The 72,089-nt window shown below is 42.9% G+C and overlaps 1 protein-coding gene across 1 annotated transcript; it reads right to left on the reverse strand.

Annotated features, from left to right (window-relative positions):
* Nucleotides 1–4,925: 4,925 nt before the first annotated feature.
* LOC127218711 (latent-transforming growth factor beta-binding protein 1-like) lies at nt 4,926–57,640 on the reverse strand. Its single transcript, XM_051179714.1, has 5 exons — nt 57,587–57,640; nt 52,264–52,347; nt 51,127–52,043; nt 50,114–50,184; nt 4,926–5,285 (listed from the first exon to the last, which is right to left on the reverse strand). Exons 1-5 carry the CDS (start codon nt 57,638–57,640, stop codon nt 4,990–4,992), a joined length of 1,422 nt encoding a protein of 473 aa, XP_051035671.1. The 3' UTR covers nt 4,926–4,989.
* Between the last annotated feature and the right edge of the window lie 14,449 nt (nt 57,641–72,089).

Raw genomic sequence — 72,089 nt, forward strand, 5'->3', positions numbered from 1 at the left:
TCCTTAGCTATCAGGGAAATGCAAATCAAAACAACTTTGAGATACCATCTTACCCCTGCCAGAATGGCTAAAATTAGAAACACCAGTGATGACTTATGTTGGAGAGTATGTGGAGAAATTGGAACACTCCTCCACTGCTGGTGGGAGTGCAAACTCATATAGCCATTTTGGAGATCAGTATGGTGGTTCCTCAGGAAAATGGGAATTAGTTTACCACAGGACCCGGCAATCCCCCTCTTAGGCATATACCCAAAGGATTCACATCCATGCAACAAAGACATCTGTTCAACTATGTTCATAGCAGCACTATTTGTAATAGCAAGAACCTGGAAGCAACCTAGATGCCCCTCAATTGAAGAATGGTTAATGAAGATGTGGCACATCTACACAATGGAATACTACTCTGCAGAAAAAAATAATGGTATCTTGAAATTCGCAGGCAAGTGGATGGCACTTGAAGAAACCATCCTGAATGAGGTAACCCAGTCACAAAAAGAGAAACACAGTATGTACTCACTCATATATGGATTTTAGAACTAGATCAAATGATCACCAGCCTATAATTCACATCACCAGAGGAACTAGGGTACAAGTTGTATTCTAAGAGATTCATATAAAGTCCCTCACAGAACTGGGAAGGGACAAGTCCCCCAGACCTCAGGTAAAGTGCAGGAGGACAGCTAATGGAGAGAGAAGTAGGAGAAAATGAGGGGGAGGAGAGGAAGGCATGTGCGACCAGGAGGATTAAGCCTGGTTAGGAAAGGAAAATAGGAAAGAGAGAGAGAGAGACAGAGACAGAGAGAGAACATAAAAGAGGGAGCCAATATTGGTTTGAAGATAAAGTTGAACACAAAGAAAGGTCGAGGGAACTACAAGACTGCTCCCAACTAACAATCTCAGCTCCCGTGGAAAGGCTATCATAAATGCCCTTCCCGGATAGTGAGATCAACAACTAACATCTCCATGGAGTCCTCAACTAATGCCTGTTGAAAATAGGAGCAAACACCCATACATAAACACTGAGTCGAACTAGAACCCAGAAGCAGATGGAGAGGACAAGACCATGTGGTAGAAGTACATAGAGACAGCTTACCTGAACAAGGAGGAGCTAAGGGCCACTAGACTGATAGCTGGGAAGCCAACAGGGGATTGACTCAGACCCCCCTGAATATGGGTCTCAGCCAGAAGGTCTGAGCAGTCTAAGAGACCTCAGACAGTGGAGCCAGGATATATCCCTGGTGCACAAAAGGACTTTGCAAACATATGCCCCATGGAGGGATAACTGCCTTATTCTAGAGATAGGAGAGAAGCCCTAGTCCCTACTTCACATGACCTGTCAGATCTACATGACCCCAACTGGATGGCATTCCCCTACATATGGTATTGTGGTGGGGGGTTGGGAGGGGAGGGTGTTTAGAGTGCATGTGAGAGGGCAGAGAGGGCAAAAGGGAGGGAAGAAAAGGGAGGGCTGGAGGGGAGGGAGGGAGGGAGGGAGAGGGAACTGGGATCGACATGTAAAATAATAAATTAAAAAAAAAAAAAAAAAAACGCTTTGACTCCAAAATTTAAGTTGAAGAACAAGTTACTGGGGAAAAGGATTTTTATTTTTGTTTCCACAGAAAATGAAAATATGTGGATTCCTTCCAGACTAATGTGGTTTGATCACGCCAGACTGCCTGAAACAGAGTACAAGCTGATCCTACATTCCAAACAGCTGGACAAAGCAGCCTTACAGACTACAGCTAGGATATCTGAATCTTCTTCGAATCCCCCAAGACAGCGCCCCTTACCAGCAGGAAGTAGTTTGGAAAGAACGACGCCCAAATTCCCAAATATTGTGTATAAATGTTTGTTTTCATTTAATTGGACTTTGTTATATAAAATTAAATAAAAAAAAAGAAAAAAAGAAAAAAGAAAAGTGCTAGAATGGAGATGTCTACCCATGATAAAAATCACTCCAGGAACACAGTCACATCAGTGTTTTAGAAAGAGGCGAGCATGCTCATCTAGTCCACAGCCTGTTTTTGTACAAGTTAGGAATGACTGTTCCACGGTTTAAATGGCTGTCAAATTGCCTTCTAAACACTTAAGCTTCTATCCGTAGACCTGGGGTGCTCTCAGCCTGGATCAGGGAACCCTTTTTCCCCAGTGAACAGCAGTCAGTGCAGAGATTCATAGCTGATCAGAGTGCCGAGAATAAGTTGACTGTGGGTGTTCGGCTGTCAGTAAGATATCTTGATTAATCCCCCCACTCACCACTAAGGCTCGAGGTACATGGAGAAGGATGGGTGGGAAGGATACCACACAACAGTGGTACCTGCACCAGAGCAAACCAGCAAAAATCCCAGCTGGGTTGGGGAGGAGGTCTCAAGGCCCACCCCTCACCGAGGAGCTACTGGCAGCTGAAAGAAGTAGAACCATTCTTGGAGTGGGTGTCCACTGGTAGGCCACCTATGCTCCAGTGGACAGCCAGCACATAGGCACATATGGGTGGCACTAATTGGACCTAGTACATTTATTTGAAAAAGAAAAGGAGGAGGAAGAGGAAAAAGAAAGAAGAGGAGGAGATAAAATTGGGAGGGAGACATCTTAGGGGAAGAGTAGGGGAGAAGGAATGCAGGAGAAAACGGACAATAGAGATGATCATAGTTTATCATATATTTAATTCTAAAATAATTAAAAATCTAAACTTTTTTAGGAAATAAATAAACAAAATTGCTGAGAAAGGGGCTGAGAGATGGCTAAGTCAGTGAAGTCCTTGGTGTACAAGACTATGGACAGGATCCACATCAAAACCAGACATGGCAGCATACTCTGTAATCCCAGAGCTGGGGATGGGGCCGGGTGGAAACAGTAGCCTAGGGGTCTCTGGCCAACCAGTTTAGCCAAATCAGAAGCTCTAGGGTGGGGGGGGGGGGGGGGGGGGGGGTTTGGGGGGGGGGGGGGGGGGGTGTGGGGGGGGGGTGTGTGTGTGTGTGTGTGTGTGTGTGTGTGTGTGTGTTGTAGTGTGTAATAGCTGTGTGTGGTGATTTATGCCTTTAATCCCAGCACTAGGGAGGCCAAGGCAAATGGATCTCTGTGAATTCAAGGCCAACCTGGACTGAGAGAGGGGATTGGGGGGATTAGCAAGAGAAGATAACTGATATTGATCAGTGGTCTCCACAGATGCATATATCTGCATATAACACACACACACGATTGATAAATATGATTAAGAAAAGAAGTCTAAATAAGAATAATATTAAGTCCATGCTGCTTTGGGGCTGCAGCATGTTGCAACTGACCACAGAAGCCACCTGTCCCACAGAGCAGGAAATATCTCATTATCTCATCCTTCATAGAAAATGTTTGCAAAGCCCTTCCTGCACTAATTATGTCCTTTCTTAAGAATGGATGCTGTGACATGACTACCTCTGTTTAAGCTCTAATGGGACAACTTACCAATTAACTGTGTGACACATCGACCACTCTAAAGCTGGTTATTCTCCTCTGTAAAAATTAGGTTATTTCCTATTATTTAGTGCAGACTCATTATGAGTTATGGAGTGGTGACTCATCTGAAATTTCTAAACTAGTACCTGGCACACAACAAGCTCTGAGGGACCATTGCTTGCTTCTCACCAAGAGATATAAAACGTGTTTTCAAACCCACCAGGTTTCTACCTAGCCCATGACAGAACATTAAGATAATAATATAAAATATTATATTACAAGAAGACAAAATAAGAAAAACAAGAGAGAGATTTGGGAGAGAAGAGAAACAAAAAGGCTTTAAGAGACCTCATCTGCAAAAACAGTCAGAGTCCAATTCCAATGCAAAGTATGAATGAGAATGGGGGGGGGGGGACTTTCAACAGATCAGATGGCCTCTGTGGGCTAACTGTGCACTAACCACCAAGTGGAAGTGCAGTCTCCATGGGGGAAATGCCTTCTAAATTCCAAGCAAGTGACTTACAAATGATCTGGGGTCGAGTCCTTTTTGAAGTTGGGGCTTCCTGTATTTGACATTCCTATACAAATGACAAGTGAGCCCTGCAGTAACTTCAGCATCTTATTATCCATGTGTAGTTGCTCATTAAGAGGAGACAGTTAGACAGGGCCCCTCTCTGGACTGTTTGTTACAAAAGTCACCAGAGGTCAGGGACCATTTTTGTTATCCCTGAGTTTACAACGTATTCAGTGCTTCCGAACAGCAAGAAAAAGAAGAAGAAAAGAAAGTTCCCATAAATAGAAAGCAACTTCATTCACTAAAACTGGGCTTGCAGGCAGCTGTGAGGCAGGCACTGTGCAGAGTGGATACACTTAACCTGAGGGTGAGACTTACCTGCCAGTGACTCATTTTCCTACCCAAAGCTAAATCTCTACCTCTCCCAGTACTCTGAAAAATTACCTGCATGTTTCTCCTTTTAAATTATTCTTTCAGGACTTTAAATCACCCCTGCCCGTAAAAGATTTATTTTTAATTTCTTTTTTTTAAACTATTATAGTTTTATGGGTTACTGGTAGTTTGCCTGTACATTTGCCTGTGTAACATATGCATACCTAAGCGCCTACAGAGGCTGGAAGAAGGAATCAGATTTCCTGGAAATGGAGTTAACAGACAGTTGTGAGCCAACATGTGGGTACAGGAAATTGAACCCAAGTCCTCTGGCAGAGCAGCCAGTGCTCTTAACTGATGAGCCATCTCTCCAGACCCCCAAAAGAGAATCCTTAAAATTACAACTCCACAATCAAACAACTATGTTTATTAGTCCCTTCCAACCCCAATCCCTATAATCCTAGCCCCACTATGGGTTACATTAGGGGAAAGTCATTCATCAAACCAAGTATCTTTAAGAGACTTGATGCATGAGCCTCACATGGAAATTCTTGAGAAGGAAAAAGATAGTATTGTCCAGCATCTCTGCAAATGTGCCAAGGAGATTGGTTTAAAGCAGTGTGTTCAAAAGGGGCTAATGTGTATCTAGGCTAGACACAAGTTGAGAACACTCACTGAGAATGGATCTGCTGGGAGAGTCCCACGGAAGGCTTCGGCTTGAGGGTCAGGGTCATCTGAGCCACTGGATTGACCCTTGGTAGAGCGTCTGCCTTCTTGGTTGAGGAATGCTTTGCCACTTGCTCAGAAGGGACCCAAGAAGACCCATGATTCTGTCCTCCAAAGACTGGTGGCACAGTGTCCTGGGAAGCTGTGATCTCGCAGGATTTGCCCTTTGTCCCTGGCTTACACACACAGAGCTGAGGCCGGAGACACATCCCTCCGTTCTGGCATGGCGGAACACAGCTTGCTGCAGAAGACAACAGAAGACATAGTTTTGAAGAAAAGCACAGTAGACTTCACTCATTCTTCCAAAGAGTCAACAGTGCAATTAGATGTTCCCCTGAGAAAATCAGGGAGATGATGGTGGTGGTGACAGCTGATACCTGTTAGTGGTTACCTATGTGACAGGCACTTTTCATGTACACACACACACACAAAATAAACTTAATCCCCAAAAACTGTTTTTAGTAGATATTTTATTATGTTTATTTTATGGATAAAGGAACAAATGCAAAGGTTAAGGCTTAACAAAGAAGTTAGGTTAGAACCCAAACAAGCTGACTCAAAGACATCCTTCTTAACCACTGCATTATAACTGCCTTCCTAAAGTACACCACAGGTTTTTTAAAAATCTTTAAAAAAAAAAAAAAAAGTATCCTGTGGTGGTTTGACTGAAATGGCCTGATAGGCCTATAGCAAATAGCACTATTAGGAGGTGTGGCCTTGTTGGAGTAGGTATGGCCTCATTGGAGAGTCTCTCTGTCTCTCTGTCTCTCTGTCTCTCTCTCTCTCTCTCTCTCTCTGCTGCCTGCTGATCTGGATATAGAATTTATGGCTACTTCTCCAGCACCATGCCTGTCTGCTGGTATGTTGCCATGCTTCCCACCATGACAATAGTGGCCTGAACCTCTGAACACAGGTGGGGTCCCTTGGGAGAATCGAGGTCACTAACTTGAACTGCCTTGTGTAATGTCACAGGTTTCTGGACAGCTCCCATCAGACCCTTTTCATTTGTTGGAATTATTTATCTGCTACCCCTTTGTTGATAGTCTGTTTCAGTCTTAAACTCTTGACCTTGAGACCACACTACTACATTTCTTACCCAAGTCAGTGCCTATTCAGTTCAGTCCACTAAATAGTTCCAGAAGAGATGAGAAACGTATGTCTTAGTTGAGGTTTCTATTGCTGTGATGAAACACCATGACCAAAAGCAAGTTGGGGAGGAAAAGGATTGCTTATACTTCCATATGACTAATCATCATCAAAGTGAGCCAGGGCAGGAACTCAAACAGCAGGAACCTCGAGGGCAGAGGCCAAGGAGGGTGCTACTAACTGGCTTGCTCCTCATGGCTTGCTCAGCCTGCTTTCTTATAGAAGCCAGGACCACCAGCCTAGGATGGCATCACCCACAATGGACTGGGCCCTGCACCATCAATTAGTAATTAACAAAATGCCCTACAGATCTGCCTACAGCCCAGTCTTGTGGAGGCATTGTCTCAGTTGAGACTCCATCTCTCAGATGACTCTAGTTTGTGTCAAGTTAACATAAAACTAGTCATCACAATGAAACACTGTTATGAAGAACCACATGAACAACATCTAACTCCTTGGAAACCTGCTAGTTTTTCCCATCCTGCTATAATATGATTCCTATTGGTCATAACAAATAAAAAAAATGTTTATTGAATATCAGAATACCAGGCACCATTTTTAAAAATATTTGAGGAGGAAAGAAGATTAGAGCTAGAACCAACTTTGTAGACTATGTGACTTAAATCAGTTAACCCTGGCCAGGTAACTGTGGGTGTTTCAGAGAAGTTACTGATACTTGTAAAGTGGTCCCCAAGAGCCACTCCTATATTAGGTTTCTCAAATTCAAATTCAAATGCTCTGCACTTAGTTAAGAATACTAATTCATCAACATGTTCATGACTAAGCAAACTTGGTAGCTGGATCTGAGATGCTGGGCTCCAAGTACTTGCCAGGCCACTATTATTTATGGAATGTCACAGGGTTGAATGGGCTCCACCCAAGTGAACAGAAGCAGCAGGAGAGAGTACAGGACCAGGCTTTCCACTGGGGCATTTGACAGAGATCAGGTCCCAGGCACTGTCATATATGCATTATTCTCTTAATGCTTTCAATTAGGAGTGTATCTCAGTCTAACATCTGAGAGTGATTACCACTCCTCTTCCCTTCCAAGGTGTCCTGCAAATAGCTACTGATCTCTCAGGCAGGCTGCATGACACAGCTTGCAGGATCTGGCACCCAGGAAAAGGCCAAGGATTGAAATCACCCAACACTCCATTCACTGTGCCACAGGTACCTGTCTTTAGGTAACCATAAATGGATTGGGGGAGGGGTGATTTGTTTTTGTTTTCTGCTTTTTTCAAATTTTATATGTTATAAGAATACAGGAAAAGGGTAATTTTTAAAAAACACTAATTAAAACATCAGGCTGGGGAAATGGCTTAGTTGGTAAAGTACTTGCCATGCAAATGTAAAGAACAGAGTTCAGATCCCATGAACCATGTTAAAATATTGGACATTATGTTATGATCTCAGTATTGGTGAAGCAGAAACAGAAGGATTACCTGGGTCTTACTTGGTAAGCTCCAGGTTCAGTGGGAGACAGTCTCAAAACAATAAGGTAGGGTGCAATAGAAGAAAATATTCAACTTTGATTTCTAGCCTCAAATACATATACACACATGTGTACGAGTGTGTGTGTGCATGCACACAGACACACAGACTACACATAAAAAGAAAACACAAAGATTTTGAAAATAAATCCTATTAGAAAAAAAAAGAATAATCCATGTGTTAGAATAATGTCTTCAAAACTGTCCTTCTGCAGTAAATTTTTGAAGAAAATACTTCAATTGCCCTACCAAGGTTGGGGTAGGAGTCCTTGGATCATGCAGCAGGGGTTGTCTTGAACTGGAACAGCAGGGCAGATAGATGCCCCTAATGCCCAATACAAGCCCCCTCATGTGACAGGAAAATACCAAACCCATGCTCTCCTTTCTCCCATCATGCTTTATCATGTTTTTTGTTGTTGTTGTTGTTGTTGTTTTTGTTTTCTGTATCATTAGGAGAAACACTGCATGCACAGTGTTGTTTTGGAAAGTTTATTTACACTGTAAAGATGTGTCTCTGCCTAAGACACCTTCTGATTGGCTTAATAAAGAGCTAAATGGCCAATAGCTAGGTAGGAAAGAATAGGTGGGATTTCCAGGGAAAGAGATGAAGAAGAGGAAGAATCTAGGCACATGGTTTTGCTGGCAGACTCAAAGAAGTCAGACATGTTGTACTAAGGAAAGGTAAAGAGCCATACAGCAGAGCATAGATTTTTTTTTTAATCAGTGAATTAAGTTATAAGAACTAGTTAGAAACAAGACTAAGCTAAAGGCCAAGCTTTCATAATCAATAATAAGTCTCTGTGTCATTATTTGGGGGCTGCCAATCCAAAGATAGTCCAACAAGAAAGCTTGCTATACAATGCTACTCACTTCAGAAAAGGGGAAAGGATTTTAAAGTTTCTAAAGCCAGGCAGTCCTGCTAGTTGTAGGTGAACCCAGGATACAGAATGAGACGTTCTCTGTGGCAGAATAACAAACCTTAAAAGGCTGGATACAAGATACAAACCATGTGCTGTGCCATCCTGGACAAACAAGAACACAGGACTGATTCCTGAGAGGAGAGATGCATGCCACTGTCAGACTTTCTGCAGGTAGCTCTTTAGAAACACAGCATTGGGAGGAGAACCACAGAGCATGAGAGCTCTGCTGTGCAGAAGGGCAGAACCCACCTCAGGAGGTGGAGTGGCTGGAACACATAGAGCAAAGAAGAGCCCGTAGGGACCTGAGAATTGGGCTCCGTCAATCGCCTGACACCCAAGTCAGCAGATACAGGATGAGGCCAGAGAACAAGCCCATCAAGACCTGGAAGTAGTGAACAACCACATATCCTCTAGGATCCAGATCCACTTCTGCAGTGCTGGGGTCAGGACATGAAGTCAAACCCAGAATCAAACTCTTTGAAAAGAACAGTATAAGGTGAAGCAAAGAGGACTGCCACAAGTTCAAAGCAAGCCTAGGCTGCATAGCAAGTTTGGGGCTAGCCTGGACTACATAGTAAGACCCTGTTAAAAGAGAGGGAAAAGACAGGACAGGAAGGAGAGAATGAATAATTAGTATCTAAACATAGAATAGGCAAGAGTAGTACCCACAAGAAAATGAAAATACACACCAATTAAACATAGATGCAAAATACCTAAATGAATTGTTGATAGACCAAATATGTCAATATTTCAGAAGCAGAAAAGTAAGTAGAATTAGCTCTAGAAACATAAGGAAGGTCCTACTGTCAGCAGACCAAACAATGTAATTCCCCATGTTTAAAAAAAAAAAAAAATGAGAATTTGACTCAAGGAATGCAGAAAAGCTTCCAGTAAAATCCATGACTTACTCATAACAACAAATAAAAACTGCTTGCCAACCCTGAATACACATACACAGGGATTTCCTTATTCTGCTAAGCGGTATCTACAGCAAATCCTACAAACAACATACCAAGATCCCTAGCGAATATTACAAGCACACTGCAAAAGCATTCCTGTCAATGCTGGAAACAAGCCTAAATGCCCATAATCATCTCTAACAGGGCCCAGGCAACATGACAAAGCAAAAACAGAAAAGGGTCTATTGTGCCAGAAAACAAGAAACAAATTTATCAACTTCTGTAGTTTCTCTTGTTATGTATACAAGTTACTAGAAAATCTACATACTATCATAACTGATACAATAGATCCAAAAGAGCTGGGTGTAGTGTCTTTCCCTATCACTCTCTACCTCCTTATATCTTTGAGGCAGGGTCTCTCACTAAAGCTGCAGCTGGACATTTCCAATAGGCTGCTGGCCAGCAAGCTCCCAGGATCTGATTGTCTCCATTCCCAGCTCTTCCATTACAGGCACACAAGGCCAAGCCTGGCTATCACATGGACACTAAGAATTTGTCAAGCAAGGATTCTTACTCACTGAGCCATCTTCAACCTTAGGATGCTACTTTGTAATAGTGTTTTTAATTTCATGATCATCTTGTAGCTTAAATTTTAAAATAACACCATGTACTTTTATGGATGCTAAACATGCCAGACATGTGCTCAGCTTGAAGTCCATGGGCCATATGCAACCAACATGCAGCCCAACACAAAATTTTGAACTTAGTTAAACATTCTCAGATTGGTTTTGCAATATTTGTTTACTTTCATAATGCCAGAATATAAACTTTATGGATAACAATGTCATATTTCAGTGTCAAAAGGTTGGACATGCCTGTAAGCATCACACTAAGTTTATGACATTATCCTGTCTGGGAAGAAAGAGAATTAATACCAGAGAAAAAGGTATATCACTTTTTGGGAATTTATTCTAATAGCTTTGTTTTGGTTTATTTGTTTTTTTATGTTTTTGTTTTGTTTTGAGATATAGCCTAAGTTGACAAGGAGCTTATGTTTCTCCAGCCTTAACCTGCTGAGTGCTGACATTACATGTATATCATCATTCCAGATGTGTTTTATACCTGGCTCAATTTTCTTTTCTTAACAATAGAAGATGAGGGCTGGAGCAATGGCCCAGTGGTTTAGAGCACATACTGTTCTTAACAGAGACCGGGATTCAGTTCCCAGCACCCATGTGAGGCATCTCTCAACCACCTGTAACTTTAGTTCCAGGAGGTCTAACCCTTCTTCTGGCCTCCAAGATTCCTATACTTGAGTTCATACTAATACACATATACATAATTAAAATAAAAAATCAGTATCAAATATAATAAACAGGTATGTATTGATTATGGCTAATAGATGTATAGGTGTTTGCTGTTAAACTATTTTTATTTTTCTACTTTTCAAAAATTTCAATGTTTAACTATCAAACAAGAGGTGACTGGGCATAAGGTTATGAAGCAATAGTATAGTGAGATCTGTCACAACTGGCAGAAATTGCCACCAAGCCAGAATGAACTCAGGACTTGAATACCACCATTGCCAACGTCTGGGAGAGCAGGTGGGCTACAAAAGCCCCTCCTTCCTTACCTCCCAGGCTGGCCTCCAGTCACAACTGGATCAATGCTCCATTCTGGGCCCAAATAGTAAACAGTTTCAAATTTCCCTCCACTGGCAGGCTACTCCGGGTTGACAAAGCTTATCCTCAAGTTCTCTCAAAGTTCAGTAACTTTATTTTTAGGAAACGACCCATGCCCTGAAGCCCGACCTCCTTTGCTTTTCATCTAAAAGCACAGCCCCTGGTTATATTTAAAGCCTGCCCAACCCACACAGCTCTCCAACTCCCTGCCCCTTGCCTTTCTCTCTCCAAACAAGTTGCAGCATGTCTGCCACCATGTGTCCTGGAGAGAAATGTGAGCTGAGCTGTGTCTTCCATGATCTAAGACAGCAGGTGAGAAGTTGCTCCCTGTGTGGCTTCAGGGCCTTGCCCAGCTGCCCTTTGAGTTATTCAATACAAAGTAATATAAGAAGCATAGAATGAGGTCACAAGTTCTAGAAGACTGATCTAACTTATCCTGTACCCAAACCCAAATAAGTAATGTGATTTCCTTGTAAACAGGTCAGGCTCAGCCTCCTCCTCAGTCCCTAAAGAGAAAAACAACAGCATCATAACCTCCCAATGACTGCTCTAGCCACTCTTCTATAGTGACAAAGAATTAACTGAATTTTCTAGAAGGAAGAGCCACACGTCATCAAACACCAAGTGGACCTTATGCAGTTTCCATCGATGTGAAAATCCATTTGAAATACCTGAGGTGTGTACACACACATTTGTCTTGTCATCAGTTTGCTGCCATTAACCCCATGTCTCTCTAAACTAGACTGTCACATCTCACAGACTTTCTTAACACTTAACACCTACATGGTGTGATGTTCTAAGCAGCAAAGCTTAAATGAGGCACAAATCACATGGAACTTGGTCGCCAAGGCTATGCCCAGAATCCCAGGGTCTCTTTCAAGAGTTTGATGCCTTAATGCCACTTAGCAGTCCTCATGTGTCTAATACCTTTGGAGCTATGCTACAGGAGGGTTTGGTTCTCTTCAAGGTAGTTAGATCTCTGTGCATTTGAGGCTAGCCTGGTCTATCACTGTAAGTTTCAGGCCAGCCAGAGCTACATGGTGAGATTTACTGGAAAGAAAGAACAAACGAAAGAAAAAAAGAGGGAGGGAGGAAGGGAGGGAGATAGCAAATAAATATGTGGCCACTGTCCAAATCAATGATGTCATCCAAAGAAGTTCACATAAAAGGAGGGAGGAATACCGTGACTACTTAGTTTTTTAGGCAGACATGTAAAATATCAGCAAGGGGTGCTGTTGTGAGAGGAAATTGTCTTTTATTGCCAATGTGTGTGTTTGTGGATGGAAGCTTGTGTGTGTGTGCATGTGCGGATGTGTGCATATGTGAGTACCAGCCCCAGGCATTTGTTTTGAACCCCTTGATCATCCTCCACCTTTTGTTTTGTTTGTTTGGTTGGTTGGTTGGTTTTTTTTTTTTTTTTTTTTGAGAGAGAGAGTTTCTCTGTAAAGTCCTGTCCATCATGGAACTCACTCTGTAGACCAGGCTGGCCTCAAACTCACAAATTCACCTGTCTCTGCCTCCCCAGTGCTGGGGTTAAAAGCTCGAGCCACCACCCTGCTCAACTATCTCCACTTTATTTTTTGAGACAAGTTCTTTCACTGACCCTGGAGCTCATCCATTGAGCTAGGCTGGCTGGCCAATGAACTCCAGGGATCCAGCTGACTGACTCAGGCTCATCACCACCCCACCCCCAGCACTGGGATTATAGACCTGTGACCAGCTTTTACATGAGAGTTGGGAATCCAAACTCAGTTCCTCATGCTTACACAGCAGGTGCTTTACTGTGCCCCTCTCCCCATTCCTGACAGATGCATCAGGACAGATGCATCCTGACAGCTCAACAGCCTAATTTCTAGATATGTATCCTAACAACATTCCAAAAAAAATTGCTATGCCCATACATATGTCCCAGTATCCCCAGCAGAGTTATTCACATCAACAAAAACTTCAAAGAAATTGTAAATAGTTGATCAAATTAAAGCTAGCATAGAGCCATTCAAAATCAGAAATAAAAAGTGATACAAATTTCTAAAATGTTGGGAAATACTAGTGTGAGTTAGAATTGTGTGGTTTCACTATTCACTCAGCCACTCCTCAGATACCTCCACGTTAAACTCATTGGCTAAAGGGACTCTCTCTGCAATGGAGTCCTTAATAATATCTTGGCAAGCCTTCTAGTATAGACAGGCACTCTGTCCCAAAACTCCAAAAGCCAGGAGGCTCTAAAGTCCCTAACTGTTAAAGCACCAATGTGACAACAAGGAAAAAACTTTACATCTGATGTCGTTTGATGGATCAAACCAGGGGTGTACAAAAAATATCATATAGTATACCTTTCAGGCAATGTATATAATGCATACATGAAACTTAAGTAGATCTCATCCTCAGATGAGTCCAACTCAGAAAATACTTCATTCTGCAAATGCAGATATAACAAAATCCAGGAAGAAAAAAAAAAAACAAATGCAAGCAAGGCTATTCAACCTGAAAGTCAATTCAACTGGCCAAAAGCCTTCTTTGGAGTCCACTCTTGTGCCAAAGGGCTAAGTGTCAGTCTGATGGCCCCGAGTTTCAGTCACAGGTAACTGAGTCAAGCAAGGCACAGAGCCAAGCTGAAGCCAATTCAACTGTGATGTCTAAAAATGTCACCTGCCCACATTACAGGCAGGAGTTCAAGCTCTGAGGACTGCCTGATTGATAAGTCATTCTTCACTCAATGAAACAAAGATTAAACTCATCTAAGATTTTCCTTTTTACATTAATAGAATAAATTCACTTTGTGTTTTCATGGTAGTAAATACCAGTAGGCAGCTTGTAAGTGCAAACTTCTGACAATGTTGGAGTTGACAGACATCAATTATGACATGCATAGAAATCATTCTAGATGATGTCTAATGAGAAGACAGCATACTCTTAGATAATCTTAAAGCTTGTTTTAATGTCATCCATATTATCTATATTTATAGTCTGAACAGTGAGCCCTTCTTATATGCTAACTTTAAGCCACGAACTTGGGGTAAAAAGATGGAGAATTTTTTCCAAAAAAAAAAAAATCAGAGTCTAATATGAAATATACACACCATTTTTTTTAATTCATTACATGGAGCTTGAAATTAAACAATTAAGAATGCTTGCTGCTCTGGCAGAGGATCCAAGTTTGGTTTCCAACACCCACATAAAGCAGCTCACAACTGCATGGGATTTCATCTCCAAGGGACCCAACACCCTCTTCTGGCTTCTGCATACACCAACCCATATGTGCAAGAGGCCCTTAACTAGACAACTGAGCAGTATCTGTGAGTTATTATATAAAGATAATAATGGGGCTGACCGGACATGACTCAGTGGATAAAAGTCATAACAACCCAAGTTAAATCGACACTACCTACATACAAATCTGAGTGTGGTCCCACATGCCTGCAACCCCACAGCAAGGTGAGGGGTAAAGACTAGAGTATTGGGGGGGGGGGAGGTCTTGCTGGCAACAAACCTAGACCCAGGCCCAGTGAGAAACCCAGCTCAAGGGAATAGTGTAGAGCAATAGAGCAAACACCCATTGTTCTCCTCTGGCCTCCAGAAGCACACCACATACGCACACTTTAATTAAATCAAAATTTAAGAGATTGCCATAAAAGATAAAGATGCAAAGAATTCTTAGAGGGAGAGTGCCAATGACCATAAGTCTAAAAGTGTGACTTGTCCTGCATAAACTCATCTACTAGTGAGAAGCAGGATGGTGGATATCAGATAATGAAATGACCTTCTCTCCCAGCTCCATACATTTAGGCAAGTGTGATCTGTCCCTTCAATAAAATACTAAGCAGGAACTTGGCACTCTGCTACACTGAACACTGTCATTTGCCCCAGAGATAGAACCAGAAACAAGAAAACATACACCTTTCTGCTTAGCCTAGACAGTCAACCAGAAATACCAGCAATGATAACAACCAAAGAGAACAATGTGCAATGTGGAAGGGATTTCTGGAGGAGTCATACAGTGAGGGAGGAGCACTTTGAGACCGCGAACTTAAAACATGAATGAGGAGAGAAAGCCAGAGCCTGAGGCTCAGCGTTAAAGCTGTTCTCTTGTGCCCTAAGCCCTTAGCTTGTAGACGGCCATCTTCTCCTGGTGTTGTCATGTGATCTTCCCTTGGCTCTCTAAAGACACCATTAACACTGGGCCAAGGTCTGCCCTATTTACTTCTCCTTCACTAAGGACCTCTTTAAAGACCATGTTCCAAATGTAGTCTATTCTAGGGTCCTGATTTAGATATCAGTACACCCTCCAAAGGTTCTCCTCAGTGTGGAGATGTTCAGAAACGGCAGAACCTTCAAGAAGTAGAGAGGGGGTGGAAACTATTAAGCCACTGGAGGGGGCACAGCCCTGAGAAGAAGTGAAGTAGTCATCTAGGGATACTTTCCACAGAGTGGGTTGTTGAACTCTGGTAGACCCTCTGGCTTTGTGTCTGGCTTGTGACCCCTCTCACACTTGCTTCCATAAAGAAGTCTTCACAGAAGAAGAGCAAATGGGACCACACAACTTTACACTTCTAGCAACAATAATAATGAACTAAATAAACTTGTTTTCTTTATATTCTACCTACCCGCTGGCATTTTGTCATTGCAATAAAAAAGGACTAACATAGACTTTAACATGTGAATCTGGCTGAGAAAGAATTCAACCTACAACATGTACCATCACCATGGTGATTTAGCACTACTCTGTGTTTGGTCAACTAAATAACATGTAAAAGAGAAATTCTTAGTGAGAGGTGCCCATGCCACAGCTTTAGGATTAAACCCTAAAACAAACATCCTACTGAACACTATCATTCCTTATGTAGAAGATCTTACGATGTTCAGATACACCCACTGCAGTATTACAATCAGTATGGCAGTAACAACTGCAAACATTCTACTCACAGAACAAATGACTGTATCTTGGAATGTGATACAGTCATTAAAAGCAATGCTTAAGAGCTTCTATTGACATGAAACAGCTTATAGTGTAATGGCAACTTTGTTTTGTCCCTACCTTTTCTGGACCTCCTCCCGCCGCCTCCCTGCTGAATCTGATCTTGTCTGAGTAGTGGGTGACATCTGGGGTAGTTGGCTCCCTTCTTGGCCTCCGCAGTGCTAGCCATGGTGGCTCTGCCCCATCTTCACCTCTTCCCTGCTTTTACTACTGAGGGCCACCTTTTTTCCCACCTTCCTGTTGAACCCTTCCCAGACTCTCCTGGTTCCTCTTGTTTCCCAACCTCTATGTGTTACATTTCTCAGGATGCCATGCTCCGTGGACACCTTTCCTGGTGGCATCATTTAGAGCGATATCTCTAATTTCCATTAAGACTTTGTCCAAATTAGGTGATGGGCTATGTTCTCTCATTTAAACCTCAGACATGTCCAGCTGTCACATCCACCCAAACTCCACACATACAGGACAAGTTTCCCAAATTTAGCACAGTTTGTGTCTCCTCTCTCCACTCCAAACTTCAACAAGACCTGCTTCCTAGTATCCATCTTCCTGGACAACCCCACTCTTACACACACACACACACACACACACACACACACACACACACACACACAAACACAGGCCCAGTATATCCATGTGCTGAAGCCACCATAACAAACTCACCAACCAGGGAGCTTAAGCAACAAAAGCATACGGCCACCCAGTTCTAGAGGCCACAGTCTAAGATCAAGGTATCAGACCATCTGTCCTCCACTGGTGTCTGGGAGAAAGACTATTCCATTTCCAGTTTCTGGCGAGTGGGCAATCCTCCACCTGGAAGTGGTATTATTCTCACTTCCATGTGTCTTTCTTCTATTTGTTCCTATACTTACACATCTTCTTTCTTTAAGGATTTAGTCACAATGGATTAGCCCCACCACAACACTCATTGGCATGCAGGCTAGCAAGACCCATTTTAGCTAACTACATCTACATTGATCCTAGGTCTACAGATTCCCAAGGTACTGAGGGTTAGGATTTCAATATATGAAGGAAGTAACATTTTAACATATAATACCGAGTTATTTTACTCACAACACACATCAAACCCATCTCTAAATCCCATAGGCTTTTCTTTAAATATAATTTGAATCTGACCATTTTCTCTCACTGCCTCCCACAAACCCCTTTTCTGGCAGCCTTGTCCCCCTACTTCTATTCTCCTGAGGACAGCCAGAGGGAACATGTTAAACCAAAACCAGATGACATTCTTTGCTCCAAAACCTTTTGTGACATGTAACCACAGCATGCCAACTTGGTCCACTTCTCCCCGCATCATCACTCCTATCACATCAGCCTCCATGCCTGGTCCCAGGCCCTGAGCTTGCCTCTGCTGCAGAGTTCTTGCACTGAGCTGCTCCTGCAGCTGAGATATATATCCCTTGCTAGATACTCACAGGTTACTTGTGTCATTCAGCTTCCCAGGAAGCTATTCTCCAAAACATCAACTCTCTGCTGCTATTGTCACACCCCTTGTTTTGTTCTTCAAGGCACATCCACCTCCTTGACATTGTCACGTTTTTATCTAATCAATTTCTGAGATGAAGTCCACAGGAAGGGAGAGACAGTGGATGCCTTCGCCCTTGTGCCCTTGTTCTGGGGACAGCATCTGTTTACAATGATAATCCAAACCACCCATGAAGAATGAATCCATGAATACAGGTGGAAAGAAAATATACTCAAATGTTAATATGAATGGTTACCTATGATGGTAAAATTATGTCATTTATTAACTTGTTTAAATTATATTACACTTTGCTGATTTTCTAATGGTCTGTAATTACTGTTACAGTGCAGCAAAAATCAACATTCCGTTTTCAAAAAGAAACATTAACTGGCTTAAAAGGCTAGTTTAAACACACTTCAAGTTTTAACACTGTAATTTGTACAAACAAACAATGTAGGAGATAGGATGCCACACACTAGACTTTACAATAGTTATGTTATATTGAAACATATTATTTTAATTCTAAAAGCAACTCTTCACCTTCTATGATCAGTTAGTAAATCTGGTGTTATCTGCATGTTTAGTTTATTCAAAAAGTAGGCTTCTCTTTATATATTTATGTAGCATGAATATTCACGTGTGTTTATGTGTGCCCACACATTGCACTCCAGCATGCCACAACATATGTGTGGATTTCAGAGGATAACTTATTGGAATCGGTTTGCCCTTTCTACCATGTGGGTCGTGGAGATCAAATTCAGCTATCAGGCTTAACAGCTAATGCCAATGAGCCATTCACCAGCCTGGAAAAGCTGACTTCTTTTATTTTCATCAACCAAAACTGTTAAGCAAGATGGGCCTTTAATTTTTTTTATTAGAGCAATCAAAATATGCTTTATAAGACTAAAATGACTATCAACTTCAGAATTAAATCTCTCAAACTTGTTTTAAAGTGAGGAAAAACTAAGAAAATAAAATGTAACTTATTTTGATTAGGAATAGTCATAATAGTTAAAAGCCATATTCAACAGAAGCCAGATAGCTAACACATACTGGAGAATGTGGTCCATTTCTATTATCTTTGTGTCTCAGTTCTTCCATCTGTAAAATGGGAAGGAAAAATGAGGGATTCTGTGTAGATTCCTTAACATAGGCAAAGCACTTAGGATAATCCGGAACTCGAGTCAGACAGATGTCAGGCATTATGTCCCACCCTCCCTACCCCCCAGTTCATCCCACCCACACCCTAGCAAAGTGCGTAAGTAGGTGCAGAGAGACAGGTTTTATTTCAACCACTGGAATTCTACACTAACTTAAAACAGCCTTCCTCTTTTAATCAAACACACTTAGCTACTGTTGTTTCTTTCTTTCTCACACTTAATCATTCAGAGTAAAAATTATCTGCAGGGAAATACCAGTAGGCCACACAGAGAAAAAAAAATAAAAAAAAATAAAGGCACTGTATGACCCCTCCTCAGGCTCCAGACGTTTTCAACTGATCCTCACAACTGAATGAAAATGGCTGAGTCAAAACCTTTCTAAACCACCACTTGAGTTACTCTGACAGCATTCCTGAAGGTAAAATAATATGACTATGGATGGAACACTGTGGAAGAAATGCCATCCACGCTGTACCAAGGCTTTTCTTCCCTAAAATAAAAATGCTTCCAAAGGTCACTGATGCCCAAGTATCATTAGCAATCACATACACCATGCAGGCCATGGACAGAGCCCTAAGGACTGTGACAATTAAGCTCTTACACAGGCAGGCCAGCAGTTGATGCCTCACTGTGAAATCCGAAGTCACTCCCCCCAAATGGAAGGGAACCACAAGGCCAGAGACCTGTTTGCAAGCAGTTAATCCTCTGGCTACTGACCCTTTGCTGTGAAATGTAACCTAACCGTTTTCAGAAATTAAAACTGAATAAAACTGTAGACTTTAAGGCCTGTGAGGGCACAGCTGAAAGGACTAAGAAAAGCCCTCCTTTCAAAACAATAATCCATAAAATTAAATTTCATAACAGGTTTTCTGGTCGCTGACATTTTTATAAATAGAGAAATTATCCTAATAAATACAGGAACTTAAAATGTTCCTTTTAGGGCAATGGGTGTAGCTCAGCAGTAGAATGAGTGTTTCACATGGGCAAAAGGCTAGATTCCATCCCAAACATCCAAAAATATAAACAAATCAAATGCTCTCTTATCCATGGACTGGGCTAACTTTCCTTATGTGTTTACATTGTTTGGAGGTCTGGGGAGATAGTTCAGTGGATGTCTTAGTTAGGGTTCCCATTACTGTGAAGAGACACCATGACAGAGACAACTATTACAAAGAAAGCATTTACTTGTGGTGGCTTGTTTACAGTTCAGAAGTTCAGTCCATTATCATCATGGCGGGACATTGTAGCATGCAGGCAGACATGGTGCAAGAGAGGTAGTTACCACATTCAGGCAACAGGAAGTAGACTGAGGGTCACACTGAGGAAAGCTTGAGCAAAAGAGACTTCAACCACCTCCACAATGACTCACTTCCTCCAACAAGGACACACTTATTTCTACAAGGCCACACCTCCTAACAATGCCACTCCCTTTGGGGGCCATTTTCTTTCAAAACACCACAGTGGGTAAAGCTGTTGCAAGGTTGAGGATCTGAGTTCAGATCCCCAGTGCCCATGTAAAAGCCTCAAGTGGAGGCTTGTACTAAACCCCAAGGTTGGAGGGAGAGACCCAAAGGGCTTCCAGGCTAGGCAGTCTAGATTAAGCAGTGTATTATCAGTATGCAAATAAAAGTTTGAATAATAGCTGGGTGGTGGTGGAGGCACATGCCTTTATTTCCATCACTTGGTAGGCAGAGGCAGGCAGATCTCTGTGAGTTCGAGGCCAGCCTGGTCTACAAAGCTACACAGAGAAACCCTGTCTCAAAAAAATTAAAAAAAAAAAAAAAAAAAAAAAAGATCAAATTCCAACAACAACAACTACTAAAAGCTGCTAGTCCTTAAATAAATGCAACAACTGATGATGAACTCAATAATGATGGTCTTGCTATTACCTAATTTTTCACATTTTTATGCTTCCCAAGAAAATGAATGACAGAGGACGCTTTTAAACTTTTAATCTAAGTAAATCTTTATCATTAAAAATAAGTCCTAACTAGCTTGGGCTTTCAGTAATCTTATTTGTTTTCTTACAGTGTAGAACTAAGCTGTTCCCAGCACATAACTGGAGGATGTAATTATGAGAAAGAAAACAAGGAAATCCCATACATCAATTCTGTAAGCAAAGATTTAGTAAGGCAAAGGGCTACATCATTAATCACAGACCTCGAAACAGTCTGCCAGACTGGCTATTCAGTAATCTACCCAGAAGCCCCTACAACTCATATACTCCTGACATCCCCTTTCCCCTTCAACTTCTTCTTATGACTGACATTACTTGTTGGCAGCATAATTTGGAGCAGGCTTCTGTAGAGTGAGAAGAAGAGAAAAAGATCATGGTGGCGGTTCTTTGGGAGCTACTAGTCTCTAAAGATGAATTCTCCATATACATATAAAAAGACCATAAATATATAAATTTCTTTTATAATTTTTTAATGTATATAAATAACCCCATCCCTGCTTGTCAGTCTTTTCTATGCCCTCCATCAAAAAGCAGAGCTGATGCCCCTACTCTTGAACCTGAGCTGGACCAGTAATGCTCGAACCAATGAGAAGCTAAAGTACCACTGTGACCATGTCAGCCCAGGGATTAAGGTGAGGTAGCAACACTTCCACTTTCTCAGAACCAGCCCACGGTGGATGGTACTATCCCTGGGCTGCTGGTACTGAGTTCTTAAGAAGGTGGGCTAAGCAAGTCATGGGAAGCAAACCAGTAAGCAGCACCCCTCCATGGCCTCTGTATCAGATCCTGCCTCCCAGATCCTACCCTGTTTGATGAACGGCAATGCTGAAGTGTAAGCCAAATAAATACTTTCCTCCCCAACTTGCTTTTTAGTCACAGTGTTTTGTCAAAGCAATAGAAACCCTAAGACAGTAAGTAACCACAATAAAGCTCAATGGTTTACTAAGTTGAACTTTGGTGGTATCTGTTCTTTGGTCCGTCATGGTTCCCTATCTATGGTGAGTAGGCATGTGTGCAGAGTCTCCCCAGGAAGTTCCATCAAACAACAAATGCTTAAGCCATAGCTTAAGCATATACTCTCAAAATGAGTATAGGCTCATGCAAGGATTAAAATTTCTCCACCATAACCCTGCTCCAAACAAGCACTTACAGCAAGAAGACTCCCAAACAATGCAGCTTATCTTGGAATGGCTCATTCACCAAAGTCATTTCCTTAGAGTGAGTGGAAAGCTGTCTTCTAATAGCTTTTATTCATGGCCTCTTCTTCCCACAGTTTGAAGAAAGAAAGAAAGAAAGAAAGAAAGAAAGAAAGAAAGAAAGAAAGAAAGAAAGAAAGAAAGAAAAGAAGGAAGGAAGGAAAGAAGGAAGGAAGGAAGGGAAGAGAGGGAGGGAGGAGGGAGGAAGGAAGGGAAGGGTAAAAAGTCCCAAGGCAAAACATAGATAAAGAGAAACAGATCAAAATAAGAGCTAAGATAATGCCAAGCATTCATAACTAAAAATGCTTCAGTGTCATGATTTGGGAGCTTGTTGGTGGTCTAAAAGAAAGCCTGCTCCAGGCTGCTACCAGACCCAACTAAAGTATTGACAGCCTCTGACTTCAAGAGCAACACCCATCACTCGAGAGTCTGCTTGGCCACAAAGGAACAGGACTCCAGGGAGAGAGTCCCTTACATAGACAGGGAAATATAGGTCATTTTTATCCTTTTAATATTTGTTTCAAGAAAGAAGACACTTGCCTGTCTGATAGTCAGTACTAATGACAAGTTTGTCACATTCTGACCACACCCTGAATAATAAAAAGCCGAAGCCAGGCCAGGCATTGGTGGTGCAGACCTTTAATCCCATCTCTCGGGAGACAGAGGCAGGCAGATCTCTGTGAGTTGAGACCAGTCTGGTCTACAAGAGCTAGTTCCGGTACAGCCTCCAAAGCCACAGAGAAACCCTGTCTCAAAAAAAAAAAAAAAAAAAAAAAAAAAACCAGGAGGAGGAGGAGAAGAAGAAGAAGCTGCTACTATCAGATCCTTGTCACAGCCATAACCTATTCTGAAAGGTCCATCCATGTGATAAGCAATGTACTTTTCTGCAGAAACAAGGCCATGAGTTTTAGGTGGCTTACAGAGACAGAACCCCAGTCCTAACTTATACTGGCTTCTTCCTTGCCATAATTTCTCACTAGCCCCTACAAATGCACTGCGCCTCAATGATCCTAAGAACAAGCTTTAGTGCAAACATCGCTAATAACCTTCATGAAGCGCCCCCCTGCAGACCTAAAGGTGCTCTCACAGACCACTGCAGGTCCAACCTGAGGAGGATAAAGTACAAACACTTGGAACCAGAAACATCCCAAATAACAGCTAGGTTTAGAGCACCTGGGCCCCTGCTATGGCTGGAATGTTTATGAGCCCCCAAATTTCATGTAAGGGTTGAATTCCTAATCCCTGAACTGGTGGCATTAGGAGGTGTGACATTTAGAAGGTAGAGGAAAGAGCACTAAATGAGCAGGACTGGTGGCTCTGGTGGTTCCAAAATGAACCCTGAGTCTTCCATCATGGAGTTAGAATAGACCATCATGTAGGAAGTGGGCCCTCACCTGCTGGTGTCTTGATCCTTGACCTCCCTGCTTCCAGAACTGTATGAAATGAAAATGTCTTGCTTATAAGCCACTCTATTTGTGGAATGGTGTTATGGCAGCTTGATTGGAAACATTTTTCAGACTAACCCATGGTGTTAGAAAAGCCAAGGCCATAAATGCTTTTTTCAAAACGACAACTCCAAGGACACAGGAAGGCAGCCTAGATGGTAGCCAATCACACAGGTATTAGGTGTGGCTAAACTCAGGAAGTCACAGTTTTCTCATTTATAATTAGGGGAAATGATGCCTCCTTTAGGAACTGCTTAGAACACAGGACAGATGGTATACAGCATTCTTAGAAGGCACAGTAAAATAAAGAATTTAAGACAGTTATCAATAAAGTCACAATGCTATACAGTTTGGGGGGACATGAAGATTAGCCTTCACTCAAATCAGGAAGCCCAAAGACCATAGCACCCCATCACCTAGGCATTGGTGAGAAATGGAAAGTCTCAGTTAACCAGGCACAGAGACACAGCCATCAGAAGATATCTATGGATAGCAGTACCTAGCATTTTGGGGAGCACTGCCCTAAGGCATCTCCTAAGATTTTTGAAACATCAAAACAAAGGCATACTGGAAAGAAGCCAAGTCGATGGCTTCCTGAGAACTTGGAAATAAAAAGCATCCTTCTGAACAGTCATTGAGTAAAAAGCTGAAAGATACATGCAGGTTCTGGGGCAAAATAAATTCTAGCATTTTTCTGACTCACTAGCCTCATCAACCTTAATTTTCAATTGACACAGATTCTAGTCATCTGAGAAGTGAGTCTCAACTGAAGAAGTGCCCCCCCCCCATCAGGCCAGCCTGTTTCCATGTCCATGGAAGATTGTCTTGATTGTCAATAGATGCAGAACACAGTCCACTGTAGGCAGAACAATTCCCCAGCAGGTGGTCTTAAGCTGTGTAGGAATGCTAGCTAGCTAATCATGAGCCTGAGAGCAAGCCAGCAAGCAGCTCTATGGCTTCTGCTCCCAAGTTCCTACTCTGATTTCTCTTGACAATAGACTGTGATCTGGAAGTGTAAGCCAAATAAACCATTTTCTCCCATAAATTCCTTTTGGTCATTGTATTTGTCACAGTAGCAGAAGGGAAATTAGAAAAACCACCTTGGACAGATCATCTCATATCTTGGAGCTTCAGTTTCCTCATTTGGAAAACTGGCATAATTATGCCTCTCTCATAAACACACTAATGAGAGCCATAATCCACAGAAGACACACTTAATAGTGCCCAGCATGCCCTCAGTCCTCCATGAACACTGAATGCTCAAGACTGTTAATGCTTTATAAAGACCTCCAATGACAAGTTTCCTTCCTAGTGGTTTAGTTCTCTCCTCCAAAGGGAAACACTTGTTAGAAAGGTCTGCTAATGATTATAAGGGTACGGCAATAATCTGTAAGGTCCAACTGTTCCTTCCCTTGTTCAAGCTCTGTAGTTAGAAGTTCCTAATAAGTCCCAGCATACATACTCACCTCTCATGGTGGGAGTCTTTGTCTGGTGCCTTCACTTCTGGACAAGCCAAGAGTAACTGGTCTGTGGAGAATGAGTCAGGGTCTTTCTCTTATGAGCTATGTGACAATTTCAGCCTCATCTGTCAAACAGAGGGTCAGGCCAAGCCGATCATGTAGGCCCCCTAACCCTGCCAGCATGCCCTGGGGTTCCCATGGTCATGGTGCAAAGGACACCAAAGATAGAGTCATGCTCTTACATCACAGTCCTCAGGAGGAAAAGAAGCACACTCATCACAGCTGACATGTGGGTGACATTTTCACAGCCTCCAAATGATAACCCAGTCAAATGAAGTTTAACAATAGGCATTCTCTCAAACCTTCTAAATATAAACGCATTGCCCTGGGAGAACAGAGGATTTCCTGAAGAGTTCTGAGGAAGCCAAAGTGTCTCAGTAATAGAGGGTGTTTGGATGAACTTTGTGTATATGTGAGTGAACGTGTGTGTATGTGTGTGTGTGTGTAAAGCAATGTCAAGTTTTTGTTTCCCGACAACTCTAAGATACTCTAAACTGTGTCAGAGTGTGACCACCAGTTTTCCTTGCACTGCTTCTCATGACTTCTTTTGCTTTCAGACGAGCCCAATTTGACACCAGCTCCTTTTCCACACACCCCAGCTGGATCACAGGATCTATGCCATCCCCATCAGCCTTCTCATGCTCTAGCCTGTGTTCCTAGCTCATGACCTACACTGAACAATTCTCTCCATGACAAGCCTTCATGTTCACTCTGAAAATCCAACCTCCCATTTCCCCTGCTGTGGGGCCTCTCTCCGCATCACAGTTTGCGACCACCTACCTGCACCTCAACATGCCCAATCCCAAACTTATTGGTCTTGCCTAACTTTCCTTCCCCCTACAAAAACTTGAAGCGATCTTTCTCTTCTTTATCATCTAGACCTCAAATCTGCTTCTAGTCCTTCTAACTTGACCTCCTCAATCATCATGGTCCCTCTGAAACTCCCCACAGCCATTGCCATCCTCCCTTCCCCCAGGGAAGCTGCCTTTGCCAGTCTTCCTCTACCAATTCCTCTACTCATATACCAGTTACTTTTCTCACTACTGTTGCTTGACAGAAATGACTTTGGAAAGGGGTGGGAGTTGATCTGGGCTCACAGTTTGAGAGGGTAAAACCCACATGGTAGAGGGCAGCTTCCACCATGGTGGTGGTAGTTTAGGACACATTTGTGTAGGTCAGAAAGCATAGAGGGCTTGTCCTGGATAGATTGTACTATATAATCTTCACAAACCAAGGTCTATATAATTCTCAGAATCCAAGCCCTAGCAACTTACTTCTACCTGGCAGGCTCCAGGGTTCTCTAACTTCCTACAGCAGCACCACTACCTAGAGACCTAAGGTTTAAACTCATGAGCCTGCTGGAAAGCATCCACATCCACATTGTAGCAGCACCACAGGGCAAGAGTTACTGCTATCTCTTGCCTTCCTGAGCCTGAAAATTCAGTAATCACAACCATTCATTAGTTTTCAAGTCTCTGCTGAGTGTCAGGTCCTGGGATAGGGTCCTCACTTCTGCCATGGAATCTGCAGGATGGACATGGATCATCACTTTCAGATTGGGAAACCTAAGGCTCCATTCTTTCAGATTGGGAAACCTAAGGCTCCATTTTGTCCATATGGCTGGACAAAACCCAAGGCAATGAACCAAGCTTCTGAGCACTGTGTCCGTTTCCTTCATCCTCCCAGATACTAGAAGCTGAGCCAATGGAAACCTCCTACCACCCCTCTTGCAGACACAGGCCATGCTTCCCATTGTCAAACTTTTGAAAACATCAGCCTCTGGCTGAAGTTGCTTTCTTCTGGTCTCAGTCTGCAAAAATAACAGTCCTGCCTACCTGTGCCAACACCTCCTTATTGTGAGATGTTTCTAAAGCAGATGAAATTGGCATGGTCTCTCTCCTTTGAACACCAATAGCACCTGAACCTTCCAGATCCATTTTCCACAGCAGCACACCATTAGCTACAGAAATCACCTTTCTTACACCACAGCAATGAGGAAAGCACCTACCCTCTACCCCACATATTCTTGCTGCCTTCAGCCAACATTATAAGATCACTCAAGCAGAATCACACGGAACTCACACAAGTCAAAAGGCACACAGGATCATCTTGCCTCTGCCAGTACTTGGAGGAATTTGTGATGAGCATGATGACTATCTTTCTAGTTGCATTTCTGATACTGTGATAAAAATAATCCTTACCAAAAACAAAATTCTGGGAGAAAGAGTTCATTTTAGTTCACAAATCCAGGTTAGGTTAGAATGCATCACTGCAATGACGTTAATTAGCGAGTCACATACATCAAAGTGAAAAGCAGAGAGAACTGAATGCATGCATGCTCACTTGCTGAGGCTCAGCTCATTTTCTCTACTCACACAGTCCAGGGCCCTCTGCCTAGTGAATGGTGCCACCCATAGTAGGCTGTACCTTTCCACAACACTAGCTCAGTTAAGACAGTCCTCCATAGACATAGAGCCCAACCCAGTGTAGACAATCACTCATTGTGATGCTCCCCCCAGGTGATTTTAGACTGTGCCAAGCTGACAATTAAACTAACCAGCACTACTGTTTTGGTTTTGTTTTTGTTTTTTTTTTTTTTTTTTTTTGGTCAAGAAGAGACCAAAGGCGCAAAGGGGTATTTTGGTTTGTTTTTTATTTTTGGGGTTTTTTTGTTTTGTTTTGTTTTTTTAGTTTTAGAAAGCACAATTAAGCCATGTTATTTTTCATAATTAAAGTTTTTCATGTGTGAGTGTCCTATCCCTGGAGGTGTTCAAAGCTAGCTTAAATGCCTCTATGGTGTAAGAACATGGAGGATTCCTGAGCTGGGAAAAAAAAAAAAAAAGGCTGCTACATGAGATGACAGTCTTCCTAGTACATCTCCAAATTGATTCTAAAGCCACCTCCTTCAGGGTGTGAGATGCCCTCTGAAAGTGACTAGTATGTTATAACAATGGAAAACAATTTACCAATGCCTCACCGCCCACCCCCAATAATCACTTCCCCCAAGCACCCATCTTTCATTTCACCTTAAAGTGGTCCAGCAACAAAAAAGTGGAAAAAGCTGATGACTTCATCCTCTTAGGCATATACCCAAATGATCCACATCCATGCAACCAAACCCTCATTCTTATCATATAAGTCTGTGTAGTTGTCAAACTTTCCAAAACTGCCAAAAGCCATCCTAATATTTAGACAATTTAGGCAGCAACTATGGTGCAAGATTTACCAAGTTCAATTATACAACTATAACTCAAGAGGGGAAAAAAAAAGAAACTATTCAAGACATTAGACTCCTCAGCTTATCGCCAAGTAATCCTGATAATATATAATGAAGCAAAAAGCATAATTAACCCAATTCTAGATAAGAGATCCATTTTACAATGTGTTGGCTGGAACCCTCTGTAACTGCAGGTGTTTATGAGTAAATATTCTGAGGGAATGATGAGGTAACATGGATCATGGTTTATGTTCTGCAATGCCTAACAAGTTCTAGGATAGGAGATAAAACAATGAAATATGTAACACACTCAAGCCAAAGAAAATAAGTGTGTTCTTTTCTTCTAGTCAGATGTTGTCATCACACTCAAATACTTGCTATGGCTATCTTTATTAACTATGTCAGTCCTACTTTGGACCAGGGCAAGTGGCCATTACTTTACAATCTCTGAAAGCAAACTATCTATGAGACAATAACCATCTACTACAGATAACTATCACATGATTTTCTTTGAGGAGGTAGTGACTAGGGACCCAAGACCTCACATGCTAAGCAACCATTCTATCCCTGAGCTGCACCCCCCAACCATAGGCTTCTCTAGGGAAAGGACGGCACCAGGAAGCCTATGCAGCCAGAGTAGTTTCATTGAAAACAAGATTGCCATCTACACATTATTTCAAAACTGCCTCCCATAAAGATGAAAACATGGAACAGACAGGTAGACCTGTAATAACAAAATGAGTCATAAAAAGTACAGTGAAAGCCAGCTTTCCTCCCGCGTGGATGCTCGGCCATGTAGTGCTGGAAGTCACATCTGACCATCGGACCATTGGTCCCACTGGGTATTCCTTTCTTAGCAGTTCCTAAAGCAGTCCTCCCAAAGGATCCATGAAAAAAGGACACACACACAAAAAAAAATCCAGATATATGAAGCCACTCAGTCACCAGCCGCCATCATCCCTGGTTACAGTTTTTATGTAAACAAGCAGGTACATGATAGTAAAGGGTACAGTAAAGTACGGAGCCTCCAGCCAATGAAACTTTGTGCAACTCACACCATGTGTTTCCAATCTATGCATTTTTAAACGAAGTCTATTAGTGTTTTACAAAAACTGTCAAGGAAACTATCATTGCACTAAAAATCACATGTGTGTATATATGTACGTAAATTTATTTTTAAAACTATTTTATTAGTTGGGCATGATAATATATGCTTCTAATCCCAGCACTTGGGAATCAGGCAGGCAGATCTCTGTGAGTTATGAGTTCAATGCCAACCTGGTCTACACAGTGAGTTACAGGACTACATAGTGACTGAGACCCTCTCTTTAAAAGTAGTAATGGTGCACACCTTTAATCCCAGCACTCCGATCTCTGTGAGTTCAAGGCCAGCCTGGTCTATGGTGCAAGTTCCAGAATAGCCAGGGCTACCTAGGGAAACCCTGTCTTGAAAAACAAAACAAAACAAAAAAACAACAGAAAAGGACCTACTTTATTTTATATTGTTGCTTGTGTGCATGCACACACATTGTGAAGGTCATAGAATAACTTTGTGAATTTGTCCCCCCCCCCCACCTTTCCACAGTTCCAGGGATTGAAGTCATTGTCATTGTACAGCCAGTGCCCTTAGCTATAGAGCCAGGCTCTCGAAACTCTATTTGTTTATAAGGCACAGGACTTCACTATCCTGCCCAGCTTAGCTGAAAATTCTGAGCTGCCATGATCTTCCTGTCACAGCCTCCTGAATATCTGGGACCATAGGCACACACCAATATACCCCGCTTAAAAAATAAAAACTCTCCATGACATATCAAGTTGCAGTGAGACTAGGAACCTCCTCTCCAATTAAGACTGGACAAGGTGACCTGGTAGGAGGAAAGGGTCCCAAAAGCAAGCAATGGAGTCAGAGACAGCAACTGCTCCCACTGTTAGGAGTCCCACAAGGAGACCAAGCTACTGAAACGTATGTGCAGAGGGGCTAGGTCAGTCCCATGCAGGCTCCCTGGTTGTCAGTTTAGTCTCTAAGCTCCTATGAACCCAGATTAGTTGATTTTGTGGGTTTTCTTGTCGTGTCCTTGACCCCCTCTGGCTCCTACAATCCTTCCTCCTCATCTTCTGCAGGATTCCCCAAGTTCTGCCTAATATAGACGGCCCTACAGCCAAACCCATACAGACAGCACTGAGTAGTCTTGATGTTTTGTTTTACGGTTTGTTTTTAAGAACACATGAAATTGGGAGGAAACACTGTTTGGAGAGGGCATAGGCGAGAAATTGGAGGGGACTAAGTGGGGGAGTATATTTGATCAAAATGCCTTATGCTCCTGTATGAAATTCACAAGCAAAAAGATTATTGAAAAGTCCTTATCTTTCTTCAACTATTAAGAAGTCTATGGTTTTCCAATGACTGTTTTAACAAGCTACTACCAAGTGCAGCTTAGGAAAACCAAAATGTATTCTCTCATAGTCCTTGAGGTTTAAAAGCCTGAACCTTATCTCAGTAGGATGGAGTCACAGTGTTGGTGGAACTACAGATCCTCCAGAGACTCTTAGAGACAATCCCTTCCTTGTCTTTTCTGGGTTCAGTGGCACTAGCATTCTTTGGCTTGTGGCTGCAGCATTCCAATCTCTGCCTCTATCCTTCCACTGCCTTCAAGTCTGTGCCTCCATCAAATCTTCCTCTGCTTCTTGTGTGTGATGGGATTCAAAGTACACCTGGATAGGAAAACATCCCCATGTCAAGATCCCTAGCTAAATCATATCTTCCAACTCTTATACCATTCATAGATTCTAAGGAATTGGGATTTGACATCTTTTGAGGGACACACGTCTATAATAAAGGAACTGTCAAATTCTCCATTGTGAACATGGCCAGAGGCATTCTAGAAGAGTGGCAGTACATGAATGTGTCACAGCCCCGACCTTCACTTCCTAAAACAACTACTCAGAGTAACAACACCATTTCCTGGAGCTTTACCAGCTCCCAGAGGCCACTGGGAATTCTCAAGATCCTTCACCTTACAGAGGACAAGTTATTATGGGGGAGAACAGTTAGTCTACTGTCACCAAGCAAATGGCCAATTGATACCTCCAGCTCCTTCTACTTCCCTGAGGAAGAACACTCAAGGTAAGCTGCCTGATTCTCAGCCTCACTAACTATAAAAATTACCAACCCCTGGCCCAGAGTGCTAACAAGCTGGCTCCAACTGATGTGAAAATAGTCTGTCCATCCAGCATCTCTTTCATGCAAGGTCTTCCCCTCTGTCTTATGGTTTCTACTGCTATGAAGAGACACCATGACCACAGCAACTCTTACATAGGAAAACATTTAATTGGGGTGGCTTACATTTTCAGAAGTTTAGTTCATTGTTGACATGGCACAAAGCAGTGGCATACAGCAGACATGGTGCTGGAGATGGAGCTGAAAGTCCTACATTGACACACAGGCAACAGGAAGTGAACTGAGACATGGGGTGTGACTTGAGCATATATGAGACCTCAAAGCCTGCTTCCACAGTGACACACTTCCTCCTCCAGCAAGGCCATACCCACTCCAACAAAGCCACACCTCCTAATAGTGCCACTCCCTATGAGCTTATGGGAGCCAATTACATTCCAACTACCACACCCTCCCATCCTAAAATGTGGTTCTCTATTACCCTTCCCCGGTCCTGACTCCCTTTGCATTGGGCTTCAGCAGACCCAGTCTCTCCCCCCCTCCCCAACAGTACCCTAAAAGCAGCAGTCTGATGCTTTATCCTGAGAGTCAGGACTCCCCACAGAATATATGCAAATCTAAGGCATTGATCTGTATCTATTGTGACGGAAAATTAATAACTAAAAGATACGGGATTCATGGCAAGAAAGGAAAACCAGAAAGAATAAGTGCTTCTGCCAATAGATATAGATAACTCCCCTGACTGGAGAGTACATTCTTCCTGTCCCCCATTATCTTAAGGACAAGTCACTGAGCCCGCCAGTCCTAGAGAAAGAAACCCCCTAACCTTGCAGGTCAAACCTCCCTTCCCCTTTAAAAACACTTCGCAATTGTAAGCAGGCACCTTACTCTTCTGATAGAGTGAGGTCCCAGCCGGTTCAGGTCTTAGCAATAAAAAACCTTTTGCTTTTGCAGTCGGGAGTCACTTCCTTGGAGGTTGAGGGAACCTGGTAGGCACAACACTATAAGGTGTATTAGTTATTTGTTGCTACAGGCAAATGGTTGAAAAGAGGCAACTTAAAGGAGGGAGGGCTGGTTTTGGCTCACTTTTCGAAGATGCTGTCTATTACATCAAAGGAACCAGAGTTCGAGGCTACTGCTCATATCTGGACAGATAGGGAAGCAGAAAGGGTGCAGGAAGTGGATCCAGGATATCGACCTCAAGGCCCACTCCCCACAACTAACTTCTTAGGACCTACTTCCTGAAGGTTCTAGAATCTCTGAAAACAGGTCTACCAGCTGGGGACAAGTATTCATGAACCTATAGGAAACATTTTATACTCAGACTACCAAAAAGTAAATACAAAAGACAAGCCTAGTCAATTCAGCGAACTGAGAAAACATGCATGATGAGAAACTCTTTCATTCAAAAAACCCTGGCTGAGTACCTGTCATGCACCAGACACAAGGCAGACTTAAAGGACCTTTTTGCACTTGACTTTTAACAACTGAGAGTTGGAAAGACTCTCAGACAGGCATGAATTAGCATGTCATTCCTCCTTGGCAGAGAAGCTAGAAATCCATGAGGGGGTGGGGGTGGGGGAAGAGGAGAGGCAATCAGTGGCCAGCCATGCAAAGAGTCTAAAAAGAAAGGAAGTAAATGACACTCATGATGCATCCTGGAAAGTCACACAGAACCACCCTTCACATGTCCAGACCCTCTCCAGTAGAGACTTGGAACTCTGAAAGAAAGAGGGGGTACTTTGGAGTATTTAACCCCAAAGAAGAATGCAAGCTCTTTGGGAAAGTCCTGGGTGTTGGTAAAGATGACCACACATGCTTGGTTAACCAAATGAATATTGCTCAACCCCAGGAGGGTTTGGGAAGGCACAATCCTGCCCCCACTGGAATCCCGAGTGAGAATTTGAGGCTCATTTTCCCACAGAAACATTGCCAGATGTGGCAGCTGAGCCCCAAGCAGGACAAACACCATCTGTAGTCTGCATGGGTCCTGGGAGGCAGGAACAAGTAGCGATGAAAACAGGCTGGCTCTGGGTCTGAACCCTGCCTTGAGAGTTTGCACAGCTATAAAATATGGGGAGCCACCTAAGTACCCAGTGGAGCAGCTAGCCCAGCACATGTCCTGGCACAACTAGGGCTCAGTATATGGCATCATGTTTTCAGAAAATTAATATTCTATTCCAGGTACCAGATACCAGACGACAGACTTCTGCACCACTTACTCAAACAGAGTGGACCTTCTGCATTCTAGATGGTAACATCTGGGCCTTTCCATACTTTAAATAACTACAATAATTGCATCCATGATAGCTTAACAAAAATAGAATAATTTATCCAAAATGTAAGAGCCATTAAAACCAATACTTATATAGTACTTTTTTCTCTGTCCCTCTTCGGGACAGGTTCTCACTACATAGCCCAGGATGTCCTAGAACTTCAGATCCCCTGAGCAATGGGATTATGGGTGCACACTACCAAATCCAGCCTTATATAATAATTTTCTTTCAAGGAAGTTGAAAGTGTCTTGCATGTTATGATCCAACCCTAGGGGGATCATGGGTAGAACATTCCCAGACTCTTTTTGAGAAAGGCAGTCAGAGTATGGAGATCTCAGAGAGACTCGCTCTCTCATGACTGTGTTGTTCTCCTGGACGGGGGGTGGGGTTCTTCGAGACTCTGAGAGCTGCCTTATACTGACTATGAGGCTGAGCACCTCCTGCTGGATTGTTTTCCTCTTCTGGAAAACAACCAAGAACAGAAACTTGACATGATCAGCACACCCCACAAAGCCTTACTACTACCAGGCAGAGCAGAAGGACTATCAGAAGGAAAGATGAAAGGAATCCCAAATTCATTCAAGACAAAGGGGGGAGTGGGAGTGGTCAAGAGGGACACTGAAGGAGACTGACTTGGCCAAAACCACTAGAAGTTGGAACAGCAGAATAGTTACTGTCATTAGCAATGGTAACAAAAAGACAACATTGTCCAGATCCAGGTGCATCTAGCTGAAGACACACACTGGTGCCTCCATTTTGTTTTGTTTGTTTGTTTGTTTGTTTGTTTGTTTGTTTTTTGAGATAGGGTTTCTCTGTGTAGCTTTGGAGCCTGTCCTGGAACTCACGCTGTAGACCAGGCTGCCCTCAAACTCACAGAGATCGGCCTGCCTCTATCTCCTAAGTGATGGAATTAAAGGTGTGCACCACTACCACCTTATATTTTTTGAAAGTTCTGAACATGTGCACAATGTGTACTGAGCATATTCATTCACTAAAGAAGAAAAAGATATCCCAGAAGAAACTGAAGAAGCAAAAACTTATGGCACAGGAATAAATTCAGCATAAAATAAATGCAGACAAAAGTTTAAAAAAAAAATCACCTTCACATCTCAAGTCTAGATATCCAGAGATCTGAAATCTGAGGCAGGAGCATCAGGAATTGAAATGCCAGCCTCTGCAACACAGCCAGGTTGACATCAACTAGCTACATGAGACCCTGGTCCAACAAAACTAAAGCAAACAAAGTAAAATTAAAAAAGTAAAAGAGTACCAGCAAGATGGCTCAGTGGGTCACTGTGATTGCCACCAAACCTACTTACCTAGGTTCAATACTCAGAATGCACAAGATGGAAGAGGAGAGCCAGCTCCTTCAGGTTATCCTCCAATCTACCCATGCGAGCTATGGCCCATGCACAAACACACACACAAAATTAGTATTAATTAAATCTAAATTGTAAATAAGAGAATAAGAAAAGGAGACCATCCAGATAAGTCAGTGAGTACAGGCTTCTGCTGCCAAGACTTGAGACCTGAGTTTGATCCTAGGGACCCATGCAATAGCAGAGAACTGACTCACTCATTGTCCCCCAACCTCCACATGGTTGTCATGACAATGCTCTCCACCCTATACCCCAACAAAGAAAGACCAACCTAACTCAAAAACTAAAAGGCTCCTCACTAAAGTCATATAGAAAGCAAGTGAGATTGGGAAATGATATTCACTGTTCTAGTGAATATCAAATTTATCTAATTCATTTATCAAATGAAAATTAAATTGAGATTTGCTGCATAGCTATTAGGATGGACAAAGTCCAGCTGCTACTATCAAATGCTGGCAAAAAAATGTAGAGCCAAAATATTCTAACTTGTAGCTGATGGTACTCTAAAATGGTACAGCCATGTTGAAAGCCAGTTTCAGTATCTTGGGGGCAGACAAAAGCCTATCCATGGTCTAACCATCATCCAGCAATCACACTCTCTGATATTTCCTCAAATGAGATGAAAGATTACATCACACAACAAACCTAAGCAAAACATTGCAGCATCTTGATTTATAATCCTCAAAACTCAGAAGCAACAAAGAGGCTCTTAAGTCAATGAATAGATAAACTATAATTCATCCAAACAATGGAATATTATTTCAGGCTGAAAAGGCATGAGCCACCAAGGCAGAAAAAGTTGTGGAGGAATCATACCATGTGAAATAAGCCAGTCTTAAAAAGCTGCATACGGCAGGATCCCAACTATGTGATACCCTGGAAAAGACAAAACTGTAGAGCCAGATCAGTGGTTGCCAAAGGTTATGTAACAGAAAGGAATGATGTAGGCAGACAAGGAAGGATTCTTAGGGCAGGGCAACTGTTCTGTTTGATACACAGTGGTAGATGCCTATCATTTTATACATTTGACAAAATCTATAATAGGTACCCCAAAAGTGAGCCCTACTGCACATTTATAATGGACTGCAGGGGAATAATGCTGTGTCTCCATCAGTTCACTAATGGTACTGAATGTCCCCCTTCTGCTGTAGTTATTTTGATGGTGGGAGTGGCTGTAGATAAGTGGAAACTAAGATTGGAATGAGAACTCTATTTTCTGCCTAATCTTGCTCTCAACAACATGAATTTTAAAATAACAAATATGACCAGCAACATAGTTCAGTAAGTCAAGGCGCTTGCTGAGCAAGCCTGGTGACCTGAATCCAATGCCCAAAATCCATGTAAAAGTTGAAAGAGAAAACCAACTTCTGAAAGTTGTTCTCTAACCCATACATGCATGTATGCATATGTATTCACATACACACACACAAACACACACGCACACACACACACAGGGTTGGGAGAACATTGACCTAATAATGAATAAAAAATAAAAATTTGAAGAAAAAAATCAAATAAAATGAGAAAATTTATTGCAATTCACTTTTGCACATGCTTACCATTCTAGTCCAAAATTTTGCTTTTCTATCTAGCCACCTTCTCATACTGAGACTGAACAAAAAGCAGAGGGTTTAAACATGCATTTTTAAGAAATTCTTCAAATTTGGGTCATTTCACAATTTCAGCAGTACTTTATAAGTCTGTGATCTTTACAAGAAGTTACAACACTTGGAGACAGCATCAAAAGTAGCATGCAAATGCTGAGAGAGAGTGGATGCTACACACACAAGAAAGCATTGAAAAGGCAGAGCCCGTGAGGCCGCTCAGTGGCAAAGGTGCCTGCTGCCAAACCTGAAGCCCTAAGTTCAATTCCCAAGACACACATGATATGAGGAGAGAACAACTCCAGTGATTGTCCTCTGACCTCCCACACACTCTAAGAAACATGTTTCCCCATGTACACAATAAACAAATAATTGAATTTTCAAATTCAGAATAAAATTAAGAGCTATAGCAATTATACTGTAATAACTGATTATTTAAGTAAGACACACACACACACACACCTCATTTCTACTTAAAAAGAAACATTTTATTTTATTTTTTGGTTTTCTTTTTTGAAACAGTTTCTCTGTATAGCCCTGGCTATCTTATACTAGGCTGGCCTCAAACTCACTGAGATTTGCCTGCCTCTGGCTTCCAAGCACTGGGATTGAAGACGTGTACCACCACTGCCTGACAGAAACTAACTTTTTTAAAGGACCTAAGTTTTCTTCAGCACTCTGTAATGAATTATTTTGTAGAAAGGAAAAAAAAAAAGCAAGACCAAAAAATAAATAAATAAATAAACAAACAAACAGGTTTGGATGGGTGGCTCTGTGGTTAAGCCCACTGGATGTTCTTCCAAAAGACCCAGGTTCAATTCCCAGCATCCACATTGTGGCTTGCAACTGTGAGCACTACACACACAATCCACAGGCACCACCCACACAGTATACATATATACATTCAGGCAAAACACCGACACACTCATAAAATACAAAATTTAAAGACACATTCATGAGGGAAATTGTCTGTTTCATAAAAGGAAAACAGCAACTCCTTCCACTTTTTCTACAAAGGGCCCTGATCTTAAAAACTAGGCCATTCCTTTCCTAAATACACATCTAATAAAAGTATGTGTCATTGCTGAAACAGCTGGGCTGTTTCCAAACATCTGACGTGTTCCTCCAGAACCTTCCAGGATGGAGCCAGCACAACCCCATCCAACAGTCCCACAGGGACACCTGTCCCCTCTTCATTATTTTGTTCTCTCTCAGTCTGAACTTCCCAATCTTTATAGGTCAGAATTCTCTCTGCCAGTGTCTGGCATGAGCTGGGCAAATCCTAGCTCTTCAGTCTGAAGCTGTTTGAGAAATGAGTAATGGCATCACTGTCTTCATTTCTTGATATCTTTCTCCTCATCTTTTGCCTTTGACATCTTTCATTCCAGAGTGTGCACATTACACGGGCCCTCCAAGCTTCAATGTGCATCAGTCAGCTGGTGCCTGCAAAAGTGAGAACCCTTGGATTTACCTCCTTGGGGCTCTGGTTCTGACTGGTAGGCCTAGTGGCAAAGGGCCAAAATCTATATGATATATAGGATATGTGATATATATATGTATATATATGGCTCTGATCCAGGGAATCTGGGTACCACACCTTCATAAATGCGGCTCTGAAGAATGTGGAGACATATGCTTTAAGCACCCCTCATATAAAAGAACAATCAAGAGAACTACAAATACAGAAAGGAGCACAACATTTACAGGTGTATTTGCAGGACAGCAGATGATTCCTTTGTTCTCAGTGAGCATACAGCATAAAGTGTGCTTAACACGAATGGCTATGCTTGCTCAAATTCCAATGTTTCCTCCTGGAACTGAGAAAACTAGTCCATCCCACTGGGCTTTATACTATACCAACTCACCCTTAAGCAGAAATAAGGGAAAGAAGAGAAAACACAAGAATCTAACTCCTGAGGTCTGAGGTCAAAGAAGCCTATTTCCTGATCTCCTTACATCTACCCCTAATGACCATAGGAGAAAGGCCAGATCTAGAATAGGGGGAAGAGAGTCCAGTGGTTCCTGGTTGCCAGGCTACAGAAGATCACCGAAAACACTAATGGCAGGCCCCATCTCAGCACTCCTGAATCCTAAATCCATGTTAGGGCTGAAGAATTTATATCATTATTTCTCTTCCTCCTCCTCCTCCTCCTTCCCCTCCCTTTCTTCTTCCTTCTTCATAGGGCAGCAGATAGGAATGAGATGTGGAAAAGGAACACAGGACCCTTTGCAAGCTAAACACAGGAACACCCCCCCAAGAATTGTATATCTCCACCACTGTTGATGGTGACATTTAATTTTTTGTTTTGTTTGTTGCTCTTTAGGTTGTTGTTGTGTTACTTTTAATGTTTGTGTGGAGCCATTGCATGTAGATGCAGTGACCCCAGAAGCCAGAAGAGGGCATTAGATACCCCTGAAACTGCGGTTACAGGCAGTTGTGATCTGGCTGGCCTAGGTGTTGGGAACCAGATGCAGGTAAGGTCCTCTTAAAGAGCAAGACACATTCTTGACCTTTGAGCGATCCCTCCGACCTCTGTTATTTGGTTATTTTGAGAATAAATCTTACTGCATAACCCAAGCTAGCCAGAAACACACTGTCTGGTCAGACCGTTCTCCAACTGCCAATCTTCCTAGCCCTGGAATTACACATGTACCTTAGCACGAAAGATAAGATAATTCACATCTCAACAAACTCCCAAGCCCAGCTGGTGCTACTGGCCCAAGGTCTATACTCAGAACGATGAAGCTAATGGCTTATGACTTGAATTCAAGCAAGCTATGTTAAAGGAGGGAATGAAGGAAATGTTAAAATCTGAAGAGCCTCTAACACTGAAAGCTGGGCATTTTAAACTGCTGCACAGGGAAGCCTGCTATAATTCACATTCTTCAGTAAGAAATGGAACTATTTAATGACATAATCCCAGTATCCGTTAATTTCAATGACTTTCATCTGGTTTTCCACTCAGAAACAAATGAAACCTGCAGTGCTTATTAATCAGGAACCCTCACTGAGGGTCTATTGTATACTAAGCGCTGCAGGGCAGCCCAGCTTCCTAATGGATAAAAAAGTAAGACAAAACACAATGACTGCCTTTAATTTTCTTATCGTCTGCATTATTTCACTTCCAATTACTACAAAACCTTGAATTAACTTAACCTTCCCACTTCACAAGAAGGGAGGGAAACAGGGATCCCTCTGAGAGGAAGGCTTGTCTTTCTATTTCACTTTGAGAATAAAGCTAATCACCAGGGTTGATGGGGGTTAAGTGGAGAAGTAGACATTTCAAATCAAAGGTGTCCCAGAATCGGCAAGCTCAGCATGTGAGTGAGATAAAGACTGAAATAGAAGGTCTTCAATCTTTAAAAGCTCACGGACTCTGGGTGGGTCTTATGCATCCTATTTTTCAAGACAAACATTACTAAGACAATGCAAAAAGGAATATTCACAGAATAGCCATGAAGGACTAATCAACAGCATCATAATCTCTCCATACTGCTCTGGCATACAGCGTCATCATGAATCTCACTGATTTATTCTTTACCACAAAATGAAACTCAAATCAGTTTGCACAATGACCTACAAATATATTGCAGAATCATTAGCTCACTGTTACCAGTACGTTTTCTTTCCTTTTTTTTTTTTTTTCTGAGTTTTCAGAGCCCATCAAAGCCAAATGATTTATCACTGATGCTTAAAAGATTTGACTGTTTAAAAACTGCCATGTGACAACCTCTACTAATTTGACTTTTAAAAAAAAGAATAAAATAGATTTGAATTATCTTGTTGTGTATTACAGCAACTCTCTCTGATAATCCTTCCACAGCCCAGACTGTTCCACTCCAGCATCCTGTCATTATCACTGTCTTGGCCTAAAATGTTCCTCTCCTAGACCTCGCCTTATCATACAAGTATAATGAGTCACTACCCTAGAGAAACCTCCCATGCTGCTCCCCCCATCCCTCTAGAATATAACCCATCTGGGTACCACTACATGGGCCTGGTAAAGTGCATGTGATGAGCCCAAACATCCATAGAAACTTACATTTACAGGTACTGAGGACAGAGTGATGGCTCTGGGAAGACGTCTACCTCTACCCATGCTGAGTTCATACTCAAACAGGGAGGCCAAACACGCAAAGGCTAGCAACACAACATCCAATGTGTTGAGAGAAAAAAAAAGGAGTGTGTGGTTTACATTCGTAACAGAGAACTGAATGAGGTTTGGAAGGGATGTTTCTGTCCCTGTTGGAATATTGGGGAAATGTCTAAGTTATTTGCCTAAGGATTCGCTTGATCGGCAGAGGCCAAAGTCTCCCCACTGTTGCATCCCCCGAGCCAATGACTGGACAAGGTGAGGCAGTGTGGTGCAGCCAATTTCAAAGGCTATTGAAACACACTTTTGAAGGTGTGGATTTCAACTATCCATTTGTTGCAGTGTATAAATGGCACACATATGGCACATAAACAAAAGTATGGAGATATCCTTTTTGTTAAAAACAATAAATGCAAATTCATGAAGACCTGGAAGCCATTTTGGAACTGCTGGGTAATAGTACAAGAAATATAGATTCTTATGTCTACAATGGCTTTAAAATTGTTCTATTTTCCATACTCCTTCTTTAGTCATACTTTCCTCTGGTGTCTCTACCTCCTGCTCTCTTGTGCAAGAGGATTCCCCCTTGAGTCATTTCCAAAATCTTTTGAAGTTTTCTCTCCAGCCTCTTGCTTCTCATGTGTAAATAGCAAAGAATCACAGGGCTGCAGGAGAGTTGACCTCACCTACTGCAAATGACAACATCTCCTTGCACTCCATCACCCCTTGTACTGGCCAAACACATCTTTTATCTGGACCAGCAGAATCAATAGCATATATTTTAAAACCAACCCACTCATCTTCTCATTTACAAAACACAACATTTCACAAACTGTTTACTGACAGCCTTGCCAACAATATTACTCAAATGCAGCGGAGTGAAAAAAGCCACAGGGAATAGTATAGTTGGCCAAGAGAAGTATTTGGGAATCTAAAATTACAGGGGAAAATCATGCAACATTCATTTTACTTAGTCCCAAATCTCTATCAGATGATGTTGAGCAGAAAGATTCTAAAATTGGCAGGGAGAAAGGAAAAGTCTTCTTAAAAGGTTTGGCTATGCCAGGACAGCCTTACAGGGGGAGGGGATTAACTAGATAAGGTGTGTGCCCTTGACTAGCAGGCATGAGTAGCAACGCCTGGTGGGCCAGGATAAGCACACAGAGCAAAGCAAACAAATGGAGATGATTGTCAAAGGAAGAGAATCAACCAAGAGGAGAAAGCAGAGACCCACAGGGTGCTCTGAAGACTGTATTTCTAACCCACTAACTTACACTTGCCAGTCAATGTAACTCTATGCAACTCAACTAGCAGTGGTGCTATGGCAACCCAAGGGGCCGGAGCACATAAGTAACAGAGAAAACCATGCTTCCCAGGAACCCAACTCTGATCAAGCAACAGACATGCCCAACCAAATACAGAGCCTAGCAAAGGAAAATCACAGCGCTTGAAAACAACAAAGGGTGAGCAGTTATTTTTGTTTTCACCAGAAGAAACAAATAATGTGTGGGCTCCAGGAAGAGACCAGGAGGGGGTAGCCCTGATCAAACCAGAGCAACTGAGAATCCTTGATAGCAAATTGGTTAAGCAGGGACCCTATTCTCCATGCACTTTTCATGCATGGGCTCACACAGCCCCACAGCAGGCCTCCAAATGGTAGTCAGTTAACATCTATTTAGCTGCATAGAGTTAACCTGCCTTGCTCAGGTTCTCAGAGGTTTGCAGTGAGGATGCATAAAGGTCAAGATCAGATCCCTGTACTCCTATGATACAATTGAGCCACATCAGCAAAGATAGAGCTAACTAAATAATTTTCTTAAAAGATGGAAAAGAACACACACAAGTATACTCAAAACTGAGCTAATCCAAGTGTAGAAGATTCCTGCCTTAGAATTTTTTTTCTTTAATGTGTAAGTGAGACCCTGGCCTTTCATCACCCACACCCAGTGTCAAACCAATCTCTGGCATTAGCTCCCTTCTGCATCATCATCTCCAAGTGTGAACTATGTCACACTTTGGGGCACTTGTTGGTATTCCCACATCTCTGACTCTATAACAATCATGCCTGCAGTGAACTTTCTAGATAATCATGTTTGAGAATCACTCATCTAGACCTCTGAAAACAGGCCAGAGAAAAAATGGCCAGAGGCATAAACAAATCACCTACAAAGATTGCCTTGTCTCTTGTAACATGCCTAGGAGCAGTGGGAAAGGCACCAAACTAAATCTATAGTCAAGGGCAGCTTGGCAAGAAAGCAATAATGAACTCAAACGCTGAAAGGAAACTTCCAAATGCCCAAGGGGGACCCACTTCTGAGTAGCCCATATCTCCTGCCCCTGTGCACAGTACTCATGGACCTAATTGTGTTCCCCTCTCCCAATACCCCTATCCCAAAAAAAGGTAAGTTGAAATCCTAAATCCTGGTATCTGAGAATTTGAGTTGATTTGAAGGGAGGATCTTTGCTGGGAAAATGGGTGAGAGTAAGTATGAATCTGAGTGGGATTCTTTTTTTAGATTTATTTATTTATTTATTTATTATATGTACAGCGTTCTGCCTGCATGTATGTCTGCACCATGATCTCATTACAGATGTTTGTGAGCCACCATGTGGTTGCTAAGAATTGAACTCAGATCCTCTGGAAGAGCAGCCAGTGCTCTTAGCCTCTGAGCCATCTCTCCAGTCCCGGAGTGGGATTTTTATATGAAGTGGGAATTTGGACACAATGAAAGGCATAAACAGGATGAGGTCATGTGTAGACACACAAGGAAAAACAGTGACATGCAATGAGAGAGGTCCTTAGACAGAACCAGCCCTGGCAGTCCTTGATTTGAAGCTTCTGACCATCAAACCTGTGAGACAGTTTCAGTTGCTCTAAGACATCTAGTTTAGGGTGTGTGGTTTGGTACAATGGAGCACACAAATGCAGTTTAGAAAACCAGGGAGCCAATGAAAATAGTAAAACACTGACTGCAACTACAACACGGCAACAGTTTATTTAGTAAGTAAACTTTATAAATATATAAATTATAAAATATATAACAATAAAATTTATAAACTATGAAATAAATAAAATAATAAATATATTCACAAAGTGTGAAATTAAAAAAAAAAAAAGCCCTGTAACATCTGAGGTCCTGCAAAAATTTACCTTAAGCACACTTGTTCTTTGAATGACCTAATAGGTTCAAAGGTTAAGAGGGGTGACATAGCCCTCAAGCTCTCAGTCACCCTGGCTCCTTCCTTGCTAGGACTTGGAAGGAAAATGTGCATTTTAAGAAAATATCATCTATATACTGGAATGAGTTTGAGTACATCTGGAATAGTCTCAACAATGAATGACAAAGTCAGAGAGAGCAAAGTCCTATGGCTGCCAAATGTCTTGTGGCAGAGTAGGGAAGCTTCAGCATTGTAGACAAGACAGGCAGCAAGTGCTATGTGCAGACCAGTTGGGGCTGGAAGAGGGCTTCAGTCCGAAGGCTTAAGCGCCACAGCACAAAATTTATGATTCCTAAATGTTTGTTTTAACTAGTGTTGAGAGCACATATTTGACCCAGTGTGAACTTGACCCTGGGGTTCCTCTCCCTTCTCTTCAGTACCTGTACCACATGACAAGATTTTCCAGCCGAGCCTCCCACCCCAGCTCCCTGGACTGGGTCAGGGCCAAGGGCACAGACAGGACAACCCTCCCAGCAGCTGCTATGGTAAACTTTGTGGCAGATGTATTGGCAAAGCAGCTGTCAATGGTCATGGCAGGCCTATGAAAAATGTGTGATCACCATGGGCCACTCTCTCATGCCAGGCTAGTGAGCTGAGCCAAAGGGAACAGGAGACAGCCTGAGAGTGACCTCACAGTCACCTACCCTCCACAAGCTACACACACCCTCTGGGATGACGTGATCTGCTGTCTTTCTGACACTGAGGGTACAAATATCCAGATCTCCTCTGCATGGAACTGAGTGAGAATTTCTAGGGTGGATTTTCAGGGTCTTTTTTGGGGGGGTTGCACCCACACACACATATACACCCTGCCCCCACTGCCACAGTATAGGCTGAATGCCAATGGAAAAGCAACGGAATATCAATTTTCTGTTCCTTCCTAAGGAGAGAACAAGTCATTTGATGTGCCATGAGTTCCATGAGTAAAACCAGACTCCACACTCCCTACAGCTGGCTGCATTTCTCCCCTATTCATAGAACCCTGGCACATGGTAAAAACTAAACAGATACCCGTTAAATAAATAAAAGAGCCATGAATGCGTTTACAAAGGGCCTGCAACGTGCCAGGCACCCACTTGAGTCCTGTCTGCCATCGTTCCTCTTCCCTCTGCCTCACCCTGCCAGCCTCACTTCACTCTCCTTGCCTTTATTCTTTTTGTGTTTTCTGTTCCCACATTCGGTCTCCTCATTAGATCTGAACCCGCTGGCAGGGTTTGTCTCTGAGCCACATTAACTCTGGAAAAGCACAAAGGGACAAAAGGGACTGGAAGAAACATTGATGGGGTGGTTTAGACAAAGGGAAGAAATGCAAAAATGAGAAGGGGAAAATGTCACACATCACTCTGAGGACAGTCCCTTAAGCCACAAAAATCCTTCAGTAAATGTCAATGGGAAGAGAACACATGGGATATTATCACTCAATCACTACCAACAATCCCCAATATTAAACACTAGAAAAACATATCCCATGCTATGAGTACAAACTCCCAGAGACAGAGAGAGAGAAAGGGAAAGAGGGAGAGAGGGAGAGAGGGGAGGAAGAAAGCCGGTCTGCCTGCCTGCCTGCCTGCCTGCCTGTCTGTGTGGAAAAGCACCATTAATGTGTAGTTTGGCATCTCCACACATGGACTGGGTTGCTGGAGCCCCAATCACTACCAACAATCCCCAATATTAAACACTAGAAAAACATATCCCATGCTATGAGTACAAACTCCTAGAGACAGAGAGAGAGAAAGGGAAAGAGGGAGAGAGGGAGAGAGGGGAGGAAGAAAGCCGGTCTGCCTGCCTGCCTGCCTGCCTGCCTGTCTGTGTGGAAAAGCACCATTAATGTGTAGTTTGGCATCTCCACACATGGACTGGGTTGCTGGAGCCCCAGGACCACCGTGCTGCCTGCACAGAGACATTCTTTGCCACGTGTGGATCTGCTGCCTGTGTGTCTCTCATCTCTGATTTGCAATTTAAGGTTCACTAAATCTTCCATCTTCAGAAGCATTTGCCCACAGTACATTTAAATTAAGTTTCAATCAACTCAAAGCAATCCAAGCCAGCCCAAAGGAATACATTGTGTTCTTCACTGAATTAATCAAATAATGAAGACCACAAACACATCCAATCTCCTCTGCACAGATTCTTCTGGCTCAGTTGACATAACCCATGTAAACCCTTTAAATTACCCTTAAAATATGATAACTATTAAATACCATGGGTTATACATTGCAATGCACCCATACATTTTGTGATGTTGACACACACATCAATGGTTTTGGATTCTTGCATAACAAATTACATTCAAGTACAGTTGTTCAAGCTTCACATATTAAGGATAAAAGAGAGAAAGGGAATTGCACATCAATTTATTTTGTCATCTGAATATCACTGCTATTTACTGAAGTAGTTACACTGATGAAAATTGGCGAAAGGATACGGTCAATTCCCACCCATTTTACTAATACTTTAAAGTGCTGTCCCCCAAGGAGCAAGCTTTAACAAAAAGGGAACTAGAGATAATATGTAATGGGGGGGGGGCGTCTGAGTGTGGGTGTGTGTGTTTGTGTATGTGTGTAAATTCACATGTATGTGTGGGCTTGGGTAAGTGTGAGTTTGCACATGTGTGTATGAGTGCATGCAGAAGCCAAAGGTAGATGTCTTCCTTCTTTGTTTTCTACTGTTTGTTTGTTTGTTTGTTTGTTGAGATTGTGACTTTCCTAAATCCAGAGCTTACCCATTTGTGTAGACAGTCTAGCCAGCAAGCTCCAAACATCCATCTGTCTCCAGCTCTCCAGAGCTGGAGTCAGGCTCATAGAACCATAGCCAGCTGTAAGTGCCAAAGCTTGGAACCTAGCTCCTCATGTTTCCATAGCAAGTACTTTATTGACTGAGTTATGTCCCCATGCCCCATATTTGGTCTCTTTTACAGCCTTTTCAAAATAAATCACTCAAAGGTACACAACACAATGACTTACAGGAAGACCGAATGAGCATCTCTAGACCAAAATCCCAAATCCAAAACTTTCTGAGTACCAACCAGACACCATAAGTGGAAAATTCCATACCTTACTTCATTGAAACAGTTCAGTCAAAATGCAAGCACACTAAAAATATTGTGTAAATTACCTTCAGGTTATATATAAAGCATATATACAAATGAACTTAATGTTTGAACTTGGGCCCCATCCTTAACAAATCTCAGTATATATAAACTCATATTCAAATAAAATCAAAGTCCCAAACACTCCTTTTGGCCCAAACTTTTAGCCCCAAACATAATAGATACACACTGTAGTAGAAAAAAATCATCCACATGACTTTTTTTTTTTAAAGTAATGCATACACAGGGAAAGAAGAGAGTCATGAAACATATAAATGAGAGTTTACTTGACTTGATGCAAAACTAAACTCTAAAAGTCCCTGGTCTTAGCATGGTTTTCACATCCATTCCTTTTCACCTTGACACCTTCAACAATCCAACAGAGGAGCCTGGTTTTAGTTTAGTCATTTCTGTAGAAGAAAGTGTATAATCAGACAGACCAGGTGAATTCCTCAAAGCCACACAAGTCTTCCAAACACCGTCTTCTAAACCTAAGCCTCTCTGGCATCATGCTGCTCATCCGTGAATGCAAGAGGATGGTACCAATGCTAACTCCACTGGTCCTGTCTAAAGACACTGGTTACTTTATCTTTCAGAACACACCTGAAATAAGACTCCCATTAAAAACACCCATCTCTGGACCAGAGAGATGACTCTGTAGTTAAGAACACTTGATTCTCTTCCAGAGGACTTGGGTTCACCCACATTGAGCTACTTACAACTAACTACCTTGTAACCCAAGAAGATCTGACACTCCCCCCCACCCCACCCCCATCCCTGTGTGTGTGTGTGTGTGTGTGTGTGTGTGAGAGAGAGAGTGTATCACTATAAAATAAGCACATAAGTAAAAACATTAGCTTTAAAAAAATAAAAGCACTCATCTCATAAATGCTACACTTTGAATGGTATGCTCAGCTGCCTGGGCTCTGCTTCAACAACATTCCTGGAAGAAGTTGTGATTGGAGTTTTTAGCAGTGGTCAGAAAAGCATGAGGAAGGACAGTGGTGCTGAACTGTCTAGATTCAGTGTCACCTACAGCCCCCTCCCCAGTCATAAGGCAAATCTACCCCAGAGCCAGAAGTGTATGTCCCAGGTATCATGAGATGAACACAGTACAGCCGCTTCCTCCAGGTCCAACCATAACTGTGCAGCACTAACTCTCTCAGAGACCCACAAATGGCCAGTGACCCCTCTTTCTGGACCTGCAGGGAGCAGAACCAACTACACAGAGGCAGATACGTGTTCTTGCCTACCTGGCCTGGAGAAGCAGGAAGCCATGATTCAAATGTTCACTACCAAGAGAGTCTCTTTCTAGGGCTTCTTGGGACTCCTGAGCCCCCAGAAAAAGGGGACCTTTGGAGATACCCCTTTTCAGAAAAGGCATTCTGCTACTTGCCAAGAAATTTTCATGAAACCTTAGAGCACACACCAACAGGCTCTATTGATTTGTATGTGTCTGGGGTGAGTGTGTGAGTGTCTGTGTGAGTGGACATGTGTACCAGTACATGTGCATGTGTATGCTATACATGTAGAGACCACAGGTCAACCCTGAATGTCATTCCGCAGAAGCTTTTCACCTTGTTTTTCGAGACAGGACCCCCTCATTGGCCTGGAACTTACCAACTAGGTCAGTCAGTGAGGTTAGACTAGCCAGTGAGCTCCAGGGATCTTTGCCTCCCAGCTTTTTAAGACAGGATCTAGGGATCAAACTCAGGCCTTTATGCTTGCATAGCAAACACTTCACCAAGTAAGCTATCTCCCCAACACCTTGACTGTATGTTCAATCTTTACATAGCAATATGTCACTGCCTCGGTGCTGTCATGGAGGGTTACCCACCATGCTACAGGCTGAACCTGTCATAGCAGATCTGAGGTAGATGCATTTACTAAGAGAAGCAATCATAACACATGATAACATTGCTGCCACATCTGTCAGTTCTATCAAGTGTAATCTAAGAAGTTAAGAACATAAAAGTAGATCTAGGTATTGATGGCACACACCTTTAATCTCAGTGCTCAGGAGGCAGGGGTAGGCAGATCTCTGTGAGTTCCAGGCCAGCCTGAGATAAATATATATATAAATATATATATATATGACTTACAATGCCTACAAGCCAAAACATTTCTGATCTAGCTGAAGTTTGGCCCTCCAGAGATCTTTAAGTCAGCCATTACTCCTTGATCATAGCCAAAATCCTAAAACACAGAGATGGGTCCTTGACATCCACTTAAAACCCTTCTGTTTACCTCATAAACTAAAGGGATTTGTCAACAAACAAAGTCACCACAGTGATTACATCAAGTTTTTACTCACCCATCAGTATCATAAAACCCAAACTAATATGCAAGGCACACTGCTGAGTTTTAGTTACAGAGCATATGTCAATAGCAGCTGAGATTTTGAACTCCAGTTCACATTAATAATAGCTCAAGCTCTACAAAGAGAACATCTAAAAATGCTTACTTTAGGGGCTAGGCATGGTTCAGTAGTTAAGAGCACTGACTGCTCTTGCCGAGGGCCTGGGTTCAGGTCCCAGCACCCACATGATGGCAAATAACCATCTATAACTCTAGTTCTGGGGAATCTGACACCCTCTTCTGGCCTTTACATATAGTAGGCACAAGCATGGAACACAGACATACACTCAGGTAAAACACCCATACAAACAATTTTTAAAAAATAATAATAAAAATGTTAATGTTTACTTTTCCTAGGATGAAAGTATTTTTTTTTATTCTCAGCTAACTTGTTGAGGGGCCCTCAATATACATTTAGCTTCATCTTTAACTTTACAATGTTTCTAAGGAATATTCTTCAGTGTTCTCATATCTATCAGTATTGTTAATAAAAATAATACCATTAATTGATGGGAGATGTCATTCTATGATGAACTCCTGGGGTGAGTGCAGAGAAATCTTGGATAACATAATGCTGGTAGACCCTCATAACCCAGTCCTTCCCTGATGGTTATACAGGCTGCAGATGGACTGAATTTCAGATTTCGACTTCCAAAGAGCAGCGCCTGCCTCTTCAAGAGATCCCTGTAGAATCCTCTCACCCCATCCTGCCCCCCCCACACACACACACATACAGCCCAACCTGGCCCATTGTGAAAGAATGCTGTGAGTTCAATAACTTACGTTTGGTGCACCTCTGAGAGCCAGGAGCCTTACTCCAGCCATGGCAACACTGACCTCCACAGACGTTGATTCTGAAATAAAACGAGACCCCTGAGTCCAGTGATGCTCCCTTCCCAAGAACTCAAGCTTTCAGAGCATTCCTGAGAAGCCAATCTCTTGCCTCCACATTCCTTGAAGAGTACTCAGGATGCCCAACCCAAAGCTACCCAAGTGAAAAGGTAAGGGACCATTCACCTGAGAAAGATGGAGGAGCCAAAAGGACACTGCATACCAAAGACAGAGAATAAAAATCCAATTTAATGGTCGTCTTAACCCTCAAATTAAGAGTCAAATGTAGTCTGCATATTCTCTGGGCTCACTTGGCTTCAGAGAGAAACACCCCCAAAAAATGTAAAGAAAAGTGAGGTCACCCCCCCCCAGGAGATCCAGCCCTGTAGCAGGAGAAAAGACAAATGTCCAAATTAAGTAGCCCCCATCCCAACTTGTGATTGATGGGGAGAAGAAAGCAGTGGGATGCCAAATCACAAACTTTCCAAGCCCCTCTGCTGTCCATGCCAAGAGTGTCACTAACCCCAACCCCTACCATGGTAGGACTACCGACCCCACAGGTGCCAGGAAACTCAAGTCTACAATTACCAGGATGCCCAAGGAGAGCTGGATCTTTAAAGCCAACTTTCACTCACAATCCCTTTTTCATTAGGTAAACAAAAATAAAAACCCAGTTGCAAGGAGTTTAATTGATGCCTTGGGATTAAGCTCTAGTGACTTCATGTTTACGCCCATAGTCCGGGAGCAGTAGGGTTTGTGCACAGGAGGTTACGCCCCGGGGAAGAAATAAATGTCTTTTGTGTTTCCCCAGCAGCTCCAAAACAATGCACTCGGAGTTAAACTCCAGTAAAAGTAAGCGGGCTTCCCTAGCTCTCGCCCCTTCCCGCAGCGCCCCCGGTGGGGAGGAGACAGTCCCCGGGTCCTGGCGAGTCCCCGCGCGCGAGGAGGGCAGAGCGTGGGCTTACCCCTGCAACTGCTGCTTCTGCTGAACCTGCAGCCTGGAGCCCCCGACGCTCTGGGTGTCCTGCTGCACTTTGGAGCGCAAGACTTGCCTGCCATGTTTGGCAAAGCGTGTGATTGCGGGCTGAGCACCGGCCTTAGAGTGGAATTGCCGGCCCGGCGCCCCTGGACGCGCTGGCTCGGGTGGCAGCGGTGATCGCAGCCCCGGCAGGGCCGCACCGCCAGGCTGACTGGTGCGCCGGGTCCGCTCGGCTGGGGGCCCCGCCGAGGAGCGGCTGGAGGTGGCCGATGAGCTGCGGCTGTACCTGGCGTCCAGAGCGACGTTGAAGGTCCGTGGGGGCCCAGCCAGAGGTAAGGATCCCGCCGCCAGCCCCGGGCCCGGGCGCACCACGTACGTGATCCTCCGCACTCGGCCGTGCGCAGACCACGCTAGCAGCCCTGCCCAGAACAGGAGTCCCCACCTGAGCCAGGCTCCGGCCATCACGGGCAGTCTCCGGCCGCGCGGCTCGTCCTGCCCCGGTGCCCTCGCTCCGTATCCCCGAGAACTCAGCGGAAAGTCCGGACGCAGCGGGGTGGAGGCCGACTGGGTGGCCGCAGTGGAAGGAGCTTTGCGGGCGGCTGAACGGCAGCGGACCCCAGCCGGCAGCGGTGGCGAGCAGGGGGCGGGAGTTGGGGTGGGGAGTAGGGGAGGGGCGCGGGCTGCGCAAGGTGAGGGTCCCCCTGGCTCAGCAGGGGTGTCGCGGGGTGCCGCCGGGGTGCCACAGGCGCCGACCCGCGAAGAGGGGAAAGGAGGATCGTGAGCGTTGGACGCGCGGAGGCAGCCCCGGCTGCAAAGTGTTTTAAAAGTTTCTTCTCCCTGGTGGAGCCGTGTGTCAGATCTGAACAGCCAATCTGCAGCAGACGTGACGTCAGGCAGCAAATCCTAATTGGGGAAAGCTAGAGATGAGCTGGAGAATGAGCCACCACCCTCCACATCCAGAGATTGGGACTATGGGTCGGGCGGACTGAGGTCCCTGCTCCCCGAGTTCTTGGTCCCCAATCCCAGGAGAAGACAAAGGGCTCGGCAAGGTAGCCGAATGGCACTTTCCTAGCAACCTATACATTCGGGCTATACAGTTGGAAGCTCAAGCACTTTTTTTTACCTGAATATGCTCGGATACTGTCGGCAGGAGTTGGATTAAAACACTAGGTCGGGCCCCAGAAAAGGCTATCCGAAGTAGGTTTAGCTGTCCATTGGAAAGTGATTAGAGTTATTAGACCGAAGGATGGTTGTCTTTAGGATGATTCCCTGCTTGGTGGTACCCTGCTTCAGGCATTGGAGAATCGATAACGCAGGGAGGGCAGCAGGGGGCGCATGTGTTGATGAAAAAATGGCAGAGGCTGCCCTGGTCCTTGTAGAATGGAACTTGTAGGTAGATGTGTGTGTGTGTGTGTGTGTGTGTGTGTGTGTGTGTGTGTGTGTGTGTGTGTGTGTCTGTCTGTCTGTCTGTCTGTCTGTCTGTCTGTCTGTCTGTCTGTCTGTCTGTCTGTGGTTGGGGGTGTGAAAGAGAGTTTTGGAGAAAACCAGGAAATGACATCTTTACTGCTAAAACATCTGAATTAAAAGAATGTTATCAACAGAATGCATGCTTTTAAATGCCTGAAATCACAAGTCCATTATAATAGCTGTATACTTTTTTTAAAAAGTCTGGAGAAATATCTCAGTGACTAAGTGCACTAGCTGCTCTTTCAGAGGACCTAGATTGGATTCCCAGCACCCACATGTTGGTTCACAACCACCTATAACTCCAGTTCCATGGGATTTGATGCCCACTTCTGACCTCTAGATGCCCATACACATATGCAGACAAAACAGACAAAAATTTTAAAGTATAAACTAAGAAGGGTCTTTTCCGGGGCTTTGGTTTTCTCTTGTATTAATTATTATGATTATCTTGAATTTGCTTGCTTTCTATGCATCAGCCTGAGACAACTGGTAGCAAGTGATAATGATTTAAGAAATACTGATGATGAAAAAAATTTTCAAGTTGAGGAATCTCTTGACCTACTTTTCTCTGTGTCTTGCAGAAATAGTGGCAAGTGTTTGATTTGAGAAGACTGGGCCTCAAGCCCAGCTGCCAGAACACCCACTTCCTTCCAGAACACTTCACTGTCTCAGAGTCACTGTCATCCAAGAATTACACCTGGGCCCCAGCCTAAAATGATTATCAGTTAATACAGGGCACAGGCATTTCACCTCTACTCTCAGAAGCCCTGCTTCCTCAACACATGCCAATGGGGTGAAAAGTCCCTTCCAGTCCTACCAGCTTGTCCCTCTGTGCAAGGTAATTCCAATTCAACCTCAGATGGAGGTCAAAGTGAACCATAGCCAGGAAGAGGGTTAAGATGCTGTCTCATGTCTGCACCTTTGGGTTCTGTGTGAAACATAGAAGACTAGGGAACAAATGCCTATCTACAGCCTGCTAAGTCAAAGGCATAAAGACACAGAGCATCCTTGTATCTATCTGGAGCTACAAAGTATCCCAAGGCACAAAGCCTTTGTGTCTGATTGGGGAAACAAGATCTAAATAAAGCATTAAATGAAGATAAACAACTGAATTAAGTAAATTCAGCCTAGAGAAAAATAACAGAAATCTCACAAGGCAGGATTTGATTTCCACGGTCCTATATCACAGAATAGCCGATAATTCTTTGTCATATTGTGAACAATTCACACACACACACACAAAAAAACCACCACACATGTTTCCTAACTGCAATGAAGATATGAAGATTTTGGGTGTCATATAGGGGTCTTCCTAAGTAGGCAGTTGCAGTGGACAGGGACTGGGGAGGAAGTATGAGGCAAAGCTGAGAGCATTTTGACAAGAGAGACCACAGTGTGGGAAGTGAGGAAGAGAGTTGCCAAGGAAGGTCAGAAACGACCCAGGACAGCATCACCATCAAGAAGTCTTCAGTAGTCTTCAGTAGTGAATGGGTCTCCAAGGACCAGGATGGCTGGGTGACATATGCCAATGCTGCTTCCAGCACAGGAGAAGCAGCTGTCTGCAGAGGTCACAGCTTGGAGCACTCTCAGGACCTAGCCTTGCTACTTTGAACAAGTCATTCCACCTGTCTAGATTTCTGTTTCTAGATAATGTGGGACTCTGCTTGGAATCACTGTATTTGCAATGAAACTGGCTTTTACTCAATTCTGTGGCTCCACAGGAAAGTGTTTCCTGGGGATATAACTCAGAAGGGAAGAGCACCTGCTGTGCAACCACAAGGACCTGAGTTCAAATCCCCAGCACCCACACAAAAGCAGAAGATGGTCGAAAGAGCTTGCAACCCCAGCACTGTAGAGAAGGAGGAAGGGGAAAAAAGTAATGCTGGATGTTGCTGGCCATCAGCCTGGCTCCAGATTCAGTGAGAGACACTGTCTCAAGGAAATAAGGCAGAAATGAAAACACCGGACATCCAATGTCCTCCCCTGGCCTTTGAACCAACATAAAGATAAGTGCACACACACACACACACACACACACACACACACACACACACCAGTTACATATACCATGCACACACCAAAAAGAAAAAATTATAAATGTTTTCTACCATTGAAAATATACAATGCAATCTTTTCTCTCGACCGCAGTGGGGGGGGGGAGCATTTCTGATGCATCTTTATTCAATTTATAACCTCCCATGTAAGTAATCTCTAGTGGGAATGTTCATACCATCCCTAGGAGCCCATACACATGCTAGAGCATATATGTGTCTACACGACCATAAATATACAGATATATACATGAGCAAGCAGCCTCACTTGGGAGCTTCTGGCAGATGCCAGCAAAGTCAGTTTTCCATACAAGTCTCTTGTTATTTACATAACTAGCAAGATAATCCTTAAGAATTGCGCTATGTTCCATATGTAATATCACACGAGATCCCTGCTCATCTCAAATACTGAACACACTATTAATCCTTAAAGTGAAAGCCCAGTTTCTGTCAGCCATTGAAATCAGCCTTTGTCAAGTTTCAACCAAGCTCAATGCCACAGTCCCTGGACCCAAACCCCCCTAGGGTTTAGGGTCCATTTATATTGGCAGTACACAAGTTCCTTGTTCAAAAACCAAGCCTTTACAGATCTCATAAAACTTCTTGGACTTCAGATGGTTTTCAGAAAACAATACTCAGATGAGCTAAGTGTAAATGAATTAGAAAAGAGGATTGTGTTTCCCATTAAAACCCATGGGGTTGAAGATTAGGGAAGAAAGAGAGGCTGGCAAATGCCAAACATTTCAAAGCACTTTGAGGCCATTAGTCAAACTCAGAATGCAGCCACCTTCCCTCATCTCCTCATTTTATGAGTTTTGTAATTGAAAAGCTTTTCCTACATTTAGGATTAGCTACAAATCAAATTTTGTGGCTGCCTATGATTTAAAAAAAAAAAAAAAAAAAAAAAAGCTCCCACAGCCACGTGTGTTTTCTCCAGCCAAGGATTTCATGAAGCCCCCAACTCTGCCCTTTCTAGTCTCATCAAGAAATTCCTAGAAAAAGAAAAGGAGAGACCAAGGGACAGCTGTTGAAAAGTCATGAGTCTGTACTCAATGTGAAGAGGGAAATTGAAGGACAGAGGAAGGGGAATGTGATGCTACAATCTACATGAGTGTCTTCCAAGGGCCTGTCTTAAAGTCTTGGTCCCCCGTGTTTCAAGGGGGCAATGGAACCTTAAGCAGAAGCAGGTTTGCCAGAAGTCTATGTGTCATTGGGGGGGGGGGGTGTGGATTCAAGAGGGATTATGGGACCATGATATTTTCCCATTGCTCTTTTTACTTCCCAAGTCACCAGGTGAGAAGTTTGTTTTGCCATGAACCCCTGCCATGATGTACTGTCTCAGGAGAGACCAAGAGAAATCATGGCCTGGAACTTCCAAATCCATAAACTAAACAAGTCTTTCACTTGTAAGTTTATTATCCAAGGTATTTCATTAGAACAACAAAACAGAGCTGAATGGTACAAGAAAGAGAGATGGTTTGACAGGAAAAGAAACATAATACAGGAATAGGCACACGAGCATAGTAGGGGAAGGCAAGAGACCAGGGAATGAAGATGTCACAGACAGAGATAAATGAAGATGAAGGGGAAACAACTGAGAGGACAAATGAAAACCTAAGAGCTGTGATGCATGCCTATGAGCCCAGCACTTTAGGAAAATAGCAAAGCAGAGGGAGAGAGAGAGAACAACTCTAGGAGGGAGGGGGAGAGGGAGGGAGGGAGGGAGGGAGGGAGGGAGGGAGGACCTGTGAGCATGACCTCTCAGGATGCTGGCTCTCATTCTGGAAGCCATTTCTGGCCAGTTCTGACCTGATCAGCTCATCAACCCAAACTTATACGGTGTGGCTGGCTGCCTTGCACCTCACACAAAGCAGAAGAGACTTGTAATTTCACTCCTTGCATACATAACCTAGGAGGCAGAGAGGGAATCATCAAGTCCAGATAGATCCCAAATAAGTACCTAACGTTACTGCATGGAAAATAAGATTCACTGGGACACAGTATAGGTCAAATGATGTTTATTCGTGGAAAAATCACTTACACCTGAAACAAATGACTGCCGGTCCCAGCTCCAAGTATGACACCGGACCAGGAAGCAAGAGAGCTAGCTGGGGTCCAGACCTAACCTCTCCACAGGTCATGTCCACACCTGTGCCCACGCCCCAATGGGGCGTGGTCAGTGCAACAGGTGCAAGCAGGGTGGATATCTCACTACATAACTTGTTCTCACAATCCTCTTTCATGTACTGTAAACTGTTCTATCAGAAACCAGGAGTGAAGGCCAAGCATTGAGACACACACCTGTAATCTGGGGAGGCCAAGGCAGAAGAATCAGGAGTTCAAGACCAGCCTGAGCTGCACTGTGAAACAGCCTCAAAAAGATTTAAAGGCGGGGAGGAAAAGATTAGAAGTGTGTAACTTCCTCCCCCATACCTGGCTCAGGTTCAGTAAGAAATAACATGAAGTTGCACAGACAAAGAAGTTAGAATCTGTGTGCTGAGCTATGTTACCAAGACGAAGACAGGTCTGCCTTGAAAAGGAACACAGTGGAGGCAGCAGTAAGACCTGGGATTCTCAGCACTCCCCTCCCCCCCCCCTTCCCTTCCCTTAAAGCTCCTTTTAGTTGATGTTTAATAAATGTTTGTTGACTATCCACTAGGGTCTTAAACTTGCCAAAACTGAGAGATCTGCCCGCCATCACGATGAGCAAATATGTGGTGGAAAAAATGGGCGAGAAAGAGAAGTGGTGCGGTTCATGTTCTGTGGAAAGGGGCAGAGCTGGAGACCTGAGCGCCCTGAGGAAATGGCTGATACGAGTTGCTGCACTGCCAGCTGAGGCCACATGATGTCTGGGCCTGTGTAGTGAGGACCATGACTGGGTCCATGGCCCTACCTTAGTCGGGGTCTTTGTTGAATTGTATGACCTACCTTAGCAGCAAAGACCATGAGGAGGTCTATAGCCACCTGGGGCCATGTTGACATCTTAGGGCCTTGGGCCTACTAGACCATTTTTACCTGAGAGGACATAGTGACTTCCTGGCCTGAGCCATGTCTGGGTCGGTAACCTTACCGTAGCTGGGGTCTATGTTGATGTCCATGGTCCATGTTAGCACCAAAGACCATGTGGAAGCCCCTAAAGCCATGTTGATGTCCAAAGCTCAAGCTGAGCTAGCCCCACCCCTTGAGGGTCCTGATGGAGAGCACAAGAGAGCTGGTTCCATCCCCCTCCTCCCGCCACAGGAGAGCTGGCCCCAGTGGCTTGGGTGCTGGCCACTGCAGCAGGACTGCTGGCTCTACTTTCCACAGGAGAGCTGTCCCCCACAAAGCATGGTGGTGCTGGTGGTGTTATGGTTGCCAGAGAGCTGTTCCTGATGGCAGGGCTGTGGGAAAGCTGGCTCCGCCCCTCACCTGAGGGGAGGGGGTCTCAGCAGATGTCAGGCCTGACCAACTCAGCTACCACCCAGATACACATCTAGGCTTAGAATGGGCACGACCCAACATCTACCCCATCTATGACCTGCTGGGGCATAGGAAGGTACTGGTCCTGTAGAAGCATTGCAGCAGGATCTCCCTGACTCAGGGCAACAGGGAGACATCTGAGAGGAGTCTAGATGAGGGTCCAGAATTTATGATGGTGTAGCAGAAGCCAGAGGCCTTAAACTAGACTAACAACTCATTGCAATGTACATTTGCAAAGGGCTGTTTGGGCAAAGGGGTATCTGTATGACACACAGCAGCTTCCAATGGCAATACACAGATATGTGATGGTGAGGTGAGCAAAATGAAGGAGTAAAGTGGGTTTTGTTTCATAGTGGGGAGGCTATGGGGTAGAGGGTGTGCATGAAAGGACTAGGAAATGAATGAAATTGGGGTGTATGATGTGAAACTCCCAAAGAATCCATTTTTTAAAATGTTATATAAGAAAGAAAGAAAGAAAGAAAGAAGGGAGGGAGGGAGGGAGGGAGGGAGGGAGGGAGGGAGGGAGGAAGGAAGGAAGGAAGGGCAGGAAAGAAAGATTCAAACCAAGTTCTATTTTCAGTGCAGAACTTAAATAAATACTATGGTCCTGGACTGCAAGTCAATGCTGCCCCTGCAACTGAAAGTGCCTTTGCATTGGGTGTGAGCACCTGGCCATGACAGTCATAAATCTTCTCCACAAAGATCGTACAGCCAATATGTATGCAGGCAAGTAATGGCACACGTAGCTAGCACTGAAAAAAAGACTAGGGGAAGGAGCAGCAGAGAAGTGGCTCAGGAATTAAGAGCTTCTCTTATGGAAGACCTGCGTTTGGTTCCCCAGCATCCATGACAGTTTACAGCCATCCATACTTCCAATTCCAGGGGAATCTACTGCCCTTTACTGGCCTCTGTGGGCACTGCATGCACATAGTACATATACTTGCAGGGAAAACACTGGTACACATAAAATACAAATAAATAAGTCTTTAAAAGAAAATAAGGACAAAGGACTATGGAATGAACAACAAAATCTATGAGGAGAGAAAATGCCAAGACCTTGGGACTATCTTTACACCAGTTTTAAAGGAGACAGTAAAAAGGAAACGCAAAGTTCAGCACACGCCAGTTTTCTACTCTGATTATTCTAGTCCGCATCTGAATTGCCTTACATACAATAAAAGACAAGTGAAACACAGTGGAAGCTAACTAAGGACAATCTGTTCATTAATTTAGCTTTCACTGAGATTTTTTTTTTGATGTATTTTTATTCAACACTTCTTTTTAAATAGTCTTTCTAATTAATTTTTTTTCAATTTTCATATGTGTATACCAAACATTGTCACTACTCTCCCCTTACTCTCCCACCACTACCAGCCCCTCCCCCATCTCTACAGGTCCCTTTTCTATATTCATGTGTTTTTGTCTTCTTCTGAGACCCAATGGGTTTAACCAGGGCCATCTGTAATGACTCAGAGTTTGAAACTCTCCATTGAAGGTTGGTAGGTTTGCTATTGACGACTCAACTCGGCTGTGCCTCTGAAAATTTCTAGAATCTATCAGTAACCACTATTTCAGTGGGAGGCAGGGTGGGGCCTCTTAAATCCCTCTCCAATCATGTCTGTCTATTGGCAGGACCATTCCTATGCTGTCTCACTGTAGGTGAGCACTGTTGCATTGAATTCATGATCTGAAAGGCTGTAGCATGCACAGAAGAACATTCCACAATTCCCCTTTCTGCCTTCTTTCCTACCCTCTTTCACAATGTTCCTGGAGGCTTAGAAGGCATGAGCTCAATGTCATGTTTAGGGCTGGACATTCAATCTTCATGTATCCTTAGCCCCTTGAGTAGTCATGTGTCTCTGCATCATTGTTTTGAGTTGGGAGCTATGGAATCCTTGGGTGAGCATGGCAAGTGTGACTGCACTCCTAAGTGAATGTGTATTGTTTGGCGTGGGCATAGCCATGTCAGAGAACAAGGTCTCAGACCCACAGGAAATTAGCAAAGCCTTCCTGGGGTCCACATAAAAGTATTTAGGAATGATTGAGCAATATATGCAAAACTTAGAAACTGCAGCTTTCTCATTCTGAATGATTACAGACTGAGACAGCCTACTGGGACAACCCACATCCCCCCGTGTCTTGCTATAATTCCCAATTGCCACATAATCTGTGCCACACCATCAGAGTATGCATAGTCCACTCTCAGCTTTTCTGTGTATATGCCTGTGTTTCTGTCCTTTCTTCATTCCCTCACCATCCCAAGCTAAACAGGACATCATAATTTTTTACTTCAAAGAGAGGCTTCTCTAGTTAAGGCTGAGAATACCATTTGTCTGTGAGCATAAATATAATTAATTACAAGGTAGTTTGGTGCTGTGCCAATTTAACTAAGCTACATTATTAGAGTCTTGCTTATAGCCTATTACTTTCCCAGACATGAGTTATGTTGTTGTTGTTGGTTTGTTTTGTTTTTTTTTTTAATCAGAATATATTCTACCATAAATGCATCCTTTCTTGTGGAAAGGGCCTGAAGTCCAATCACAGAGTAGTTGGTTACCACTATAACTGTCATGCCACTATCACACAGTTGGGCACATTCTGTCTGGTGTGTTGGTTCTGTGTTGTTTTAAGCTTACAGCCAGGTATGATTATCAAAACCTTTCTCCCCCAATAGCCCGTGTAGTTCATTCTGGTGCTAAGAAAGCTACACAGCTTCCATTTCAGTTTGAGCATGGTTTCTCTATATCTTGTAATCAACGTGTGTGTGCTGTCTTCAGCAACAGGGTCTTGTCATCTACTTCACATGGACAACCAATAGGGAATATAGGGCTTTCCTGACCAACAACTCTAAAAGCATTGTCCCACATCTGACACTGGGATTTTTATTTAATAATCCATAATTTCTATATGCCACCTTGTCCAGTCTTTCAGGGTGTGGCTCTATAAACACACACACACAAACACACACACACACACACACACACACACACACACACACACATATATATATATACAAATATATATTTTTCAAGTTATGATTTAAAAATTGGATTACAACATAGTATTTCTATATGACTTGTCCATAGATCCTTTTATTTTGTTACCCTCCCCTCCATCTCTTTTACCTATGTCTCCCATGTCCCTATTTAAACCTTTCCACCCAGTATTTCACTTCTTTCTTTCCATATTACCTATGTTCGAACATCTCCCCGCCTTCAAGGGATATCACCACCCCATGGTTTGTTCCTAGTTTTCTCACTTCTGAAGGTACTTCAAGTTAAACACAACAAACTAGAAGTTTGAAGCTAGTGTCCATACAATGAGGAACATGAGGCACTTGTCTTTCTGGATTTGGGATATCTCACTCTGGATAATTATTTCTATCTCTATCCATCCACTTTCGTATTTCCTAATTTTGTTTTTCTTTGCAGCTGAATAAAATTCAATTGTGCAATGGATAATTTTCATTATCCATGCATCAGCTGATGGACTTCTAGGCTGATTCCATTTCCTAGTTCCTGCAAACAGAGCAACAATGAATATGGATAAGCATGTGCCTCTATAGTAGGATATGGTACAGACTGTTTATATTACCTCTATTTCCAGACTTTTGAGGAACCTCTGCACTGATTTCCATAGTTACCACTCCAGTTTCCACCCCCCACCAACAGTAAATAAGGTTCCCATTTCCCTTCATCCTTGTCAGCATTTGTTGTTGTTGTCTCTTGATGACAACTTTTCTGACTGGGTGACATGTAATCTCAAAGTGGTTTTTTTTTTTTTTTTTTTTTTTTTTTTTTTGGTTTGTTTTTTTGTTGTTGTTGAGTTTTTTTTTTAATGCTGATCAGCCATTTACATTTCTTCTGTTGAAAACTCTGGCTAGATCTACAGCTCATTTTGTAATTGGGTTCTTTGTTGTCTTGGTACTTTTTTTTTTTTTTTGTTCTTTGTGTATTCTAGATATTAATCCTCTCTGGATTATAGAACTGATGAAGAACTACTCTTATTCTGTGGACCATCCCTTGACTCAATCAACTATTTGCTTGCTTGCTGTACAGAAGTTTTTCCAGCTTCACAGTGCTCTCATTTTTCAATGATTGGTCTTAATTCTGAGTGAATAATGCCCTCCTTAGGAAGTTCTTACCTGAGCCTATATACTGTAGCATGTTCCCTATCATTTCTTCTTATTCAAAACTCTTCAGCATTAAATATGAAGCTATGTAATTAAATGACATCCCGTGTAATTTTATTGACATCTTTCATTAATATCCACCAAGCCTCATTGTGCCAATGAGGCAGTAAAAAAGGAAACTGTGGATCGCTGAGATGGCTCAGCAGGTGAAAGCACTTGCTGCAAGCCTGGAAAGAGCTGACTCACACAAGTTGTCATCCACACACACATATACTGTGACATGTTTGCATATCTGGACCATATGGGTATGCACACACTCAGGCACACACACAAAAAACATTATAAATTTTTTAAATGGGTTGTTCCTGTGTCAAGGGGGGGGGGACACGACACAAAAAACATTGGATATACCCCAAACTGAGATGCATTTCAACTATGAAAGCTACAAAAACATGTGTCTTTTGATTAGACAAAGTCCTTCAATTTGTTTTTAATTTCATTTTGGAATCTCTGTTTTAAATAACTCTTCTGTATCATTTCATATAATCCATGGGATTTCCCCAGTTTTGCTCATTAAATGAGAGTTCAAAGATGCTCAGACAGCTGGAAGATTGCCTGGTTAACTGCCAGGTGGGTAAATAATATTCTCTAAACTAGACACAGTCACTTATAAACGATGACCCTGTTTAAAAAGGAATTCAGGCTTCACTTTGTTCGGTGCTCACCAGGTTGTTGAGTTACTGCAATTGTTTGTTTGAAATTTCAAGCCATTAGTAATATGAATTATCTCCATAATTTCTTTTATTGGCAGGTAAAAAAAAATCATGCAGTATCATCAGAATGTGATGTCACTTAAATTTAGCTATTGAGGGTGGGAAAGAAGACCTGAGTTGTGGGAGAGGAAGCTATAGACATTGAGAATTCATCTATAACCCCGCCACTGGGGAGGGAGGTGAAGATAGGCAAGATCCTTGGTGCTGGCTGGCCAGCAAGCCTGACCTACTTCACAAGCTCCAAGCCAAGAAGAGAGCTAGTCTCAAAAAACAAAAAGAAGAAAAAGGAATAAAAGGTGGATGGGACCTGAGGAATAATACTCAAGATTATCTCCTGACCACCACACACATATTTAGGCATGTGTACCTGCACACACATGAACACTTGACAATTTTTTCATAATGTATTCTTTGCCTCCCATCAGACTGATGAAGGTGTTAAATAAAGGGGAAAAGCAGTCAGAAGAAAAGAAAGAAAGGTAGCATCCACATCAATTGCAATGTTGCTGCACTTCGAAGACTCCACTTTTTCAGGCTAGTTTTGACCTACTCTTTGGTCTGTCTCAACTACATTTCCGCATCAATTTTTCCTTCTCTTTGAAAGAAAACCAAGACCCTGACATTCTAAGAGTGAGTAGAAACACCAGGCCCTGCCTCCTGCCTCCAAACTCCCCCTCCTCTTACTCTCTCAGATGCCCATCCCCCTCCATGGAGTCCTCTTCCTCAGAAGACAACCTAAACCCTTTGAGCTACTTCTCTTTCTTCCCTCTCAACTCAGTGCCTTCCATCCAAGCACGGACACGTAACATGGACGTTAAGAAACCCTTCCTGCCAATGACAACTTTATTTTCATATTCTTGGTTTCAGTGAGAGTTAAAGCAGGTCACAGGTATCAGCAGCTGAGATCTGGCTAGGACGCGGACATGTCTGTCACAAGCTGTCTTGCGTTCAGGGCCACACCATTCTTTCTTCAACATAACTCGTTCCCAGTGAACCAAGCAGTGATTCTCTGTCGGATGCAGAAAGTTCCCTAACCCTGAACTTGAAAAGCGGTTTGAGAAGTTCTGTACAAAGAATCTGGTTGAAGTTGGCTCGGAAAATGCTTATAGGGACAGAACTCCCTCATTCAAACACTCACCGGTTTTATAGCATCCTTTTTGTTGCCTTCTTAGTTTGTCCTATTAGCAGAGACCAGGACGGTCTCTGTGAATGGAACTAGTAAAACCCACAGTAACAGTAACGTGGGGGAACAGAGGCGTGTGCAGAAGTAGCTCCTACCCCCAAAGACACCCCAGCCTGGCTTGCTAAACAGAGAGCTGAGACCAGTAAAACCAGCCCAGTGTCTGGAGTCCTTCAGATTTCCTGGTTTTAAAACTCTAGTTTAAAAAGCTGCTGCTGAGAAGGATCGGATTACACGAGCCAGCTGCCAGCAACTTCACACTTAACCCTTTCCCGGCCGCCTGACGCCTGGACCACAGTGCACTTCTCTTAGAAATAACACCACCTCCTCCTATTCCCCGGTGCCTTCTTCCCCATATATGAGTAACTGTCCAAGGCCCCAGGTGAAGCCGCTTGCACCCACAGTGATTTCCATGCCTCAGCTTCATGTCTGGAGGCCTGTGTAGAGGGCGACACAGGCCTGGTGTGTCATAGATCCACTGCAACACAGTACGTGATTCATGGGGAATGCCGAGTGTAATTAAATAAGCAAGGGCCCTGACCCTTCACATTCACAATAGCAGCAGGTAGTCCAGCCAGTAGGAAACTGAGGGCCATTCTTGTTTCAAAACCAAGAGAATACATTGACTCCCTCATTTAGTCAATGCTTCATTCATACCTTTTTTTCTTTATTTCTATTTGTTTTAGGTGCCATCTGTGCTGGAGATGAACCTATAGATGCACTCTACTACTGTACTTCCTCTACTCATTTCTTCCTTGTGTTCTTTTGATTTGTTTGGGGTGCTTTTGGTTTTTTGTTTGTTTGTTTTTGTTTTTTGTTTTGAGACATGATCTTCCTAAGAAGCCCAGACCAGCCTTGTATTCATGTCCCACCCCCACTCTGCCCCTGCTTCCTGAGCTTTGGGACTACAGGTATGTACCTGGGAGTCAATAGCCACTTTTGAGGAACTTTTTTTTTAACTGTGAATGAGGAAAATATTTGAGATTTTTTTTCTTAAGATCCATTACTGACAAGATCCAAGGCTTCTGTCTAAGATTTCAGGAAATTATATTTGAAATAGCTGGGGAAGAATGCCTTCTTGCAGCAAATTCTATAGGAGCCTGTGTGCAAGCATCTGCAGAATGTGGATATACAATAATCCCAGATATCTATGTGCTGGGAGGGAGTAAACAGGTCAGGGAAGTGACAGCTTTGGCCTCGAACAACCAGGGCTCCATTTATGTTTCCTTTGCTAAGCCTGGGAGGGAAACTGGGGCCTGAGCATCTAGGATGGGCAGGTAGGAACTAAAGTCTTGAATTCCCCATTTTTATGAGGGAACATTTTTGGAGGCTGCTGTCCTGGACCGCTCCTCAGCTAGAAGCTGTAAGAGACAGATAAGCTCAGCCTTAGGTATCTTTAGAAGTCTGTGGGGGCTGCAATTTGAATTTATCACTTTTTGGTTCAGCACACTAAATGATTTGTCTGTGATCATGAATGGTTTCCTGGTCACCAGCTCTGCCTCTACAGATTTACTACCTTGATTTTTCTTTTCGAGTAAGAGAAAACTTTTCCTGGAAAAACGGGTCATTCCTTAGGAGCTTTGTAATTCAAGACACCAAACAGAGGAATCTGTTCAGATCTTTCCTCCTTGAAGAGGCTGCAAAAGCAAACTGCAGGCACTCTTGTTGACAGAGGGCAAAAACATAAGATAGGAATATCTGTAGTGCATCTCCTTTCCATTAAGAATCTTCAGTAGCCAGGCGGTGGTGACTCACTCACATCTTTAATCCCAGCACTCTGGAGGCAGAGGCAGCTGGATTCCTGTGAGTTGGAGGCCAGCCTGGTCTACAGAGTGAGTGCCAGGGCAGGTTCTAAAGCTACAGAGAAACATTGTCTTGGGAAAAATAATTATCAGTAATGGCAAAAGAGGTACTATTGGGCACATTTGAAAGTGTTAAATCAAAGTGCAGACATCCTAATATTAAAAAGCCAGGAAACTAGTTCAAAGTGATCCTCCTCATTTCCCTAGCATCATGGTAGCAAGCATTAGGAGATCACCAGTTCACTAGGTTAATGTTCACAACAACCCACCTGCTGACACAGGTAATATTGCACAAGGCCAAAACAAAAACTCAAAGCCACATCCAGGCCCCCTGGCTGTATTGTAAATGAAATCTTACTGAAACATGGGTATGCCCATCATGTAAGTTGTTTTGTAACACATTGGTACAAATAGCTGCATATGCCCTGAAAACACCTGTCCTTTGCTCTTTGCAGAAAAGGTTTGACTACTGTCACCACCAGCAGTAAGTGGCAGGGCTCAGTTTGAAACTGTCTCCAAACATTTCAGAAGTCAGACATGAGCAAGCATCAGGTCTTAACTGTGGGAGTCTCAGAAAACCTTCCAGGCCCCATATTCCTAATTGAACATCTTTTGTTAAAAAGAGATTCTTGATGCCTATTTCCAGCACTGTGACATTCTATCCTGGTAAGCTTTCCCTAAAAAGCATCTTTAAAACACTGAACAAAGTGAATACTGGATTTGGCAGAAAATTAAGTTATCTTAATCCTCAGAAGTCAGGAGTGGAAGCCAAAAGTGCTGGTGAAGCTCACCTGAGCTGGCTGGGGCCCAGAGGGCATTTGCTGATGTTTTGCAAATTCGACCATTCAGTTTTAACAATACCTGAGGATGGGGCACAGGGGAGCTATGCAACAAGGCAGTGCAGTGTCCGCCTGGAACTCTGGAATGAATCCCCAAAGGCCCGCATGCCCAGTAAAAGAGTGAAGTTAATAATATTTGCTAAGCAAAGAAAGCCAGCAAAGAAAATGTTGTGTCTCAACCTTAATTTTAGTTGGAAGAAAAAAAAGTCTCTACCCCACCCCTAGCAGAGGTAATACACAAAATTCACTCCACACACCTATTTAGAAAGTATTTTAAGCCATATTAATCTGGCATTAGTGAAAATAGAAGGGATATTCTCTCAACCTGAGCCTCATAAAATTCTCACCAACACCACCCTAAAAATGAGCTTGTGATCATAAAACCACTCAAGAGGTATCAGAGTTAGCAGAAGCATCAAGTGTCCAAAACAGCCATGTGGGGCTTAGGTATTGGAATTATGTGTGTATGAGTGTGGGTACATATGTGTGCATGCCATGACACTTGAATAGAGGTTTTCTTCCATCCATCATGTGGGTTCTGGAAATCAAGCTCCGATCATTAGCCTCAAGGCAAGTACCTTTACCCATTGAGCCATCTCTTGAGACCACAATTCAAGAATTTTTAATGCATCCTAGAAAACTTCAAAATATATTTACATATATCTTGGTGAAAGTGCTGAATAGTAAAGACAAGTGTGATAGCTTGAAAATAGGGAAAAGATTATCTGCTTGATTTATGACTTTTTTTGTCAACAATAGAAGCTAAAAGAGGAAGAAGTCTTCAGGAAGCTGGAGGAAATATGTGAGGGTATATAATTACTTAAGAACAACACTTACTCTCAAGAATGAGGATGAAATGGATTGTATTCAAACGAACAAAAGCCAAGATAATTTACCTCCAAAACATCTTGAGAAGCCAGGTGTGGTGCACACCTGTAACCCCAGCACTTGAGAAGCAGGGAACCAGGCGTTCAAGAAGTAAACAAAGCAAGTAGAAAAGCATCCTTAGTAGGATGAGGATACAGTAAAGCATTTTGTCAAGCAGCACAAATGGGGAGAAAAACCAAGGAGCATCAGTGGAGAGCATCTTTAGGAAATATATATGTCTCAGAAATAAGGAAGGTGAAGGCTGGGGAGGCAGCTCAATTGGTAACATCCTGCCAGATTAGCATAAGGACCTGAGTTAGGATCACAACACCCACATAAAAGCCAGCCATGGATGTCCATGTCAGTAATTGAATTGGGAGCACTAAGGTAGAGACAGGAGACTCTCCTGAGCTCACTGTACCACCCCCCAGTGTGGATGAATCAGGGAGCACCAGGTTCAATTAGATACATCGTCTCTAAAAGTAAGGTGCAATTAAGGACATAATGTTGACTTCTGTTCCCCGTGTGCATGTGTATGCAGATACTCACGCACTGGCACATGAAATCTCTCTCTCTCTCTCTCTCTCTCTCTCTCTCTCTCTCTCTCTCTCTCTCTCTCTCACACACACACACACACACACACACACACACATTAAATTAAGAAAAAGCATTCAAAAGAGAAATCTCCATTCTAAGAAGGTAATTATGTGATCAAAGAAAAATGGCAATTGCAATAATAAATCAAAATAAACATCAATGCTGATAATTACATCTAATCTGTGAAGTAAAAAAAAAAAAAAAAAAAAAAACCAGAAGTAGAAGATCGGGGCATCCTTCTTTATGAGACAGAATCTCACATTACAACTCAGATTGACCTGGAACTCACTATATTGACCAGGCTGGCTTTGACCTTATGACAGTCCTCCTGCCTCAGTTTCTGGAATGAGTCACTATTACCTGTTCCATATATATATATATATATATATATATATATATATATATATGTATATATGTATATATATATATATGCACGAAGATGCATGCATTCTATGCTCTCTTGAATATATCACACAGAGTATTTTTTAGTAGAAATAAAATATACTGTAACCAGAAAAAAAAAACCTAAAACACTTGAGCTTTAGAAGGTGAGCAATAACTTTTACCATTAAAAATGTTAGAGGAGGGATTGAAAAGTTAGCTCATAAGTTAAGAGCACTGGCTGTTCTTCTAGAGAACCTAATTTAATTCCAAGCACCCAAAAAGGAGTGCAAAACTGTCTGTAACTCCAGTTTCAGGCGATCTGATGCCCTCTTCTGGCCTCACTGGACACCAGGAACACACATTGTGCACAGGCATACATGTGAGCAAAACACCCATACACATTTAAAAAAATTAATTTAAAAATGTTGGAGGAGGAAAATGGACTAAGAAAAGAAATATACAGGATGAACAGAATGTATGAAAAATAGGCAAAACCAAATCCAAGTGGCCACAAAAAAGAGAAACAAGTCATATTTACTAGTAAAAACAAAGTTAATATTTTAAAACCTGGCTGTGTGTTATGTGAAAGACACACTTAAAACAGAAGCGCACTAAATGTTCAGAGAGAAACACAACTGGAAAACGTGTAAAGCAAATGAGTTTTTCCAATAGGGAAAAAAGTCAACTTCCTGTTTGCTTCCTGCTGTAACCATTGAATTCTCATGAATTGACATAACAAAACTAAGAATTAAACATGGAGAGAGGAAAGAGAGAACCAGGGTAAGAATAATCTTCCTATAGTAGAGACAAGAGTGGCATCAATCCTTCCTTGAAGAATTCAGTCAAACATTAAACCTGGTGGTTAAACGGTCTGAGTCAAAAGTTAAAGTGATTTATTCCCACTCACATTTATGCCTACATTGATAATAGCATCTATAAGACAATATTACAAAATAACTTGCATTTGGAGGGAGGGGATTGAATGACTACTAAATCCTATTAATATCCTTCTTTGAAATACTAGGATGATAAGTTTAGACACAAGAATTCTGCTATAAAATTATGCAAAACTATAAATGCAGAATAACAAGTAATATAAAAGGTTTAGGAGAGAAATACTGGGGAAATGGGTGACTTGTATTTTCTACTTATATTCTATTCCTCAAACTTTTTTTTTTTTAACAATGGGAAGTCTTATTACCACATGGCATGACAATTTCATTTTAAATCCACTGTGTGTGGGGGGGGGGAGGGTGTATGGATTCCTGGAAGACAAAATATATCTAAAATGCTTTAAGAAACAGAAAAATCACTATTCTAATTAGTAGGTAACTTGGCATAAGGTCACTTCCTCAAAGTTACAAGACTGTACAACAAAGTGATGTCCAGGGGTTGCTATGGCAACAGAGGTATGCCTGATGAGGCTGGTATTCACTATGCTTTCTGGAAGAATGCAGAACTCTGAATCAGACAAACCATTTCTTTGTGCCTCTGCACTTTGTTCCTTTTGTCCCTCCCTTTTCTCCATGCCTCCTCCTCCTGCACATCACTACATTCAATGCCAGCAGGCCCTGGGCTTCCTGACTCCTTGTCTCTTTAGGGCTCCATCAAGCACTTTCCTGAGTGAACATCCTGGAGAACAGGGACTGGTCCACTTCCTCTGTTCATTGTTGAGTGAATGAACGAATGAATGAATCTCCTCATTCTCTTGTGACTTCATCTTCATCTGTCCAGTATTCAATGGAGACAACTATCAAGACTTCACTTCAGTTCCTCTTTCTTCCCCCCTTTGTACTCCCCCATCCCTGCCCCCAGATGAGTTCTGTTGCTTTAGCTGATGGGAAATCAAGCCCTGGCTTCTCACTCCACTAAATGATTCTTTTTGTGTCTGTATTTCCACCTGCTCACAGTTGGACCCACAATATTCCACACTGCCCAAAGTCAAGCTCCTCCTCTTCCTGTCAGTCAGTCACTCTTCCTTTCCAAGGCTCCCTCCCAGTCCAGGTGTAGCTAGTGCCTCAACACACCTACCCCCGTTTTTAAGCCATTACCAAACCTTCAATCATGGTTAATGATGCCATCCTCTGTAGTTCAGCAGCATCTTCACCATGCACCCATGAGAACATAGCCCACAACATCAGGTACAAGAGGTATGTGGACAAAGAGTGACAAAGAGCTAATCCTCGAGAGCCTGAGTATAAACAGTGTAAGGCTTCCCTCCCTGGAGTGAACCCATAAAGACAGTATGTAATGGAAAAAGAAAAAAACCAGCTGTGAGGTTCATGGACCAGCTCTTTTTACCACCACCAGCTGCAGCTTGTAGCCAACATTGTGAATGTAGCTTCAGAAAAACTGCTTTAAAGGAAGTAGGGCTGTCAGGGAGTGAGAAGCTGTGCATTCTGGGGTTTTCCAGTCTATTCTGTGAGAAGATTGTAATGGTGCAGGTGAGCACATTGGATTCCAATCACCAGAGTGGCATTGTCCCTGCTCATCTCATCTTGATCTCAGCTGTCCTAGAGACTCCTTGTCTATGCTGTTCATCACAAACCTTGAAAGAACTAGCCACACAGTGCACAGTCCTGTCTAATTGGTACACCATCTGTAGTTTAGGTGTGCCTCACAGCGTCATTAACTATGATGTCAATTCCAGGTGAAACTAGGGGAGTCCAGGTGCCAGTTCTACCACGCTGAGTGTTCATCTACTCATCATGTCACCACCCCTGGGTGGTAACCAGTTAGCTGTTTCCTTACCACCACTGATACCCATGGATCCTCTCCAAAACATGTTCCACAAGAGTTAACGTTCCTCTCCCACAAAACCAGGAGTGGGTAAATATTTTCTAAGGAGTTGATATTTTAGGTTTTGTGGCCTCTAAGATCTCAACTACAGGACTTCATCACTATGGTAGTTGGGAGGCAGCCATCAAACAATGTGTCAACAAGTGGGTCTTTATGGATCCTGATGAAGTACTCTTTACAAAAATAGGGGTGGTAAGCCAGATGGGTCCCACAAGCCACAGCTTACTCACCCCTGTAGCAGGCTGCAAATGCAAAGGCTGCAAGTTACTATTTCCTCTTTGGATCCATCCACACATGCCCAGGGCTTCTTAAACCCCCTCTATATCCCTAGAATAGAGAGATATATCTGTTGCAGAGGTTCTTGTCTGCCAGGTACTGCTGCCCTTGAGCCTGAAATAAACACACAAAGATGTATATTAATTATGAAACTGTTGGGCGATAACTAGGCTGCTTATTGGCTAGCTCTGACTTAATTATTAACCCATTTCTATTAACCTATGTATTTCCATGTGGTCTTGGCTTACCAGAGAATGCCCAGACCTGTTTCTCCTTTGGCTGGCTACATGGCCACTCTCTCTCTGGCAGGCTCTCTCCACCTA

Source organism: Phodopus roborovskii, unplaced genomic scaffold (assembly GCF_943737965.1).
Source record: "Phodopus roborovskii unplaced genomic scaffold, PHOROB, whole genome shotgun sequence".
Lineage (NCBI taxonomy): Eukaryota > Metazoa > Chordata > Mammalia > Rodentia > Cricetidae > Phodopus > Phodopus roborovskii.

Bases quoted from the DNA above. Each gene is read 5' to 3' on its own strand.
- LOC127218711 (XM_051179714.1), bottom strand. From the start codon at position 57,640: ATGTCAACATGGCCCCAGGTGGCTATAGACCTCCTCATGGTCTTTGCT. The intron at 52,044-52,263 runs GTAAAAAAAAGT...TTCCCCAATTAG, and splicing joins CAGTATCCGAGCATATTCAG to GATTTGCTGCCTGACGTCAC. The intron at 5,286-50,113 runs GTAAGTTATTGA...TGTCTTCTGCAG, and splicing joins CTCTCAGAGGTGCACCAAAC to CAAGCTGTGTTCCGCCATGC.